Genomic DNA, 72089 nt, shown 5'->3' with positions numbered 1-72089 from the left:
CTTTTAGCACTTAAAACATGATCTTATGACTTTGTTTGCTTGCTTTTATGTTCTTCTTAGGACTTTTTTTTTGTTTTTTGTGGACTAACTTTTATCTAATCAAGTTTGTTTTCTTGTTTGTATGTCTTTGTTTCTTTGTGTTTGTGTTTATTTTGCAAATGTCTCCTATTAAGAAAAGACCACAAAGAAGACTTCAAAGCGTCCCCGAACCTCCTCGAATACATTCCGAAACGATGATGCTCATATGGCTTTTAATGATTACTACAAATAGACCCCAATCATTCTAGAAAGGATTGTGGACTTAGATTCCCTAAAGGGTACCTTCATTCCAGATGTGTTCAAAGAAAGGACATGGACAAAGTTTCTTAATCCGATGGGTGATGTTTTTGAAGATATCATTCGAGAATTCTTTGCAAATGCCATTGTGGAAAGTGATCACATCAACTATTGGCTAAAGGGGAGAGAGTTCTCAATCACAAGGGAATCAATGTAAGATGTTTTGGAGATTCAACCGATGACTCCAAACACATCTCTACAATATGATGAGAGAAGGGAGAAACTAGAACCCCTCATGGAAATCCTTGGTGGACAACTTAAGAAGAAGGCCTTGCACACCATTACGTTCACCCCAGAAATGTGAGCCTACATCATATTCTTCAACCTCTACCTAGTGAAGAACTTGAAGAACTTGTCAGAACTGAAGACCATATTCCTATTTGATCTCTTCATTCATAAGGAGATCAACATTTGTGGTCACATTTATCATCTCTTCATCAAAAGTATCACAAAAAGGAAATCAAGGGTAACTCTACCATTCCCAAGCCTTGTCATGTCTCTTATTTTAAGGGCAAGGGTGAAGATTCCAAGTGGACTTCAAGTAATGCAAAGGGAAGATCCTATTAGTGCGTAAAACTTCATCCGAAGCAAAGCTCATATCCTTGAACTAACTGTTGGTGTCTCTCAAATTCCAAGAGATGATGCTGATGAAGAAGGAGGAGACACTGAAAAGGAAATTGAGCATTTCACTTCAGTTCTGGAGGACACTACACAACATTCATCCCAAACGCGCGCGAGAGCACCCAATCGCCTTGATCATCTAATTGGAAGGGACGAAGAGATGCATGTAATGCTAGCTTCACACGTCAACTACTCCACATCTCAATTCGCATACCTTGAAGGCCAGATCACTATCCTCTCGTCTTAAATTGATGACATGATGAGGAAATTAGAGCAGGAGTTAGATTCGGAGTCCAATGCATTTTAATCTCTTTGGCCATTCCGGTTAAACAAGGAGAGTAGATTGAGGGGAGTACAGCTTGAGGGGGAGTAGCAAATTAGCAAATTTTAGAATACATTGGTTTATTTTGGTGGTTTCTAGTTTACTTTAAGTTTTTATAGCTTTTGGATTTTTACAATGCTTTCATTTAAAGCTTTCAAGTACTTTAGTTTAAAACTTAGTTTTCTTTAGTATTATTTTGTATCTTGGTTTTTATAACCGTTTTGATGCTTATTGCTTTCTAATGCTCTTATCATTAGTTTCTTTAATGCATCATATGTTTGTTGGACATGCAATTGATTTTAGCGTTTCTCTTAATTACATTGCGTGTCCAGATGATCATTTACTTGATAAATGGTCATTGTAGTCATTTCCTAATGACTGTTCATGTTTGATCAAGATATGCTTCATGCTATACTTTTCAATTAATACCTTGATCACATTTTTACTTGCTCATCATACATGCCTTGTGTTCTACTTGTCTTGAGCTTAATGAAGTTTTGTTGTTATGTGCAAGTATTTCAGGATACAAGTGTATATGGTGTAAGTGCTTCACAACTTCTAGAATTAGGTGTGAGTGAGTTTTGCCTATGTTCTCAAACTCACGTTTAAGTTTAGAGTCTATTTAAGGGTTTTGTCACAGAATAGCCAAAGGGGGAGATTGTAAAGTTACGATTTCCAACTATATTGTGTTGGCTTTAATTTTGTGCCAAATTTGATTGTAATTTCTTCAACCATTTTCCCTGTATGTATGTGGGATTAATTGTAAGGGATGAGTGTGAGAGATCGGTGAAGAATCAAGCTTCAAAAGTTGAACAAATGGATTTCGCGACTGCCTCGCGAGAAGCAACTCGCGAAAAAAGCCACGTGTAGAGCACATGACTAGAAGATGAAGAGTCGTGCTAGGTTGGATTTTTTGCTACTGTCTCGTGGGTAAGGCCAACCCGTGAAGGACCCACAAAACTTTCTGTTTGGCAAAAAGTTGTATTTTGCTTTACCAAGTGTTCAGTCACACTATATATACCCTCATTACCCACAAATTGTAATGAGTGCTTCTCAGAGAAAAAACCCTAGAAAACACACTTGAGAGTTAGAGATTGTTATAGCCACTTGTTAGGATTAGTGCCCTTAAATCGTATTGTATGATGCTATGTATGACATTATATATGATATTATGTTGTGATTAATAAAGTTGTTTTATTATTATCTAAAATAATGGTAACAGGAATATTTGGACATTATCATATAGTTCATGAGATGCATAGTATGTGATTTATGTGATTTAATCATAGAAAATATAAATCACAAGTTTTTTGTAAACTCAAAATTTTAGTTCGTAGTCGATGATGAAATTGGGCATTTCATTTGCGAAGATTATAACATATCAACGAAGATAATTTGTCTTGATCATGGAAGTAGAGACTTCTAGTTGATATATTGATATGTTTTAAGTGTTAAAACATATTAAACTAGACCGTTATGAGATTTATTATTCTACTAATGACTATCAAATGAATAATAAATCTCACGACTTCTATTTACGTCAATTCTTAATCATGAGAGAATAATGAATCTGATCATAAAGTGTAGATTGCTTTGATATATCAGGAGTGAGATCTAAAGTCATGATCAAAACCTTAGTATGTTGGGTAGCCATATTTAATGTTGAAGGAACATATATTCTCAAGATGGAATTCATAATCTCTTAACGGACATAAAATATTATCTTGAGATAAGTTTAATGAGTTTGGTTATTCAGAATGTTAGGTCTAACTACTTTAGTAAGAAGTTCTAACTACTTTAGTAAGAAGTTATTAAAGTATATATTTATAAAATTAGATTTCATAAATATATGAAGAATAACTTACAGGATTAAACTGGGTACTCAAGAATAAGATGTAGTAATATTCAAAGTGGCAATCAACATTTATGACTTTGTATTACTACAAATATTTTAATAAAGGAGTTGGATGTATAATAAAGTCTTGAGAGATAATTTATTAATAAAACCTAGAGTGCAATTGTATTTATACAGTGGTATTAAATATAATTAATCGTAATTTTGGACTTGTCAAGAGTTGACAAAAAGCCCAAAACCCATTGGAGCTAGTGTCTTATTTGTCCCTTTTGGTCCCAGTCCAAGCCACATATTAAAACCCAATTGGATTGGCCCAAAAGACTAAACTAATTAGATAATTAGTTATATATAAGAAGAGAAACATAAAGAATTTTGGTAATGTATATGATACATGAAATGGTGTGTATGTAAGTGTGAGCCACTCTCTTATTCTCCCTTGAACACATACGTGTAAACTGATTGAGAGACCATACTTCTTGGGCAAAAGTGGAATTGGAGTGAAGATTAAAAGTGTTCCTAATTATTTCTAATATTTGGTTTTGAATTTCGCCACACCAAGTTATGCTCTCTTATTCTTAAATTCTGAAATTTACATAATACATGTTATCAATTGCGAATGAAGTAGATCGGTTAATTTTCCGCTGCATATGTTTTGTATGCGATACAAACTATGTTTTTCCAACACCACAATCATCTACACACTTCCTTATGATTTTCCTCAACTCCTACCTCTCCATCTCTACATCCTTGAAAGGTTGATAGCCCAAACACTTACCACACCCATTCTGAGTGTAAAGTGAGATTTTGGTGTTACTGGGAAGTATTGGAAGGAGCCATTCATTGGTAGATGCAATTGGGCTGAATTGCAGGATCCTGAAAGCTAGAGAAGACAAGATTTCGAGAAGTCAGTTGGTAGCAGGAGCTTGGAGGGCTCAAGTACATGAGGTAGACTAGGCTTGGAGGGTCTTTTGTAATTCATGTACTCCAACTTTATTCTCTAGTGGATTAATTTCAACTTGGAGGGTCGCGGAGACGTTTTCCACCGAGTTCTTCAGTTTTCTCTTCGATAACACGTCTCAGTCTTATCTTGTGTTTGTATCTCTCTTCCCTACTCTTTAAGCTTTAATTTTATTGTTGATAATGGATGAATATGGCTTAGAGTAGTGTTAACGGTTCTTTGCACTTATTTACTCTTGTTCTGCACTTAGTATAAGTTAGGGTAAAAGCTATCTAGCTGTAATTTTTAATTGGGGGTCTGAACAACCTCTTGTGTTTTAGCACCAATCCAAGCATTCAAAGTGGATTTAAACAAGTAACTTGACTAAAAAAAAAGGTATCTTGACAAAAAGAAGAGGTAGCGAAACCCACTAGAATCAACTTTGATCAAACATCGTACTATCATAGTTTCTTTATGCATCGTTGTTCAAAAACAATAGTTTCTTTATGCTTCCTTAAAGAAAACCAAATCCTCCAATTCTTCTCCTCTCTCCAATCAAATTAAGCATAGATCCTTCTTTTTTCTTGCATCTCGGCCCTTCTCTATTCTTTCCTTCCAACCGATCACACGTACTGTTCCGTGTGTAAAGTGGTATGGTATTGTTGTGGACCACACAATCCTATTGACATCCCTCTATAAATAGTGCATATTATCAATAGCTTTAAATAAAGAGGATTTTGACAAAGCAAAACCCAAATTCATGGAAAACAAGTCCGGCGAATTCGGTATGTTCTTTTTCGTTCTTGAATGTTTATTTGAGACAATTATTTTTTGTATTTTATTTATTTTATTTCAATATAAAGGTTCATATTTTCTTGCCTACTTTACGTTGGAACTCTTTGATGGCATAGGGTCTTAATGGAAGAAAAGAACCCTTCCAAAACCCCACCCCAAATCCATGAAACGATTGTATAGTTCATGATCTTTTTATTTTTTTTATTATTATTTTTAAATCCTAACTTCTCCTCTTAAAGAATAAGCAATTAGAAGAACTATAATTTTTCTTCAATCTTTTGCTGCACGGGGGCATCACTAATGAAACGATATAATCATATAGTGGGACAAAATGGGCTTTTGCCCTTTTCAGGAAAATTAATTAGCCTTTTGCCCTTCTTCCCAAACTAAATAAGGAAATGCCCCTCTTTTGAAAATCGACTTTCTCAAAATCGAGTTAAAAAAAAAAAAAAAAAAATTCTGGAGACCTATAGTGACATTTTAAGAACCTATAGTGACGTTTTATAACTTGATATCTATGAAATCGAGTTATAGGCAATAAAGGTCCTTAAAAACGTCACTATAGGTCCTTGAAAACGTCACTATAGGACTTAACTCGATTTTGAAAAAGTCAAGTTTCAAAAGAGGGGCATTTTCCTATTTAGTTTGGGAAGAAGGGCAAAAGGCTAATTAATTTGCCTGAAAAGGGCAGAAGCCCATTTTGTCCTCATATAGTGTCATAGCGCAGTTATACATTAAAAGTAGTCGGTAACCAGCCATGCAATACATGGAAGAGTTTAACTTAATATAATTTTTTTCTCTTTTTCATTTATTTTGTCTAGATATGAAATTTAGATAATTATGGTAAATATTTGTAACCATTTATTATTTTGTATATGAAACTATATAATCTACCATTTAAAGAAAGTGTGACGTGCCAAAATTCCAATCGAGGATTTAAATTATATATATAGACATATATAGATAGATTGATACATTAAACCCTAAGTTTAATTAATTTCAAAGTGAATTATATACTTTTAAAATTGTATGAATTTATACCCTAGATCAAATCGTATGATCAAACCTAAAAGGTTTAGATTTTAAATTGATATAATTTTAGAGTTCGATATTTAATTTGAGACTAGAGTCCATCAAAAAATAATTGAAACCAGAGAAACTATAAGATTTCATTTGCAACAATCTTAAATCCTATAAGTTATTTTTATTATTACTCTTATGTTATCATTATTGCTGCTGTTGGTACTACTACTACTACTCTTATGTTATCATTATTGCTGCTGTTGCTGCTGCTGCTATTACTACTACTACTAAAGAAAGAGATCAAAAATCATGGATAGAACCCCAGTTAGACCAAGAAGGGCCATGGTACCCAACCTCTAATTTTTTTTTTTTTTTTTTTCATATTGTATGCATAGTTTTTTCAATAGTATAGGTAATTAAAATTAAAGTTTAGTTTCCAAAAGTTACTCCTAAGTCCCTCTCAAGAATTAAGTTTAATCTGAAGATATAAAAAAAAAAAAAATGGAAATAATTAGTAACTAACCCACAACATTGGCTCCCCTCCAAAACAAAAAAATCTTTTTAATTAATAATTACCTAAAATCAAGTCTTGCTATTATAACGAAAATGTTAACTACCTTAAGAAGGGTTGTCAACTCATCCACGAACCACCGGTACCTCGAATTGCTCGCTCCCATCCATACATGTTCTCTCTTTTGAATTCATTTCGGAAAAAATAAATTTTTTTGAACAATCTTTTTAATAATTTTATTTTCTTGATTAGAAAGATACTTAAACTTTCAGAAGAGTTAATTTTTTTTTTTTCCTGATTTTACTAGTTATTTTACTAATTTCACTTATAAGATGTCTGTATGTTTGGGTGCTAATATGGCTTAGAGAAATGAGAAACAAAACATTCTCTTAAAATCAATTTTTTTTTTTTTATTCTGTAAATATGGTGAGTAAAACAAAATCTTAAAAAGTTTCTGTAAAGTTGAATTAAAAGAGCAATTTTCGTGTCAAATTGTTTGGTTTTGTATTTTCTTAAAATTATATATTTCTCTCAATGTCATTTAACAATTCAATTTTTTTTTCTTTTTTTCTTAAGGTATTCTATCTCTTTGATTTTGGGGGTTTGGAATTAGGTGTTAAATAGGATATAACGTCATAATTTTATTCAAATTGGATAATTTAGGGTAGTAATTGAATTTAGAGTTGAGAGACATTGCTGCAAAATTTAATACAGATTCAATCATAAATGAATGTTAGGACCTAATGGAATATCAAGTTATGTTTTTATTGATGATTGAGTTGAAATGTGTTAAGAAACAAAAAATGTATCAATTATTTTATTATAATTTATTGTTAACACTGAATAAACCACCAATTTTATTTTTCATGTATTAATTAATTTATTTTTGAATTTTTGTATAATTCTCATTCTTAAATTATTAGAAAAAAATCATACTTTGGCTGCCCAATATTTACTAGAATTGTGTCTAAATATTCCTAATGTATTGCAGCAATCACAAGAATGGCAAGACATTTTCGGCCAGCTCATTACTTACTAAAAATACAGTCATACTCTTTACTGTGTGAGACTGGGGTTGAAAAGTATGACTCTGGTGTATTTGAAGTTGGCGGCCACAAATGGTGGATTCTAATGCCTCAATATTCTTTGTTCCTTAAAATATGAATTTGAGCCTTATTATCTACCATGTCTTCTTTTTTAGGAGGTTGTCTCTCTATCCAAAAGGAAATGAGAAAATGAATGGGGCTGGTCACATCTCCATTTATTTGTCAATTGTTGATACAGAAAAATCTCCTCTGGGATGGGAGGTTAATGCCAGCTTCAAATTGTTTGTGTATGATCAGATACGGGACAAGTTCTTGACCATTCAAGGTTTGCTCTCTAATAATTTATACATATGCATAACATGCATATGTATTTGCTATGCAAAAAATTCTACCAAATCAACAATTTTTGTAAATTTTTTCATAACTTGTTGAGGGTGATAGATTAGTTTAGTATAATACCACTTTCACATGAACTACCACGGTTGTAAAATAATATTAAGAAATGTGTTTCGGTACTAGACTAATTGTTTGCCATATATTTAATTTGTAGATGTTGAAGGGGCAATTAGAAGATTTCATGACATAAAGACTGAATGGGGTTTCGACAAATTTCTCCCTCTTGATTCTTTCAATGTTATTTCAAATGGATACCTTGTCAATGATTGTTGTGTATTTGGTGTGGAGATTTTTGTTCATGAACGTAGTGCAAAACGAGAGTGTCTTACCATGATAAAAGAACCTCCCAATCGAATTATGACTTGGAAGATTGAAAACTTTTCGCAAAAGGATAGAGTATTATATGCTTCTCAAGTATATGTTGTTGGAGAATTAAAATGGTATTTTTATTATCAGAAGTTAAAACTTTTATTGTTATAAAAGGTAAAGCTACCACTGCCAAATGCAAAACTTATTAACTATTATTTTTTTAACTCTTTTTATTGAATCCAGGAAAATACTGATTTATCCCAATGGATTTTATAATGAAGCACCCAAAGCAATTTCCGTCTTCCTCGACTCAGTAGATTGTGTTGCACCTGATTACAAATTTTTTGTGGATTTTAAGCTGCGGATAAGGGACCAAATTAACAATGAACATGCAGAAGAAAGAGGTTAATGAATTATATTTGTCATTTTCTTCTTTTTTTCTTGCGAGAAGTATGTGCTTTTTGTTCTCTTTTATTTACTTTCCTCAATTATAAGCTTTCTTTTTTTTATTCCCCCTCACAGCTAGACACTGGTTCTCTGCCTCATGTAACGACTGGGGTTTTTCGCAACTTTTGTCACGAAAGGATCTTGAGGATGCATCCAAGGGGTTTCTTGTTGAAGATACCTTGATTGTAGAAGCAGAAATTATGGTTATGTCTACTATAAAGTAGTTCTACATATTTATTTATATTTTGATGAAAAGTTCTACATATTTATAGTTTGTTTGGCTCGGGACAAAGATTATGGTTGTCTACTGTAAAGTAAAGTTCTCTTAATAACCGTACATATTTATCGTTTGTTTGGCTCAGAACCTAAAGTTATGTTTCCTCGTCTTAGGTTTCTTTTTTAGGTTTGAGTTCTATTTTTTAAACTTTCTACTGAGGGTGGGGGTCAATGCGACATGACTATTTGAAATTGGCATAATTGTACTATCATCGTTAGTTTGCACGACCATTGTTAGATACCAACTCGAGTGAAAACACATTGCACGACCGAGGCGCGCATGCTTAATGTAAGTTTATGTTCATTAACATCATAGTCCCACATTTGCAAATGCAGTTTGGGATCACATTGCAAAGAACTAATACAAATTTTATCGGTCGTGGTTTTTCAAAATTTTGTTTGAGAATTTTCAGAGGTTGAACACATCAAAAATCATAGACTAACTATCATAGTTATGCATGCATAAGAATATCTTAAATCAAATTTAGTTGGCCCCATAAAAGATTAAGTAAAATTTTATTGAAAGATTAAATCCGATTGGTTTTTTAATTCTAATTATGGGAGACATGCAGACACATAATAATTCTACGCAGATAATGTTGTCTTTTTTAATTTAATTTAAATAGTATAATTTATCTAGTTGTATAATGCATTTATCTATATACAATAATAATAATATAAAATACCCAAAGATGTTTGTTTTTTTTTTTTTTTTTTTTTTTTTTTTTTTTTGGGACTCTTTCATATTATGCCACATTAACTTTGGTAGCCTCACAATTTTTCACATAATTTTTATTTTTATAAATCTTTATTTATTTCACACATAATTTTTATTTTTTAAATTCCTTTATTTGACAAAAACTAATCAAATGTCAATCATTCCTTTTAATACACAATGCCCTCCCATTAGGAATTGTTTTTCTTAGAGTGGTGTGTAAGTCTTTGACTTGTTTCGAAGCATGTTTGTATGCAACACAAATTCCTTCACAGTAAAGGGTGTGTAGCTAACTTATTCTCCTAAAAATAATATACGGTTAAAAGAACTAGGCTAAACTTGACCAATACATCTATATAAGAAGCAAGAACCCTCTTAGAAAAATTAAACATTATAGTTGTAGTCTCAACTTTCAAGTCGTGGGAAACCCACTGCAGAACATCGATCAACGAGACATATAGAAAAAAAAAATAAAAATAAATAAATAAATAAAACACCATTCATCCAATCTTCACATGCCAAATTTGCATAGAGCCCATGAAATCAAACTAGAAATTCAACTATAATAACAACTGCATGCACCCCTTTTTTATGATGCCAAATATATTGAAACTCAAATTGACAACAAGGTGCCAAACACTGAATGTCCTATATTTACTTATGATGCATGAATCGCATGTTTAAATAAGAATTCATTAATATCATATATATTCTATATCTATATTTGCTACCATACTTTGAAAACTTCACAGCATCATTAATTTATTTATTTGATATTTAGAGTCTGTTTGGATTGAACTTATTTTTACTGAAACTGAAAACTGAAAACTGAAAACACTGTAGCAAAATAATTTTTAAATGTGTGAATAGTACCGTGGGACCCATTTTTAATATTTTTCAATACATGAACAGTGTATGCATAGTGCGTAAACAGTGCATTCACTGTTCATTAACAGTAAATTTTGTCTCTAAAGTCAACATAAGCGGCTTAAAAAAAAAAAGAAAAAAAAAAGAGAAAAACGCGGAATGGAAACATAGAAAACGCGGAATCCAAACCGCACCTTAAACTAAATTTTACCACTACAAATGTGTTTCTCTTATATTTCTCTTGTGTACCTCAATCCTCTTCAGTCCTAGCTATTCAATCCATTCTGTCAACTTTGGTCCTTTTTAGTTCATTTTGTCCACTTGGGTCTTGTTTGGTCCATTCGGTCTTCCTGGTCCACTTTGGTTTTATTCGGTCCATTTGGTCTTATTCAGTCCACTTTGGTCATATTTGGTCCACATTGGTCCTATTTAGTCTACTTTGGTCCTACTTGGTCCATTCTATCCACTTCAGTCTATTCGGTCTTATTCGGTCCATTCTGCTCACTTTGGTCCTATTCGGTCTTATTTGGTCCACTTTGATCCATTCTATCCACTTCGATACTATCCATTTAGTCGTTTGAAACTAAAATTATTGATTTTCATTTATTTTTTAAGTCATGGTAACATTGAACAAAGTGGAGATATTTAACATTTACTAACTATCCAGTATATTGTACGAGACTAGTTTTAATTAATTGGTTGGATTTTGAATTATTGAAGAACACTATCAAACGAAAGAAGAATCCAAATATTCTTAAAATATTAAATTATTTCTTTAAAAACATGAAAGTCGTCAAGAAAACAAAAGATGTTAGCATTTTAAATAAGAAGATATAATCTACATTAAATGGGTAGAGGAACAAATGCCTATCTTGGACTAGTATGGCAACTTTAGTTAAATTAGTAGCTCAAGAACTATATGCTTATATGTCCACCTTTAAGCTGCCAATACAATCCTTAGAAATTAGTTGCAATTTTAAGGGGACTGTAATCCGAAAGATGAGAATATATAAAAACAAGGTTTTGATTTTCTCACTTCCACTTGTATACATATCTTTTTTCTCATCTATCTTTATGTATTAAAATGTGATTAATACCCCGCCAATTATGAATATGTATGTAAAATAAAGGATGTAAACAAGTGGAAAATAATATTTTTTTTCATTAAAAAACGTGAGAGGGCTAGGGTTTAGGAAATTTAATTTAGGCTATTAACAGTGCTTTTATGGTGCCTCCAACCAAGAGAAGCTTAAGACCAAATATGGGAACGTAAAAGATTGGCTAGATGGGCAAAAAAACAAAGAGGTTAAAAATGCTTTCTAGGTTTGGAAAGGGGTGGAAAGCGAAGAGATATAAAGATTAATGGAGGGCTACAAGCCTAAACCAAGAATAGAGGAAATGACACAATATTTTCTTGTGGGGCCGAACTTAGTAAAAACTAGGGTAAATTACAACTTACTCACCTGTAGTTTGGATGAAATTTAAGTTACCTACTTGTGGTTTGAAATTTGACACTTTACCCACTTGAGGTTAGCTTAGTTAGAGTTCCATAACTCACTTATGTTAAAAACAGGATTAAATATGTAATTTAGCTACACTTTTGTCTCTCTCCTCCAAAAACACAAAAAACATAAAATACATGATCAAATAATTAAGTTGTAATTTTCCCTAAAAACTAAGAAACATGTCAATGGGACATCACGAATTCTTTGACAAAAAATCTGTGTCAGAGATTAGAAAAAATTCATCTTTCAAGTAGGTAAACTAGAGACTAGATTATATGGGTCTGCAACAAGTAAGGGAAATTTACTACTATATAAATGAGACATTTGGGTGGACCAAAAGGAAGGATTTGAGCAAGCAAATGAGAAATGGGAGTACCTAACAAAATTCATGAAAGTCTGAAGTTGTTCGGAACAAGATAGGTAACAGGCTGAAAGCTTTTGTGTCTTGTGTGGCTTGGATACCGAAAGTGAAGTACGCCTATAAATTCAAACATTGTGGAATATAGCTCTTATGGGAGAAAATTGGCTTTTGTCCCCTTCACGCAAAAAATCCAGCATTTTACTCCCTTTCCCAAACTAATTAGAACAATGCCCCTGTTTTGAAACTCAATTTTCTCAAAATCGAGTTTTAATGTAAAACTTGATTTGTAGAAAATCGAGTATGGGGCGATCAAACTTTATATAAAATAAAAAAAAAAAAAAAATACTTGCATGGAATTCGAATTCATGGAGCTCGAGTTCCATTTAAAATGCCACTATAGGGTTCCTTAAATGTAGCTATAGGTATGAGGCAAAAAAAAAAAAAAAAAAAAAAAAAAAAAAACCTTGCATGCAACTCGAGTTCCATTTAAACAACACTATAAGGCTCCTTGAATGTAGCTATAGGTATGGGGAGATCAAAGTTTAAAAAAATTTAAAAAAAAAAAAAAAAAAAAAAAACAAAAAAAACTTGTACGAAACTCGAGTTCCTTTTAAAATGCCACTAATGGCTCCCTGAACGCAGCTATAGGATTTTTTTTTTTTTTTTTTAATTTTCAGTTTGTTATAACTCGATTTGTCCAGAAAATCGAGTTTTAAATTGAAACTCGATTTTTAAAAAATTGAGTTTCAAAACAGGGACATTTCCCTAATTAGTTTGAAAAAGGGGGCAAAATCCTGGATTTTTAAAAAAAAAAAAAAAAAAAAGGCAAAAGCCCATTTTCTCCAGCTCTTATAGCTTAGTTTTGCACTATTTGGTTACTTAATCTTGATAGAATTTAGGTGAGCTCAATTTGGAGCTAGTTAAGCTATTTCGTGTCCGTTTGGCAAAAATTATTTTTACCAACTTATTTTACTATTCAGCTTATTTTTACTAATATTCATGGGCCCCACTACACTTTTGGTACTATTCATGAGTCTTACTGTACTATTTCAGCTAACTTTTACATTTATCTACAATATTTTCAGCAAAAAAAATTTCAGTATCAATAAAATAAACGGATCCCAAATCACGCTAAATTGATCCATAAGTTTAGATTATGTTTCTTTTGATTCTCCAATAGCATCTGAAGGACGAACCAATGTTAGGGAGACAGGTTTTGAGTCATATATGGCAACCTTCCCATCGCTTTGTGTTCAATATAATTTTGATGCAGTTTGGAAGAATGGCAAAGCTTGTGTTTATTTTATTGAGAGAAACCATCATGGCGAACCAATATATATATAATCTTGGCTCTCAAATTTTGAGGCAGCGCCAATTGAGGTTGCGGAAGCGATGGCACTAAACTAGGGGATAAGAGTAGCTTTGAACAATAATCATAATTGTGTAGCAACGTACTGGGTATGATTATTCGATCATACCATAAACTAAAATAGAAAGAGTACATGCGTAGATTATTCGATGTTGAGAAAATGAATGAATTAGATTTTATTTATACACCATTGTTTGACTTAGATATTGAGTTTATGATATTATTATTTGAGGTTGAAGAAATGAGAGAAATGAATAAATTTGATTTTATTTATACATCATTTTATTTATATCATATCATACCATATATTATACTATATATATAGTATAATAAAAGTTAGGGACAAAATTGTCTTATGCCCTTTTCACCCAAATTATATAACCTTATGCCCCCCTTCCCAAACTAATTAGGGAAATGACCCTCTTTTGAAACTCGACTTTCTCAAAATTGGGTTAAGCCCTATAGTGACGTTTTTAAGGACCTATAATGACGTTTTAAGGACCTATAGTGGTGTTTTGTAACTTTTTCTCCATGAAATCGAATTACTATAGGTTCTTAAAAACGTCACTATAGGGCTCTAGAAATTTTTTTTTTAAACTCAATTTTGAGAAAATCAAGTTACAAAAGAGGGGTATTTCCCTAATTAGTTTGGGAAATGGGGCATAAGGCTATATAATTTGGGTGAAAATGGCATAAGGCCATTTTGTCCTAAAAGTTAGATTTAGAAACTATGATTGTGCCAAGTGGCTACTCTTTCTAATTAGTCAATTAATTTCATATTATTTGTTAGGGCATATTTCCTCAAATTAGGGAATAATATTGAACAACTTTTTAATTTAGGTAAAACTTTATCATTGAAATTTTTAATAAATTTAAATTCTATTCAACTAAAAATCTATTATAAAAAATTATAAACTTAAATCACAAACAACAACCCACATTTTCTTTCTAAAAAAAAAAAAAATCATAGTTTGAATTTTGCTCCAACTAAAGGTCTATTATCAATATTTTAAGAACAAATAATTATTAAATTAATTTTATACATTTAAATTTCAAGATAAGGGTTAGGATATATTTCTATTATCAACAGTAAATTAATTTTATATTATTTGTTAGGATATATTTCTCAGAATAAGGGTTAACATTTAAGAACTATTTAATTTAAATAAAACTAAAACTCTATCATTAAATTTAATAAACTTAAATCCCACACAACGCACGTTTTTTATTTTGATTTTTTTCCTCAAGTTGCATCTTATTAACTTAATATTTTATTAGGATATCAAGCTACAAGACTCTTGCATCATCACATGACAGTCGTGTAACTCCTCGTGAATCATGTCATTCACTTGTCACATATTACCACCAAAGTCTTAAATACTTGAAGTAAACTCATGGCTCGTCCCAATCTCTAAAGGGACTTATACAAGTGGAGCACTTAAGCCCCTTTAGAGATTAGGGCGAGGGTGGCATTGATGAGAGCTCAAGGCTAAAGGTGACTTCACTTAGTATATAAGTTGATAAGACTGGCATTCCATATTAGAACTCATTACAGCTCAATTTGCATCATTATGTTCAATAAAAGGAATGAGGGAAGCTCCTTCTAACTTGGTTGGACCTAGGAACCTATTGGGTTGGACGAAGACTCCACCTTTGGTATGAGGGTGAACTTACTACTTTCAAATTAGACCCACTTAGTGGTTCATCTCCTTGCTCTCATGTGGGATTGCAAACCAAAAAACGAAATCGGTTCACTTAGGGATAAGATTTAACAATAATTTAATTTAGATAAAATTTTATCATTTAAATATTAGAAATTTAAATTCTACTCCAACTAACAATCTATTATCAATATATATATATATATATATATTAAACAATGGCTTTCCAATATAATCTCTCTTAACCAATAAAGCCATCAATATAATTAAATCTTACAAAATACACCCCACGTTGTTGTATTTTTTTTCACTATTTTTTTCCCAAGATGCAACTTATGCTTATTTTTTAATCTAATAAATTTATCTTACTTATTGTTCTTTACTTTTAAATTTGCGTGTAGTATATTATACCCAAAAAAAAAAAAAAAAAAAAAAAAAAAACCATGGTTTGAATGCTACTCCAACTAAAAGTCTATTATTAACAGTAAATTAATTAATTTTATACTATTTGTTATGATATGTTTCCTCAAATTAAAGGATAACATTTTAAAACTATTTAATTTAAAGAAAACTAAAAATATATCATCAAAATTTTATTAACTTAAATCTCACACAACTCACGTTCTTTGTACTTTTTTTTTTTTCCCTCAATTTGCATTTTATTGACGTAATATTTTATGGGGATAGGAAGATACAAGACTCTTAACTAAGGGATAAAATTTAACAATAATTTACTTTAGATAAAACTTTATCATTTAAGTATTAGAATTTAAATTCTACTCCAACCAATACTCTATTATTAAAATTTTCATACATACATACATACATACGTACATATATGTGTGTGTGTGTGTGTGTGTGTGTGTAAAAGAAATGGCTTTAAGATACAATCTTTGTTAATCGATAAAGTCATCTCTATAATTAAATCTCACACACTACACTCCACGTTGTTGTATTATTTTCAACTTTTTTTTCCCAAGATGTAACTTTCGCATATTTTTTAATCTAATAAATTTATCTTTCTTATTGTTCTTTGTTTCTAAATTTCCGTGCAGGATATTATACCAAAAAAAAAAAAAAAAAAAAAACGTTTGAATTCTACTCAAACTAAAAGTCTATTATTATCAGTAAATTAATTTTATATTATTTGTTATGATATATTTCCTCAAATTAAGGAATAGTATTTGACAATTTTTAGACCCCTTAAACAATTTATTAAATCTAGGTAATTAGCCAAGTTGTTACTTAGTCCAATTAAACAAGTTTAGGTTATCACAATAATAAAGATCAAATCATGCAAATCAGGGGAAAATAAATAACACACGATATGATTACCCAGGAAACCAAACCGGTAAAAACCTAGGGAGGATTTGACCTAGCTATCCTCAAGGTAAACCTGAATCCACTATCTGAAAGAATCAAAGTTCATACAAAAGGACTTACAAGCACCCCCGCTCGACTTCCTAATGCTACCAACCAGTAGAACTTATTGATACAACCACGTGCAAGCTCCGAATCCACGGACTCCTTCTTTCTTGGATTCCCACCAGCTACAAGCACCCCCGCTTGTGTATTCTTTAAGCTTTAATGGCAGCAATTGTTTTGACCATCAAGGTGTAGAGAATATCTCCTCCTTGAAAACCTTAAGTTTGTGTAAAGGAAAGCTCCTCTAGATCTCACAAGAGATTTACACAAACCGTAATATGAGCAACACTAAAACGTGGCTAGGGTTTGCCTTTTATACTTAGGACAAATAAGAAACCCTAAAAACGTTTTAAAACAACTAGGGCTGAGTTGGAAAATTCTACAGAAAAGCGATCTACCCGAGCTTCGATCGGTCGAGCCTAAGCTTCGATCGATCGAGCTAGGCCGAAAGCCACAGTGCTTTCTGCTTTACACTCGATTCCAACTTTACATTGACTTACAACTTTGAGCTAGTTTTAAACACTTCTAAACACATTGTTTTGATCATGGTTTGCCAACAATACAAATTAGAGTTCTAAATACATAAAGTCCTACACTTTAGAACCTAACAAACTCCCCCTTTGGCAATCCGTGACAAAACACAACTTAGAAGCTCAAAGTTTACAAAATGAAAAGCCCTTTACAAAATAATGCTCATAAACCAAATTCAATCCTAACTACTATCCATCAGTTGCAAGTGTAGACAGCAGCTCAATTGAATCAACCTGTATATTTCCTGAAACACTAAACAAAATGCATAACCGCATGTGTGGAAATAATACAAGTAAACAAAATAACTTCTTGATTTCAAACAACACACAAATAAAGACATATATCAATGAATAACTCATAAATATAAATCAATAAGCAGTTTGAAACAAGAAACAAATAAAGTACCAACAAAAACATAAAACTCCCCCTAACATGAATATCCCATCAAAAACAAGGTAAGAGCTAAAAATGTTAAGTACACAATGAAGCACCTAGATACAATCTAAAACTCCACAAGCTCCAACCAAAAACAAAAAAGTCTCCCCCTGAAAGCAAAAACACTACAAGTACTCCCCCTTTTTGTGACAGAATGCAAAGGGCAAATAAGATATCCATCATTAAAAGGGAGGTGGTCTAAACTGCGCCAACTCCGCACGCAAGGCAAGGATCTCATCAAGCACGTCCACCAAAATCTGTCCTTGAGCCGCCTGAACGGTCAAGACATGATCCAACGTGCGACAAATGTCTGAATCATCCGTAGCAGTCGGTGGAGGAACAGCAGCATCAGCATCAGCAGCAACACCTGAAGTCTCAGCAGTAGCTGTACTTGTAGAAGAGGGAGGAGGGGGAACACTACTAGATGACGCACCTTTAGGACGAGAAGGAGGAACTCTCAACTGAGCAGCCCTCTGACGAAGAAATGTGGCACCTATAGGAGCTATCACATGAATAGGCTCACCTGACGGAAAACCATCTAGACCTAAATAGAGCAGAATCCTATGAATGAAAATAGGATGAATCAGCGCATGCCCTACGGCAGAACTCCTATGAACCTCGTTTAAAGAACGAAGGAACAAGTGAGAAAAACTGATAGATGCTCCAGAAGTAAAGGCGTACAAAAACACACATCGCTCTAAAGGGATGGTATGGAAGTGAGAGATAGGCCACAAGGAATGACACGCAATCCTAAAGAAGAGATAGGCAGTCTCGGTAAGCTCAGTGGACGTGATTCGAGGATCAGAACCCCACTGGATAGATGACCCAGTGATGTAAGACATGACAACATCTAAAGAGGGTCTCTCATCATAGGGATAGTCAGTATTCCGAACAACCAGCACCCCAAGAGCCTCAGCCACCACCCGAGGGGTAATGGTGAACTCTACACCTCGTATCCAACTCCTAACAAGGGTGTTGGAATCATAGACGTGGCAATAGAGATTCGAGTAAAACTCTCTAATCAGGGCGGTCGGAGGTGGATGATCTATCGCTACGAGAGGCAACCAACCCCTAGACTCAAAATTGGCCCTAATGGCTGGATTAAGCGCATCTAACATAACAGCTCGCTCAGACCAGATCTTACGCCTACAGTTCAAGGTGTCATAGGCTTCTCTACACTTATCATTCTTAAACAGCTCTACTCTAGGTGGAGACTCAGAGGAAGTGGAAGTGGTCCTATGAGCTCTAGTTTTCCTAGGCATGGTGCTAAGATAAGGATCAACACACAGAGCGAAAGAACAAAAACCACAAAACCAAAACCAAGGGTAGACTACAAGTTAGCACAAAAACAAAAAATAGAATCAAAATCTATATGATGCATGAACAAGTTTAAATGTCATGATGCATGTGCTAATGCAGTGAATTGAGTAAAAAAGATTCAAATTACAAAATTGGCTTGCATATAAAGGTTTTTAACACAAAAACCCCAAAATAAAGAAACCACTTGATCAATTTTTAAAAAATTGATGAATTGATCATTGCACATGATATAATAACAACAATAATGACCAATTACATCAATTGGAGAAGCCAATTTCATCAATTTAAGCCAATTTGACAAAATCCCCAATTCGGATCAAATTCAAAACCCTAGAATTTTCAATTTTTCAAAAACCACAAAATTGATCAAATTAAACTATAGGGAACATCATTATAACATCATGGCACAAAAACCCATTGATCAATTACACAAGAATTGGCTTGAATCATCAAAAACCCCAATAATTTTGAAGATGCCGAAAATACCCATGAGAATGCATGAAAAATGCATGAAAACAAGAAATAAACTTGAAAAGGAAGGGCAAAAGGGTCTTACCGACTTCTAAGGACAAAAACCTTGCAAAAATCTTGTTGGAAAACGACAAAAATTTGATGGTGGAGCCAAGAGCCAACGCGGAGAGAGAGAAAGAAAAGAAAAAGTTTGAACAGTGACCTTGAAAAAGTCCAATTCTGCATTTTAAATAACCAGATACACGAGATTCGATCGGTCGAAAATCAGCTTCGACCGGTCGAAACAGACAGAGACTCCCTCTCTTAAAAATTTTAAAATTTTAAAAATTTCGATCGGTCGAAAAATAGAATGGACCGATCGAATCAGGCAGAGGCTCACCAAATTTTTCAGGAAAAACACAATTTTTGAAAAACAAGTTGATTTAGCTCAAAGCATTAAAATTTAAGAACAAAAATGCATGAGTATGAGATGATATGATTTTCCAAACAAGAATTTTAAGCCCAATATTCCCCAAAAAAAATTTTGCATTCTCCACAAATTTTCAAGCAACAAATTTAGTTTGTACATAATTCAAAGTGATTGCAAAAACTTGGTTGGTTAGACCATAAACACACACACTAACATGTACAATGTTTAGCAAAGAGTAACTCATGTAGTGTGTGCGACTAGCAAAGACATGAGATACATATGAGGTGATATGTGAATAACAATCAATCACAAAGTCTACAAAATTCATCACAAAGAATTTAAAAGAGACTATCACCTAAAGAGTTACATCATATAACTCTCACATCTCCTAGATCATAAGCTTGCAATCATGTAAGTTTCTTGTATTTATGCCTCATAATATACATATCAATTTTAAGTTTATGTGAGTTTGGCATCAAGCCTAATAGTACACACCAATTAGATTTTAAGAATTAAGCACTTTTACCGAGGCTTCACCTTATGTTCTTTTTGTGCATGTGCTACACTTTCTTGAGCACAAAATCTTATGATATGCACTAAGGTGTTCATGATTGACTAGTGAACAGTGGTGAAATGGTTATTTATGCCTTTCTCTATAAGTTCAAGTCCAACATTTAAAAACAAGTGACTTTAAGATTAAGACATAGTAATCAAAAACCATACACATCTTTCCCACACAACATGCACAACAAATCTTCAACTAGTAGAGTGCAATAAATAAGCTCATCAAAGCTAAACAAGGTACAACAAACATGTTATGTGAAAATAAATTGACCAACCTTGTTCTTAAAAACCAAGAAGAATAGTGCAAAAACAAAATGTGCTTCCTTTTCCCTTTTTTTATTTTTTTATTTTTATTTTAATAAAAATAAAAACACCTAGAATGAAATGCATGAATGTTATGCAATGCAAATCCTAAAGACAAAAAACAACCAGAGAACAATGGTCACAAAGGGTAGAGCAATGAAGCACAAGGACCATATCAGAAAGACTCAGTTAGGTCGAGTCTTTTGCATCGAAAACTTTTTAGATGCACCACGAGCATTGGAGTTCTTATTCACTTGAGGATGATTACCAATTCCAGGATTGGAATAAAGGTTTAAAGCCTTTACCAAATCACCAATAAGTACCATAGGATCAAGTGCTTGAGGCACAGGTATTTTTGGTTTGTTTGCTCTCTTTGCAGCTTGCAGCTTGTAGCAATTTGGACGTATGTGTCCAGTCTTTCCACAAAAATGACAAATCCATGCAGGTTTATCATGTGTCTTGTCCTTAGATAGGGTAGGCTTCTTAGGCTTAGATTCTTTCAGATCAACCCTAATCTTCCTAGATGTTGAACCTTCTAAGGGTTTAGCAACCTCACTCACAGGGGGTTTGACAGTTTCACTCACTATCTCACTCACTGAAGGTTCAGAAGAAGAAGATGAAGGAACAAACTTAATGGAATGGGGAGCGGACACATAGATGCTATCAACATAACCTAAATCAGTTTTGTCAGAAGACGACTTTTGAACACTCAACATTTGATCAAGTTTAGAACTAGCAGATCTAGCAACAGATAAATCAAGTTCCAAAGATTTAACTTTATCAAGCAACAACATGTTTTCAGTTTTCACATTGTTCAAAAGATCATTAGCATCAAACAATTTAACAAGCAAATTTTTCTTTTCAAGCTCAAGAGATTCAATTTTCTTTAGGCCAAGTTCAACATTCATAGCATCCTTTGTAGCAATTTTGCAAAGTTTGTTATAGGCCTCTTGAAGATCTGCATCTTCAGAGAGTTCCCCATCAGAAGGGTTCTCTTCAATAGATATGCTCTCATCAACTACAGCAGTAGCAGTGAAAGCAATGAAGTTTCCATCCTCATCACAATCAGAATCATGATCATAAACTTCACCATCACTAAGGGTTACAACCATAGCCTTACCCATAGACTTCAAATAGGTTGGACATTCAGATTTCAAGTGTCCATACCCTTGACATCCAAAACATTGAGAGCCCAAAGAATTATTGGAAGATTGACCTATTTTTTCTCTAGGTTTATCATTGTTATTAATCTTAGTGGGATCATACTTCCTAAAATTTCTAGGTTCAGCAGTGTTTGTGCCTCTTGCCTTTCTATTGCTATTCCTGAGAAAGTTTCTAAAGTTCTTGACAAGATAGGCAATCTCTGTAGTAGAGAGCTCATCATCAAATCCACCACTATCAACATCATCAACTGACTTAAGAGCCATTGATTTGGATTTGGTAGTTTTGGGTAGATCTAACTCATATGATTGAAGAGATCCTACAAACTCATCAACAGGGATGGAGTCCACATCCTTGCTTTCAGTAATGGCAGTCACCTTGGGTCTAAAGTCTTCAGTCAAAGATCGAAGAATCTTCTTAACAATTTTAGGTTGATCATAGATTTCACCTAAGTTAAAAGCAGAATTAACAATATCATTCAGTTTAGCATAGAATTCATCAAAAGATTCATCATCAGACATCCTAATGCTTTCAAATTTAGAAGTCAATTGCTGCAATTTATTTATTTTGACAGCCTTTGTGCCTTCATGCACAGTCTGGAGGATATTCCGAGTAGTATGAGCGATCTCAACATTCGAGATTCTCTTAAATTCCTCCATAGAAACAGCATTAAAAATCGCATTCATAACCTTGCTATTAGACGAAGTTGCTTCTTTCTGAGAAGTTTGCCACTCACTAACAGGAGTAGTGGGTTTCTCCCATCCGTATTCAACGGAGTTCCACACCCTCTCATCAATGGATTTCAGGAAGGCTTTCATCCTTACTTTCCAGTAAGCATAATTATTCCCATCAAAGTGAGGAGGAATAACTAGAGAGTGTCCGTGTTCCATGACAACAGGGATCAAGGATCAGCTCAGTGATCAAAGGATTAACAACAAAAAAGAGTTACCCGTTCTGATACCACTTGACAGTTTTTAGACCCCTTAAACAATTGATTAAACCTCGGTAATTAGCCAAGTTGTTACTTAGTCCAATTAAACAAGTCTAGGTTATCACAATAATAAAGATCAAATCATGCAAAGCAGCGGAAAATAAATAACACACGATATGATCACTCTGGAAACCAAACCGGTAAAAACCTGGGGAGGATTTGACCTAGCTATCCTCAAGGTAAACTTGAATCCACTATTAGAAAGAATCGAAGTTCATACAAAAGGACTTATAAGCACCCCCGCTCAACTTCCTAATACTACCAACCAGTAGAACTTACTAACACGACCACGTGCAAGCTCCGAATCCACGGACTCCTTCTTTCTTTGGATTCCCACCAGCTACAAGCACCCCCGCTTGTGTATTTTTTAAGCTTTAATGGCAGCAACTGTTTTGATCATCAAGGTGTAGAGAATATCTCCTCCTTGAAAACCCTAAGTTTGTGTAAAGGAAAGCTCCTCTAGATCTCACAAGAGATTTACACAAACCGCAATATGAGCAACGCTAAAACATGGCTAGGGTTTGCCTTTTATACTTAGGACAAATAAGAAACCCTAAAAATGTTTTAAAACAACTAGGGCTGAGTTGGAAAATTCTGCAGAAAAACAATCTGCCCGAGCTTCGATCGGTCGAGCCTAAGCTTCGATCGATCGAGCCAGGTCGAAAGCCACAGTGCTTTCTGCTTTACACTCGATTCCAACTTTACATTGACATACAACTTTGAGCTAGCTTTAAATACTTCTAAACACATTGTTTTGATCATGGTTTGCCAACAATACAAATTAGAGTTCTAAATACATAAAGTCCTACACTTTAGAACCTAACACTCTCCATCTCACGGCGCTAAATTTTAAAACTTACATGTCTCTCACGTGAGTTAACCATTAATTTTTTAACACCAAACTAACCGAGTATTGATTTGGTAGTTGTGTATAGTTTATGGAGTAAATTGGTCAATATAAAAGTTTAGGGGATGTTTTGGCCAGTAGTTGAAACTTTAGGGGGTGTATGGACATTTTTCCTAGAAGCTTTTTTATAAGCCAAAGATTAAAAAGAAAAGAGACGTAAGGGAAGAGGGCACATATTTAGGGTTTTTGTGTTTTACTTTTACCGACTTAAGTTTGCAGTGCTAACATATTATTTGTTTTTTATTTAAAAAAAAATAATTATGATGTGGAAAATTGTGAAGGCTTCAAAGCTTCTGTGTCACAACATGAAAAAGTCAACAAAAGTTAAAGGTTTCGATTTTATAATATACTAGTTTTATGCTTGTTCGATTTTATAATAATAAAAATCATATGTAAATTAAATGCCTTGATAAAAAATCATATATAAATTAAAAAATATATTTTTATGTTAAATATAGATTAAAAAAATGAAAAATTATTTTAATTAGAATTGAATGTAAAAAGAGGGGGTTTATTTATAAAATACTTTACTAATTAAGTAGTGAGAAACTAGAAACTCTAAATTAATTATCCTAATACATAATATATGTAGTGTGTTTGAATAAAATATATTGTACATCATTAGGTAACCACCACAACATGTGTGTATTTGTCTATAAAATGTCCTATAAACAATATAAGATGCAATATATATGTATACACATACCAAAGACATACACTTGTAGAAAATAACATTTATAGATTCACCTAAAGGCTCTATTTATTATTATCATTGAATTTGTTGCTCCTTACTCATGAATTAGAATGCAACTTTGTAAAAAAAAAAAAAATGGAAAAGAAAAGAAAAGAAATACATACCTGTGTAGCTAGAGGAAGAAGATATGTCGGGAATTCACAATTTGGTGTGAGTTTTATTCCATGAAAAAGAAGATATGTTATAGAAAAAGAGCATATATTATACATTTTTTTAAAATTTAAAAATCTAATTTTTTTTTTTGCAATTTGGTGAAGCCACTTGGCGCAACCATGACTTCTAAGCTCAACTTTTATTATATAGTATGATAGGCCAAGAATGTATTGACCCTTTTGGTAACTTAATCAATTAATTTAGCCAAGTGAAATTAATTAGATTCAATTACATGCAATGAGCATGGTAGCACAAACAAATCACCAAATAACTAAATGTAGCAAAAATTAAAATTGACACAGGTGATTTGTTTATGAATGAGGAAAACCATTGAGGCAAAACCCCATTGGGTTAATTTAAGGTCATCACTTCCGATAATCCACTATTATCAAAACAACTGGTTGCAAGTAAAAGGAATCCTGGTACCTAATACCAACCTACAGTTGAACCTTTACCCCAATATACAATTGGACTTGTAATGTAGTGACAATCTCTCCTTTCAATGCACAACTCCAAGTATGTAACTAACCAATTGAGGCACGGATCCAAGTACGTGACTAACTCTTTTGCATGAATCCCAATATGTGACTACCACACCAACTTAAGGAAGAGGTTGGTTGCAAATTTTTTCAATTTATCCAGACGATGAAGATCAAGAATTTTTTTGGTTACAAAACCCTTGACGCAAAGACGCAATAACTTCTACAAAGAACATGAACTAGGGAAAATTGTCTCCGATCATAATTTGAGTGAATAATCACTTTGCATCAAGTTGCATCACCTTTGACGGCCTTATATATGTCTAGGGTTGTGAGAAAAGAAACCCTACACAAATAACTTAGATATGCATGAAAAACAGATTTGGAAATCTGAATTTCGTAATTCTCGATAGATACAACTTTTTTCGAGAGTTGTCGAAAAGTATACATTAAATCTCGATAGATATATTTGTCGAGCTATTTGTCGAGCTCTAATGAACAGCACTTGTTCACTTGTTTCTTAGACAGATTTGCATGGCTTTAGTACTAGACTTGAATTTTTGTTCCTTGAAGTATTAAACACATCCTACCTAGATCTAACCAATTACAAGTAAAGTGCGTTTTATTAAAGGATTAGCCAATTCTACATGACATATGTTCTAACAAGTTCCACATATGTCCTAAAAATCTCCCCTTTTGGCAATCCGTGCCAAAACCACAACAAACAAATGAAGTATGAGAGAAGTCATAAATCGCTAAACTCATAATCAGTTGTTGAGTACAATAAAATCTAATTTTAGCACAAACTCTTGAAAAACTTTGCAAAAAGAGAGTTCATGGCATGATAGATTTTGACAACTTGTCTTTCTGAAACACTTTAAACAAAACTCATTAAGGCATCTTAGTATGAAACAGAAATATAAGATTGCAAACATATTAAGAAACATGTGTATAAAGAGAGAAAAAAAAAAAAAAACAACACATGGAGAGATAGGTGAAATGATAACAACATCATCATATATATAAAAGAGATATAAGTATAATGTTTGCTATCACTAAATGGTCACAAGACCAGTATACAAAAGGATACTGTATCTAAAAAGAAAGAAAAGAAAAGTACACAAATCCTCACTACATCCCTTAAAAGATATAAATACTCTCCCTATCAAAAAGTTCTATGCTAACTCTCCCCCTAAGAACATGACTACTTTCAACCCAAAACTACTCTCCATTTTTGTCACGAATGACAAAGGGCAAGTCACTAAGAAGCGGTCATCTCCTCATCATCGGAAGAGCTAGCATCCTCATCCTCGTCAACATCATCATCACCGGAGCCGTCATCATTGTCCTTGTCCTCAGAAGCCTGTGGAGATGGAGAGGGAGATGGAGATGCAGTGAAGTCACCCATGTGAGCCTGTCGTCATGCGATACGACTAATGCGGGTGTTCACATGATACAACTTAGTAGTACATGTATCAAGGCGAGCATCCATGCGCTCAAGCTGCGCCATGCCGGTCTCTAGCGTCACACCACTCGTAGAAGAAAAAGAAGGAGTGGAGGTGGATGGAACAGAAGGGGTTGGAGGAGTTGCCGTCTCAGTTCGTGGTCACTTTGGTCGAAGCTGGGCCTCACTTCGGTATAAGCTGGGCCTCGCTTCGTTGAATAGACGTTGCGCTAATAGCACCCATGACGGAGAAGTGAGAAGACTCGAGATAAGGGATAGAAGAATGGCGAATGATCCTCGTGATGGCAAGAGGAAAGATAAGCTTACCATAGCTCGCCGTATCCTTATAAACATCTATAAGGGAGAGAATGAAATGATAGGGAAAGTTTATAGTAAGGTCCTTAATGAGGGAAAGAAAAAAGCGAGCATGAGGCTTGATAATGGAGTTATAGTGAGACAAAGGATGGAGAACAAATGTCATTACCATATTAAGGAATCTCGGACCTTTTGCAAAGCCCAAGCATGAGGTGTTTTGACGATCACCCCATGAAGAAGGTGTCTCACAAAAGAGAGATAAAAGTTCATCTTTGGACATAGTCCACAGACATGGACACAAGGGATAATTAGGATGCGATACCCTCGAAACATGTAGTACATCGGAAATAAGCTCCGGAGTAACTACGATACGTGTGCCTCAAACTTGTGTAACAAATTGAGGTATAGAGGTTTCGAAACCGTGCATATTAGTGTAGAACTTCTGTATGATCATGGTGGGACAACTCACGGGTATCTCACATAGAGATTCCCATCCCCAACTGTGAATGACAATGGGTAAAGTAGTATTGGAAAAGTACGATAGAATCATGCGACGTTTCGAATGAATGCCATGTTTGGAAAAGTTCTCTGAGAAGTCCTGATGGGCCTTCTCATCACGGAATCGAACATAAGAAGGAGTAGGATCAGAGGAAGATGCCATAGAATGAAGACGGTTTCGAGATGGAGCAGATTTGCTTTTAGGTGCCGTGCGTAGACTATTCGAAAGAGAGAGAGAGGGAGACAAACAGAAAAGCACCATCACAAAGAGTACCAAATATGGAAATGAAAAGGTACGTATGCATGAGCATGTGATGTGCAAAGAAAATTGCATCATGGCTTCAACCAAATCCAATCTTAACAGCACACAAGTTTCAACATATAAACACACATCTATAATGCATGAAACACTGTGAAAATTCAAATGTAATGCAATGCATGAGTATGTAATTTCATATAAGCAAAACCCAAACCAAAAGTTTCACAAAATACTTATCAATTTTTAAAAACCCCAAAAAAATTTAAGAAAAACCAAAACTTAGGTCTAAATGCGTGAAATGCATGAAGAATGAAGGATTAGAGAAGCATACGAGAGGGAAAACACAAGGTTTAGGCCGAAATCCAAGTGGGTTTGAGGTTTAGAGAGAGAAGAAAGTGTTTGGGAGTGAAAAGACACAAATCTGTCAAGAGAGAATGAGAGAAATGAATCTGATTTTCGCACTGAAACTATTTAAAGAAAATGTGTCTTGATGGATCGAGGATCTATCGAGCACTAATTCTCAACAGATATATCTATCGAGAATCTATCGATGGCAAAAATACCTCGATGGATCAAAAAACTATTGAGAATCTATTGGCTAGATAGAAACTTTCTCGATTGATCGAGAATCTGTCAAGAAGCTATTGAGACAAATTCCAGAAAGATTCGATGGATCCAAAATGAGATAAGATCTATTGAGAAAAGAAGTCCAAGGGTCTCGATAGATAGCTATCTGTTGAGATCTGTTGAGCTTGATAAAAACAGGTTTTTCAAAGAGAGGAAAAACACAAAAATGATTACAATTAAGCAACCTACTCAACCATAGATCCAAGCAACATGTTAAGCTCTCAAAAACATCTCTTAACAAAAAAATGCAAAGCATTCATAGATCCAAAACACACACACACACACTAAACAAGTCTAACCAATTTTATATTTCAAAAACAAGTTAAAACAATTTAGTGAGTATACATCAACACGTGTATCCCTTGTGATGACCAAATCATATTGTACCTGCACATGTATCAAAAGTAGCAAAAAAATTTTGTGTTGTGTGTGAAAACATTGCAAGAGTGCATAAGTGTCTCATGTTATGACGATTTGAGATATGAGAAAATTAATTTAACTCACACAAAATCATAACTGCTTGATGGGGACTATCACATTCGAGGTACATCCTATAACTCTCACATCTCCTAGAAACACGCTTGCAATCATATTTAAAAGCATTTTGATTCTTTTTGCTTTTGATATTCTTTGCATATTTTTTTCTTTTGAGTATATCATGCATGGGCATATAAGAGAGGGAAGAAATACTCAATTATGTTAAACTGTAAACATCACAATTTTGCTATGCCAAAGCATACAGATGTTATTCATGATTGGCGACCTTTAGTGGTGAGATGATTATTTATGCATTTCTCTTAGGATTTTTTAGTCATTCCAATCAAAAAGAGTGATATGAGTGTTAAGTATAAGAGATTACTTAATCGTATTCATCACAAACACGAGCTACAAAGCTCACTTGCTTAATTGTGCATTGAGATTCTCATCTAAGCTACAAAAAATACAAAGTTTAGAAAACTTTTCTTCAATAGCCATCTAAGGTACACAAGTACCAATGTACACAAGACACACATTGTTTTTGTATTTTTCTAATTTTTCAAATTTTTTTTTTAATTTTTATTAAAACCAAAATAAAGCAAAAATTGAAAACAAACAAACAAAAACATGTTAAACAAAACATAGCATAAAACTAGATTGATTGAAAAACAAGAAAGCAAAACATACAAGTAATGTATAAACAAAAAGAGAAAGAGAGAGAAAAAATGACTAAATCACTTTGAACTTTTTTCCTTCCATACCTTGAAAGAACCTTTCCTTTGAGCGAACCTGTGATCCGGTGGTGATGAGGAAGAATTGAAACCGTTCAAGTTCGGAAGAAATATGAGGGCTTTGAGAAAATCTCCAAGATAAACAAAAAAGGATGGAAACTGATTCTAGTTCCTAGATGAGATGATGTTGTTGCTATGTTGAATGGCTAACCACTTATAGCAATTAGATCGAGTATGCCCTGAAGCTCCACAGTGATGATAGAGATGCTACTTCTTTTGTTTAGACTTTTGGTTATTACCCTTCTTAGTCCTAGGGTTTTTAGTCTCTTTCTTTTCAAGTTTAGGGGGTGCTCCTAAAATTGATTTGCCCTTGTCTATGTTCTTACTAGCTATATCAGTTTTACATTCATTGTTCTCAGAATTAATATTATTAATAGGTGAGACAAACACAATAGTATTAGAAGAGGCAATATAAGAAGAAGAGAAATTATACCCCAAATCGGTTCTATCAAAAGCAGATTTTTGAAAACTAAGCATCTCATCAATCTTTGCATTGGAAGTCCTCTCCAATTGAGCTTTAACTTGAAATAGCTCTGCTTCAAGTTTCTTGGTCCTTTTAGCTAAGAAATTGTTCTCAAACCATAGTGCTCCAATAGTTTGATTAGCTTGGTCAAACTTTGTGGAGAGCTCCTCTCAATCTAGCTCAACATCACTAAGTGTTAGGTCCTAAGACTTTAGGAATTAATGTATTAGAACTTCAATTTGTAATATCTTGGCAAACCATGATCAAAACATAGAGTCTAAGTTTAGACTTGCTTAAAGTGTGTTTAATTGTAAAATTGGAATCAAGTGATTGCAGAATTTATTGGACAAAATCTGCAAGGCTCGATTGATCGAAAATTAGACTTGATCGATTAAACCTTGTGCAGATTTATTTTTTTGCAGAAATTCCAATTCAGCCTAAGCCCATATGACATGTAGGGTTTTGTGTTTTACTCCAAGTATAAAAGGAAAAACCCTAACTACGTTTTTCTTTGGAGAGTTTTGTGTTGAGCCTTTTGTGAGATCTAGAGGTGTTTACTTTCATACACATACTTAGGGTTATCAAGATCAAGATTTACATTAAGAACTTGATGATCTCTTCAGTTGCTGCATAAAGAATTTTAAAGAAGACCTGAAACCTTTGAGTGGAGTCTCAAAGTCATAAGTAGGAGAACTTGTGGTTGTAGTGGATTAAAGAAAGAAGTAGTCTGCGGACTCAAAGCTATCATGTGGTCGTGGCAGTAAGTTTTCTACTCAAGGTAGGAATAGGATGTTAGTGGTCTAAGTTTTATGGTACAAACTTCAATTCTTTTATAGTAGATCTGTTTTACCTTGAGTATAGCTACGTTAAATCCTCTCTAAATTTTTTACCGATTAGGTTTTTTTGGGTTATCATATCATTGTGTTCTTTATATTTCTGCATTATTTACAATGATATGATTTTATTTTGTTAACCTAGAATTGAATAATTTATTTAACTAATCATTTGGCTCAATAACTAGGTTAAACAACTTGTGTTAAGGGGTCTAAAAATGTACACTAAGCTTCTTGGTGGGTAGCCTATATAGTTTCTCATGTTTCTTAGAAACCTTGTACAATTTTTCATAGGCTGTATGGATGTCATCTTGATCGTCCATTTTCTCAAACTTAGAGTCCACCGAGTCCTTTTCATCATCTACTATTTCTAAAACCCCATCAGTAGGATCAACTGTAGCAGTGAAGGCATTCAAGATTCCCTCGTCGTCATTGTCATTTGAATCATCCTCAAGCTCGGTGTCACTTAAGGTAGCAGCAAGGGTCTTGCTTTTCCCAATAGTCTTGTGATAAGTTGCATTCTTGTTTCATATATCCAGAACCTCGACATCCAAAACATTTTGGTCCGAAGGGAACAATGTACTAACCACCTTCCTTAGCATCCTTCTTTCCTCTGTCTTGGTTCTTGAATTAAGATGAACTAGACTGCTTACGGTCTTTATCAAATCCCTTTGCATTGGCATGCTTTATGAACTTTTTGATTTGCCTTGTGTTATAGGATTTCATCTTAGAATCTTCATCATCAGAAGACTCATCAGTATCATTGCTTTTGGCCTTCAAAGCCATGCTCTTGCTCTTGCTTGATTTCCCTGTCCTAGTCAAACCCAATTCATAGGTTTGCAAGTTGCCAACTAGCTCTGTCAAAGGAATTTGGTCAATGTCCTTTGATTCCTCAATGGCGGTGATCTTGGCATGGAATCTCTTTGAAAGAGATCTGAGTACCTTTTTTACAATCTTGGGCTTTGGAATGGTTTCTCCAAGATTAAATGTAGAGTTCACTATGTCCTTCAACTTGGCATAGAGTTCATCAAACGACTCATCCTCCTCCATCTTAATTTCTTTAAAGCTCGTGGTAAGCCTTTGAAGTTTTGAATCCTTGACAGCCTTAGTCCCTTCATAGGTTGTCTGGAGGATAGTCCATGCTTCTTTAGCAGTTTCAGTTGATGATCTCTTCTTGAACTCCTCATTGGTGACTGCATTGAATAAAACATTCAATGCTCTGCTATTGAAGTTTGCCGCTTTGATCTTAGCATCATCCCAATCAGCTGGCGCTTCCTTTGGCTTAGTCCAGCCAATCTCCACAGCTTTCTATACTTTTTCATTTAAAGACTGCAAGAAAGTTCTCATGTGTACTTTCCATGACAAACAAGGGTCAATGGATCATACAGCAAAGATTAACCGTAATCAAAGTGTGCCCGCTCTGATACCACTTGATAGATCAAGAATGTATTGATCCCTTTGGTAACTTAATCAATTAATTTAGCCAAGTGAAATTAATTAGATTCAATTACATGTAATGAGCTTGATAGTACAGACAGATCACCAAATAACTAATTGTAGTGAAAATTAAATTTTACACAGGTGATTTGTTTATGAATGAGGAGAACCACCAAGGCAAAATCCCACCGAGTGAATTTAAGGTCATTACTCTCGAGAATCCACTATTATCAAAACAAACGGTTACAAGTAAAAGGAATCCCAGTACCTAATACCAACTTACAGTTGAACCATTACCCCAATACACAATTGGACTTGTAATGTAGTGACAATATCTCTTTTCAATGCATGGCTCCAAGTACATGACTAACTAATTGATGCACGAATCCAAGTACGTGACTAACTCCTTTGTACGAATCCCAGTACGTGACTAACACACCAACTTGAGGAAGATGTTGGCTGCAAAGTTCTTTTGTTCATCCAGATGATGAAGATCAAGAAACTCTTTGGTTATAAAACCCTTGGCGCAAAGATGCAGCAGCTTCTACGAAGAAGATGAACCAGGGCAAATTGTCTCTAGTCATAATTTGAGTGAATAATCACTTTGCATCAAGTTGCATCACCTTTGATGACCTTTAAAATAATTCTTATATATGTCTAGGATTGTGAGAAAAGAAACCCTATACAAATAACTTGGTTATGCGTGAAAAACAGATCTGAAAATCTGAATTTCGTAATTCTTGATAGATATAGCTTTTGTCGAGAGTTGTCAAGAATTATACATTAAATCTTGATAGATATATTTATCGAGCTATTTGTCAAGTTTTAATGAATAGCACTTCTTCACTTGTTTCTTGGACAGATTTGTATGACTTTAATACTAGACTTGAACTCTTGTTCCTTGTAGTATTAAACACATCCTAAATCTACCCAATTACAAGTAAAGTGAGTTTTGTCAAAGGATTAGCAAATTCTACATCACATATGTTCTAACAAGTTTCACATATGTCATAATACAGTATATGATATGATATGATATGATCTGATATAGATTATAATAAATGTCTATTAATATTGATGATAATTATCAAAATTCACATTTATATAAAATAAATGTCTATTACAGCATTACACTAATTATGGCCTAATTTTAAAATAAAAGAACGAGAAACTGCGTGTTCTTTTCGGCCAAAACAATTTCATGGTAACTAGCCAGAATCGCTGACTTGGAACTGCAAGGTTTCACACCTCCTTGCGATGACACTGTTATATTTCTGTCTAATTATTCCACTAACCAACTTGCATTTCATACAATGGCCACATTAAAGAACTTTCATTGGTATAAAGTTAAAAAGGGATAAAGACTACATGATGCAGAGCTTCTGCTACATGGAGAACGCTAATGCAAAAGGTGCTAGAGCTATATTTAAAAGGGAACTCCATGCATTTTGATAACTAAATTGAAGTAAAAAAATATTTTTACTCAAAATCTTTTCTTTTAATTTTTTTAGATGTAATATTACTATTTAAAATTTCGTATTCTAGTTCAACAATTTTCTATTTTTTAATTGATAATATTGTTAATCTACTTACTCTTTCTTATATATATGATTAAATTTATTTGGGGGTCCCTTTAGCTTGCCCCTTTTCTTGTGGGTATTAAGGCATGAACTTTGTATGATAAATCATAAATGCAATACATGTCAGGTCACTTATTTTTCTGTTGACAAAAGTAGTCAAATAGTATCAACTTAAGAACTTGAGTAAAATACAATCAATACCCTTATTGTGTGTTTGGAATGGATGACATGATTTGGACATTTGAGAAGAGTTTAGGAGTCAGGTTGGTCATTTCCAAAATGTCTTGGATTTTGTTGGTATTAGCCCAAACCCCATGAATATTAATTGTGATTTACCCTAAGAATTTTAAAGCCAAATATGATGCCACTCTTTACGAAATCAACCATAACTTGTTGACTAACCTTCCTTTTAGTGGACAACTTTAACCCATTTAATAAAACATTTGTAGCTACCAATATCCATTTGGATTAGAAAATTTTTTAACCTCTAAACTTATTTTTATTGCAAGGGATCCAAATCCCAAGGTAAGGTTCTAGTACAAAGTCGAGGTAATAACTAATAACAAAGATGGGATTGGCTTAGACTTGTCACAAAAAGAGCATGAACTTTTTATTTATTTGTATTCCTAATAAACTCAACTTTCATTCAAACTCCAATAGTAGCAGAAACAAGCAGATCTGTCTTCCAAGCATCCCAAGCAGAAGCTGGGATGGAAGAATATATTATTACAACTGATAAAACTATATATTTATATCACAAGAACATTTAGCAAAAGTATGGGCAACAGAATTTAGATCTCTCGTGGGTAAAAAAAGAGTATTAACTGCCAGAGTTACAAACCCCTCATCCCCATGAGTGCAAAGTACCGTCACATAATTATTGGGATCCTATGAACTTATTGTATTATCGAATACCCAATCTAGTGATATTAGTATCTTGTTGTCCTATGCATATAGCTCTAAGTTGGATAACCTAGGCGTTGGAATAGCACATAAAGGTGTTGATTTCTCCAAAACAACACCAAAATTTTCTGAAGAATCCAGCTCTATACCATTCGGTGATTTCCACTCGAACAAATGCAACAATGAAGCCAACACATGCATCAACATTCTCTCACCTAAGGGAAGCCCTGCGCAAATTCTCCTTCCGACCCCAAACGGAAGATAGTGATGGCTATTACCGTGGTAATCCAATTTGATCCCATCACCCAAAAACCTCTTAGGTCTAAATTCATAAGGATTATCCCAAAACTCTGGGTCCCTATGTGAAGATGATAAAATATAGAGCCTGTTGGGCCTACCTTAATGGGCCTGACGGATTGGGACTGTTGGACCTGTGTGAAGATGGCCCCATGCGCTGTGAAAGCCCATCGCTGACAGACGCAGTATGGGCCCATGATCCGACATTGGAAAGATCTGGAGGTCAAAAGGAAAAGCCTACTCTCCACCACTATAGTCCCACATTGGAAAGATCTGGAGGTCAAAAGGAAAAGCCTACTCTCCACCACTATAGTCCCACATTGGAAAGATCTGGAGGTCAAGAAGAAAAGCCACCTCTCCACCACTATAAAAGGACTGACATTCTCGGAAATCGGGGTAAGATTAATTGACCCTCTCTTGCGCTCTAAAAAAGTGAAACGACGAATTCTGACTTGACCTTCGGAGAGTGTTAGGCCGGCACCACACCGGTGCTCTCTAGAGGTTTTCTTCGATTGTTCTTGTCGTGCAGGTTCGCTTTGAGTCGCGAGTACGGTGTGATCTATTGGTGACAATTTTCAACGTCATCAGTTGGCGCCGTCTATGGGAAACGATCACTTCCTAGACAAAAGAGTTACATGGTACTAACTCTCTTAATGGCAACCACGAACGACGTTCAAGAAGAAGAAGCCCCTACGACTGCCCTTGAGAAACAGGTAAGGACGCTCGCCACAGCAGTGGAGCGCCTCACCAAATAAAACCATGACCTAGAAGAGCAGCTGAACCAAAAGAATGCGGCGGTCGATAACCAAGGAGTGGATCAAGAAGAGACCAGCGCTGAGAGGAGAAATCAGGACGGACAACAGGAGAGTAACGCCCCGAGCAGACCAGTGCGACGGGACATTAACATCCCTTCCCCGACGGAGACAGTTCCCCAATCCTTCATCGTGGAGATGCAGGCGATGAAGGAACAGATGGATGTAATGATGAACGCTCTCAAGGGTCGAGTGTCAAGTGATCTTGACGACCTCGTCAACCGAACTGACTCGCCATTCACGACATCCGTCAACTCATTCCCCCTGCCGAATAAGTTCTGAATGCCAAATATGGATAGCTATGACGGAGTAAAGGACCCTCTAGATCACCTAGAGACCTTCAAGACCTTGATGCACCTTCAGGGAGTGGCAGACGCGATTATGTGCAGGGCCTTTCCTACAACCCTAAAGGGCGCAGCAAGGATTTGGTTCAGTCGGCTAGCACCCAACTCCATCGGCACCTTCAAGGAACTGAGTGAGTGCTCAATTCACTACGCACTTCATCGGAGGACATCGGTATAGAAAATCCACGGCTTGTCTAATGAATATCAAGCAGCGAGAGGAGGAGACGTTGCGAGCCTACATATCACGCTTCAATAAGGAAGCGCTCTCGATCGATGAGGCCGACGACAAAATACTGGTAGCAGCATTCACGAATGGGCTGAAGGGGGGTAAGTTTTTGTTCTCCTTGTACAAAAACGATCCTAAGACCATGTCGGAGGTTCTTTACAGGGCCACCAAATATATGAACGCCGAAGACGCGCTACTAGCCCGAGAAGATAGACCCAAGAAAAGAGACAGACAAGAGGATCCCCGGCAGGACCAGGGGCGGAAAAAGGGAAGGATGGGAGACCGAAGGGAGGACAGATGTCCAAAACCCACGGGCGGAAGGTTCATAAGTTTCACCCCGTTAACCGCACCGATAGACCAAGTCCTAATGCAGATTAAGGACGAAGGGTCCCTGACGTTCCCAGGAAAGCTGAAGAGTGATCCCAGCAAAAGGTCCAGAGACAAATATTACCGCTTCCATCGTGACCACGGCCACGACACGGCCGATTGCTATGACTTGAAGCAACAAATCGAAGCCCTTATCCGACAAGGGAAGCTGCAGAAGTTCGTCAACAAGGGAAGAACGGATCAACCCCCACAAGAACAACATCCTCACCGAGAAGACAGGCGGCCAAGACCCCCGTTAGGGGACATAAGAATGATAATCGGAGGAACGGCTGCGGCCGGATCGTCAAAAAAGGCTCGCAAAACATACCTTCGGATGGTGCAGAATGTCCAGCTGACGGGCATAGTGCCAAAGATAGCAAACAGAGAGAGCCCTATTTTTTGGTTCTCGGAAGAGGATGCACGACGCCTACACCATCCACACGACGATGCCCTCGTCGTCAGCCTCCGAACAGGAGACTACAACATGCACCGAGTTTTGATCGACAACGGCAGCTCGGCCGATATCATGTACTATCCAGCATTCCAGCAAATGAGGATTGACAGGGAGCAGCTAATACCTACAAATGCTCCGCTCGTTGGTTTCGGAGGGAGTAGGGTATTCCCTTTGGGCTCGGTAACGTTACCGGTGACGGTAGGAGATTACCCCCAACAAATCACCAGGAACGTGACATTCTTGGTGGTCGATTGTTCGTCCGCCTACAATGCTATTCTTGGACGACCTACACTCAACTCGTGGAAGGCGGTAACATCAACTTACCACCTAATGATCAAGTTCCCAACGGAGTATGGGATAGGAGAGCTACGCGGAAGTCAAATTGCCGCACGAGAATGCTACGTAGCTATGATGGAAATGCAAGACCAAATCCAGGCCTTGAGCATAGAAGAGCACCGAACGATGGCAGAACCCACAGAGAGGCTGGAGGAGATAACTCTCGACAGTTCCAATCCGGACAGAACAACCAAGATCGGAACGCTTGCCAAACCCGCAATCCGTCAAGAGCTCGTAGCTTTCTTGAGGAGCAATAAGGATGTGTTCGCCTGGAGCCATGACGATATGCCGGGAATCGATCCCTCGGTCATGGTACACAAATTGAATGTATTGCCCTCATTTCCACCCGTCCGACAAAAGAAGAGAGCGTTCGCACCGGAACGAGACCAAGCAATAGCGGAAGAGGTCCGCAAACTCCAAGAGGCAAGTTTCATCAGGGAAGTCTACTATCCCGATTGGCTGGCGAATGTAGTAATGGTAAAGAAAGCGAGCGGCAAGTGGCGGATGTGCGTGGATTTCACCGATCTTAACAAAGCGTGCCCTAAAGATAGCTACCCCCTTCCAAGGGTCGACGTCCTAGTAGACTCGACGGCTCAACACCAATTATTAAGCTTCATGGACGTTTTCTCGGGTTATAACCAGATCCGCATGCACGAGGCCGATCAGGAGAAGACTTCGTTCGTAACCAGCCAAGGACTATTCTGTTACAAAGTAATGCCATTCGGCCTGAAGAATGCGGGGGCAACATACCAGAGGCTAATGAATAAGATGTTCGCGCAGCAAATCGGGAGGAATGTCCAAGTATATGTCGACGACATGCTGGTAAAGAGCCGGAAGGAGGAAGACCACCTAGAGGACCTTAAGGAAACATTCGGTACGCTCCGATCCTACAACATGAAACTCAATCCGGGAAAGTGCGCATTCGGCGTAACGGCAGGCAAATTCCTAGGGTTCATGGTTTCCCAGAGAGGAATTGAGGCTAATCCGGACAAAATCCGAGCCATAGTAGAGATGGCCCCCTCGCGAAATGTGAAGGAGATACAAAGCCTTAACGGCAGGATAGCGGCATTAAATAGGTTTGTGTCGAGAGCAACGGACAAGTGCTTGCCTTTCTTTCGCACATTAAAGAAATCATTCGAGTGGACGGACGAGTGTCAGCAAGTGTTTGAGGAATTAAAGGCATACCTATCTTCACCACCCCTATTGAGTCCCTCGCAACCAGGTGAAGAACTTTTCCTCTACTTGGCCGTCTCCTCTGTCGCCGTCAGCGCGGCCTTAATCAGAGAAGAGGATAATGCACAGAAGCCTGTATACTATGCCAGCCGGGCTCTCCGCAGTGCCGAAGAAAGATACCAACCCATGGAGAAACTCGCTTTTGCATTGGTCACGGCGGCTCGCAAGCTCAAACCCTACTTTCAAGCCCATACCGTGAACGTAATGACCGACAAGCCCTTGCGAAGGGCACTGAGTAATCCTGAAGCCGCTGGTCGACTGACGCTGTGGGCAATAGAATTGAGCGAGTTTGATATCAAGTACCGTCCACGTGTAGCCATTAAAGGACAAGCTGTAGCCGACTTCATAGCAGAGTTTACGCATGACGAGGACAAGGGGGCAGAAGAACCACCCCAGTGGAGCATCTACACCGACGGATCATCCAATCGGCGAATAGGAGGGGCCGGCATAGTTTTGCTGTCACCTGAAGGAGACAAGATCGAATGTATGGTCCGTCTCGACTTCCCCATTACCAACAATGAAGCAGAATACGAAACGGTGGCAGCAGGAATCGACCTCGCCAAAGCCGCCGGAGCTGAAAGTGTGGTCGTTCATTGCGACTCTCAAGTCGTGACCAATCAAGTAAACGGAGATTATGAATGCAAGGGGGACAGGTTGAAGAGATATCTTGATCAAGTAAGGGCGAGTGCCAACGGGCTAAAAGTGACGGTCGTCCAAATACCAAGGGAAGAAAATGAGCTCGCCGATCGTCTAGCGAAGACCACTTCAGCAGAACATATGGTGACACCGGGTAATGTACTTTCCTTTGTTCAACTTTTTCCACTAATAGACCCCGTCAACATGCAGGAGATACACTCCGAAAGAAACTGGACTACGCAGATAATTTCATACTTGAAGGACGGGTTATTGCCACAAGAGAAGGAGGCAGCGAGGAAGCTAAAAGTCCAAGCGGCAAGGTTTGTCTTGATAAAAGACATTCTTTACAAGAGAGGTTTCTCCCGCCCTTATCTAAGATGCCTCGGGGTTGAGGAGACAGACTACGTAATGAGGGAAGTTCACGAAGGGATATGCGGGAACCATTCTGGATCGCGGTCATTGGTGCACAAACTAGTACGAGCTGGGTATTACTGGCCAACCATGCAGAAGGATGCCGAGTCTTACGTTAAAAGCTGCGACAAATGCCAGAGGTTCAGCAATTTTATTGGACAGCCAGCTGAAGAGCTGACCCCTATAACGGCTCCATGGCCGTTCGCTCAGTGGGGACTAGATATCATGGGACCTTTCCCAACGGCGGTAAGGCAGCTAAAGTTCTTGGTAGTGGGTATTGACTACTTCACAAAATGGGTAGAAGCGGAAGCCTTGGCCACCATTACAGAAAAAAACATTAGAAGTTTTGTCTGGCGGTGCATCGTATGCAAGTTCGGTATTCCTAGAGTCCTAGTCTCAGATAACGGGAGGCAGTTCGACAACGGCCACTTCCGGGATTTCTGCGCACAGCTAGGAATAAAAAACCACTACTCATCACCCGCCCATCCTCAGGCTAATGGCCAGGTTGAAGTCACGAACCGATCCCTGCTAAAGATTATCAAGACTCGGCTCGAGGGGGCAAAGAGCATATGGCCCGATGAACTGCCGAGCATACTGTGGGCATACAGGACAACGACGAGGACTCCAACAGGAGAGACGCCATTCCGACTGACATACGGGACTGAGGCGGTCATCCCAGCAGAAGTTGGGCTCACAAGTTACAGGGTTCACAACCATGACGAAGGCAGGAACGACGAATCCATGAGGCTACAGCTGGACCTGATAGATGAGGTAAGGTCGGCGGCGGAACAAAGGATCGCTAGATACCAGGATCGCATGGCCAGACATTACAACTCCCGGGTCCGACACAGAAACTTTCAAGTAGGAGACCTTGTACTCAGGAGGGTCATAGGTGCAACTAGAGACCCTACACAGGGAAAACTCGGCCCCAACTGGGAAGGACCTTATAGAGTCACGGCATGGAAAAGGAAAGGAACATACCACCTGGAGACAACAGACGGAGAGAAGCTACCGCATCCATGGAATGCCGAGCACTTGAGAAAGTACTACCGCTGATAGTAATACGGCGAACGGCAACCATGTTTCTTTTTGGCTTTTTATGTTTTTTTTTATAAGTTTTTCATTTTACTATTTTCCTTTTGCTACAATCTTGTCGTGCCTTTTTTAAGCCCAGGGGGGGGGGCAGGCACTTTTCCTTTACGCATCTCTATAATTAGATACAATTATGATCTTCTACTTGGATGTCATTCCAATTGTTCGCAAAGATAACGAGAGCTAGTTAAAAGTCCATGAGACGGACACAAAATAAAATCCGCAAGATGGACGGAGCATCCCACGGATGACAACTTAAAGTCCACAAGATGGACGGATACAAGATAAAGTCCACAAGATGGACGGAGCATCCCATAGGGATGATATCATCCTACAGGGAAGATTACTTGAAATCAACAAGATGGGCGTCCGACGGATCGTCCCAGAAGGATAACTACATAGTCCACAAAGTGGACGGATCACCCCTAACGGGGAATAATTTTACAAGTCCATAAAGTGGACGGTATAGCCGCCACAAAGTGGACGGATCATCCAAAACGGTGAATAATCTTATAAATCTGTAAAGTGGACGGATCAACAGACCGGTTTGTCCAAATTAACACTTAACATACAAATAGACGGAGAGAAAAATCTTTAACGGATACAAATACTTTACCAACAACAAAAATATGCGTAAACATATATATATAAAGAAAAACATTGTTCGGTACAAAAGCTGAGTTAAAACAAACCGTCTGCAAAGTACAGAAAATATATAAAAAGGGGACGGATCCTCCTCAACATTTACAAAAATATTAATCTGCTTTATTGGGTTCGGCAACAGGAACCTCGTTCGGCACAGCGGACTCTCCGTCACCCTGAGCCGTTTCGTCTCCGAAAAGGTCCTCCGTATTGTCTGAAGCGACGGGCAGAGCAGATGTCTGATCTTGGTCGCTGACGGATATCATGGACACGTCCAGATCTGGGTAGGCCTTTTTTATTTGACGGAGTGCATCGTCGAAGCCTTGAAGGAACGATCCCCCCAGCTCCTTCAACAATGCCTCTGAGTCGCGATACTCGTTGACGGCATCATCCTTGGCCTGACGGAGTCTCTTCTTCAAGTCCTTTACTTCATCTTCCTTTCCCTTCAAGGCCTTCCCAGCTTCTTCCCTCCTCTGTTCGAACTCTTTCCTGGTCTTCTCAGATAGTTCAAACTTCTGCTCCATTGTGGACTTCCACTTGTACAGTTGGCTAAGCTCCTCCTCCGTCTGCCCAGCCTTTGTCCGTACACGCTCCAGAGCCGCTTCACGGTTGAGGCAGCGATCCATCAAGCCCTTCATCATAACCAAGGACTGAGATAGGCAAAATCAAAGTGTTAAATAGAAAACTAAGAGTGGACGGGCATACAATGACGGATGTAAAAAAAACGGTTACCTGTCCAACGGCGAATAAGCCCGTCTCCCCCATTGCCTCCTTCGAATGATTCCCCAGATCCTCGTAATCCTCTGCGGAAATTATCGACGAAAGTTTCTCCAAGGCATACTTTGAGTCGTCACGGAGAAGGGAAGGGGGCTTCTCCTCATTGACGGGTGCATTAAGCCCTTACCGGTTCCATGTTTGGCTTGGGTGACGGTCTTAACACCCTCAGCCATCAAGCCCACAACAGGCTCCAATGAAACCTTCAGCTGCTTGTATGGACGGTCAGACTTTGGCGGCTGCTTCCTCTTAGCCGACGACCCCGGCATCTTAGGAACCACAACTTCACCCATCTTCTTTTGCTCGACGGCTAGTGATTTTATCATCGCCCTTCTCTTTGCGTCGTCCATTTCTGCAAATATAGGACGGATTAAGATTTTTACTCAAATTAAAAGCTAAACTCAAGAGTGAAAGTTGACGAACTCACGTTTGTGTATTCTTTCGTCGTATGCAATGGCCTCGCGAGTAGGTTCTGGACCGTCACAATACCAGTGTATTGTTTTTGGATTCACTAACTTGGCCCAGGTCCTTTCTTCCAGCTTAGTTTTTCTGCAAATCTCTTCAAGGAAACTGAATTCCTCAAGGCTAACTTGCGGGCGCCGTCTACCTACAGAGAAAGACGGTCAGAATATACACATAAAAATGGACGGATATGAAAAGCAGAACAAAACTAAGACGGGTGCAGACGCAATTGGTTTATCACTGCCCAGGTTGTGTCAACGGGCAGGTACTCCGTCTCCCCTGGATGGTTCATCCATCTGTTACCCTCCAGGAAGAAGTAACGACTCTTTCCAGTCTCTATTTGAGTCTGGGGTCTCAAAGATCACCTTCAACAAGGGGCTCCGACTAGCAAAACTATACATCCCTCTTGACGCAGAAATCTCGTCTGGACGGTAGCAGTGAAGAAATTCACGGACCGTCAGTCTCCTCTCTCCGTTCGACCATGCACCATAGAGAATCTCCATGGCTATGAAGACTCTCCAGGCGTTAGGGGATATCTGTGTGACGGACAGCCCTAGGTAGTGCAAAAGTTCCCTATGAAGTGTAGAGAGCGGGAACCGAAGTCCTGCCTTCAACGCCTGCTCGTATATTCCGACACCTTTTACCCCTTCATAGTAACACTTCTCCGACACATGGGGCAGACGGATGGAAACGTAGTCCGGGATTTGGAAGTTAATTCTAAAGGTGTTGAAATGTTTCTCCCTGATGACGGATGTGAACTTATGCACTGTCCACTCTGGCAACATGATGAACTTCCTCAGTCCATCAGCACCTACAACGGACTCCAGTGCTTGATTCCCGTCGTCATCAGAACCCTTTATTTCAACTATCTCCACATCCTCATCTGTAGAGGACGAAGAGGAGGCGGACGGACTCCTATCTTCGCCGGGGCTCTCTTGGTCTTTATGACCGGACGGGTATACATTCTCGTATTCCGCCCCATCACGAACCACCGACTGGTTACTTGACGCACTAGACATTTCCTACAATTGACGATAAAACCTAAGACTGACGGGTTTGAAATCATTGACGGGTATAGTAAGCCTAACAACAATGCATGGACGGAAATGTAACTTGGTTATGTATTGAAGTAAATACTTACCACACTTGGCGAATTAGGGGTGACGGTTGTTATAATCGGTAGATTCACGTCCACGACGGAGTGCTCTGACAAGGTTGACGGCTTCGCTCTGACAGTCGATTTCTTGTTAAAAAATGTGAAAATGGAAGTAAGGCGCCTTATATATATATAGGAGATGCACGGAAGACGAAGCGACGCTTCGATCCTATACAACGGCCACTCAGAGATTGACACGTGGCAGGATCAATAACTGTTGACAACCTGTCAGGGCACATCAACAAATTGTACCCTTCATGTAACCGTCAACTTGATGAATCTTCTTTTGACGGGTTGATCCGCCTGGAACCGTCATACTATATTGCATGAATCCGTCAATCAGTTTAATCTTTCTTGGTCTCACGGATACCTTTCCGTCATAAAAATACCCGTCATGCCCCTACGTTAAGATCGTCACCCCATTGATCCTTTGACCCAAAAAACAGACGGATCATTGGGGTGAAGGGGGCAACTGAAGATGATAAAATATAGAGCCTGTTGGGCCTACCTTAATGGGCCTGACGGATTGGGACTGTTGGACCTGTGTGAAGATGGCCCCATGCGCTGTGAAAGCCCATCGCTGACAGACGCAGTATGGGCCCATGATCCGACATTGGAAAGATCTGGAGGTCAAAAGGAAAAGCCTACTCTCCACCACTATAGTCCCACATTGGAAAGATCTGGAGGTCAAAAGGAAAAGCCTACTCTCCACCACTATAGTCCCACATTGGAAAGATCTGGAGGTCAAGAAGAAAAGCCACCTCTCCACCACTATAAAAGGACTGACATTCTCGGAAATCGGGGTAAGATTAATTGACCCTCTCTTGCGCTCTAAAAAAATGAAACGACGAATTCTGACTTGACCTTCGAAGAGTGTTAGGCCGGCACCACACCGGTGCTCTCTAGAGGTTTTCTTCGATTGTTCTTGTCGTGCAGGTTCGCTTTGAGTCGCGAGTATGGTGTGATCTATTGGTGACAATTTTCAACGTCATCACTATGCATTGTCCAGACATTCAAAAAGACCTTTGTACCTTTTGGTATTGTGTAACCACCCACATTGCAAGATTGTGTTGGGCAACGAGGCAGTAATAATGGGGCTGCTGGGTGCAATCTTAGCGTTTCCTTTACCACTGCATTCAAATATTCCAATTTGGGTATGTGGAATTCTTCAACAGTATTGTTAATACCCACCACAGTTGTTAATTCTTCCTGGGATTTTCTCATAACTTCTGGATGTAGGATCATTTCTGTCATTGCCCACTCGACCATGGTTGATGTTGTGTCAGTACCACCGATCACGATGTCCTGTTAACAGAAAAAACCATCAAGTATAATATTATAAATATCAGAAATGACAGGTTTTTTGGGGATAGATTCATCATTCATTCTTATTAGTGAGAAATAAAATAAAAAAGGTTTAATTATTATTTTGTTCTCTGACATTCACCTTATGGTCAAAAGAGTCAAACGTTTTTGTTAAATATTAGCATTGATACACCATGTTGAATATGTTAGTATGGATGCGGAAGTGAAAGTATAAAGTATAAAACATAATAATACACGAGAGTTACGTGGTTCAGCCTAACGGCCTACATCCACGGAGGAAACCCTAAAGGGTTACATCAATAATATATTATAGTGTAGTACAAATCCTGTGTTATAATGAATCATAACATGTGTATATATAGTAGACTAAACCCTAGACTAATAGACTTCTAGTACAAGTAGGAGACTTGGCTTGCATACAAAGTAGAATTACGCTTGGGCCTATGCTAATGGGCTAATATATCTCTAACACTCCCTCTCAAACTCAAGATGGAAGCTTGATGAAATCTTGAGATTTGATAAGGTTGAGAAGATCTCTTAAATGAAGTTTGGCTCTGTGACGGTAGTTTGAGGAAGGCAATGGTCTTGCAGTGTTGATGCGACTTCTAACGGTGGCTTGACTATACCGGAGAGTTTTGACGGCAGTAGTAGGAAGCCAAAGAAGATGAACGCAGTGAAGAAAAACACCGAGGAAGACAAAGATTGCTCTTAAATATACCGTAAGGACAGAAAACCATGGCCACAAGAAGGTGACTCTGATACCATGTTAAATATTAGCATTGATACACCATGTTGAATATGCCAGTATAAATGCGGAAATGAAAGCATAAAGTATAAAACATAATAACACACGAGAGTTACGTGATTCAGCCTAATGGTCTACATCCACGGAGGAAACCTTATAGTGTAGTACAAATCCTGTGTTATAATGAATCATAACATGTGTATATATAGTAGATTAAACCCTAGACTAATAGACTTCTAGTACAAGTAGGAGACTTGGCTTGCACACAAAGTAGAATTACGCTTGGGTCTATGCTAATGGGTTAATATATCTCCAACAGTTTTAAATATGTTAGTTTGGTCTCAGTTTTTTGGTATTATATCAAAATAGTTCATATCATTAATTATTTTGATACAATACCAAAAGATTAAGAACTAAATTACCATCATACACTCTTGGTGCGATGATTACTCCATAAGTATAAGTATTTGTGAAGTATGGGGGGCAAAGGTCGGGGTTCAAGTCTCTCAAGAAAGGAGTTTCACACACATATACACTTAGATTATTCTAACGTAGAATTCTATCTTGTAAAAAAAAAAAAAAAAAAAAAAAACTAATTTTTTTTTCTCTCTAACTAAGAGCTAAATTGATAATACATTGAAACATTAAAGACCATTGAACATGGTGAGGTTTAGTTATGTTTTGGAATTTAAAAAAAAAAAAAAAAAAACTAATTTTTTTTTCTCTCTCTAACTAAGAGCTAAATTGATAGTACATTGAAACATTAAAGACCATTGTACATGGTGAGGTTTAGTTATGTTTTGGAATTTTGGGCCGTATTTAGCACATACCTTGTGATGCAGTTTGCCCAAAAATCTCACTGCACTTCATCTTTATGGATAGGTCACCATGCAATGAGGTCTGATATGTGCTAGGCTAGGCCTTTAGACAAAAAAAATTTGGGTTGGTTTGGGCCAGCCCAAATGTTTTCCCCCTCCCCCTTGTTTTGGGCTGATTTAAAGTACCCAGAGGTGTTTTTAGGTTTAAAGGGGCTAAATTTTTTATTTTTAACGAACCAACTACCTGCTAGTATTGCAAACACCAGTTACTACTAATAATTATGATAGTAGCTTTAAGAAAAACCATGACAGTAACTTTCGATTAAAAAAAACATGACAACTTTCAAAACAATAAATATATAACTTTTTTTTTTTTTTTTTGGAGAAAGAATAAATATTTAACTTTGTAACACAAATGAACAAATATAACATATAAACTATCCAAATATAAATATAACATGTAAAAAAATATAACCAATATAACCTATAAACATGTTAAACAAATATAAACTGTAACGCTTTTATATATATATATATAGGTTTGGCCAGTGCTGCTTTTGCACTTTTACTGTGGCCGGCCGGTGGTGCGGCGACTACATTTTGCATTTGGTTAAAGTGCGGTTGAAATTGTTTTTTGTACACATAAAACAAACAACCAAAATAATAACTGAACCAAACTAAAAAGACAAAATACAACATTTTGAATGTCTTACGGTTTCATTAAGAACTTGGAACTCGATAACAAGGATACTAGCGAGTATTAAAAATGGAAAATTAGTAGTTATTTTGAAGTATAATGACATAATGTTCCTTGCTCTTAAATGTACTATGGATTTTATTATTAAATCAATTATTAGGATCTACTATTATGTAAGAAGATTGAATATTACGTTTTTTTTCTTGTGTATGTATTTGTTTCTAAGGAAAGAAGAAAGAAAAGATAATTGTCTAACATTACTTAGAATATGTTGTGCATAGAATGTGTATAATTCGTCAAACTCTCTCTTAAAAGTTATTGTAGAGTTTGAGTGGGTTTGTGAATTGTGATATACCCTTATATTAAAACTTAGAATCTCATACTCTCTCCATCGTCATATGAGTGTGTGTTTGTTTCTAAAAATAAAAAAATGAAAAAGAACTGAATAATTTTTCAAATGAAATACCATAAGCATGGCCTTAATTTGTGCCAGGGAGATTGATTTTCCAGTGCCTTGCTCTCTGAAATCTAGGAGGAACTGCATAAAGTCCTTGCCACGAAACTCTCTTGGCCCCTCTTGTTTTACGCTGCCCAACTTTTTCCGTAGTTCTATAACACGTTCAAAGATCCTCCCAATCCAAAGTGATACCTTCTTCATTTCCCTCTCCACTCCTTGTATGTCAAACCTTGCAAGGGTTGGAAAGAAATCCGAAACATTTGGTTTTCCCAATATAACTGTCAGTTGCATGGCTGCTGCACGAAACTCTGCACCAAGATTAGTCCCTTCCTCTCCTTCAATTGTGCCACCTTGAAAACGCAATTTCACCAACATTAATTGCTGTTCCAACCTTGCCATACATATCTCTAATACACTTCTTTACCTCATTTCTCCTGAGGGTGTAGGAAGCATCAAGGTTCGAGTTACTTAGCATCTCGCGTGCAAATATTTTGCGCAACATGCGCCATTCAGGGCCATAGGGAGCAAATGCGATATCATTTCCACCATATGAGAAAGCCAATGCTGCAACAGTTGGGTTACGATTGGCAAACATAATGTCATGGTCGCCTACCACCTCTTTTACCAAAGATGGTGAACTTATGATGACACATTGTTTGTGTCCGATCTTTAGCTTATAGATTGGACCATAAATTCGAGCAAGCTCATTAAACGATTGGTGGAGGTTCTTGCCAAGGAATGGGAGGTACCCAACTAAAGGCAAGCCTCTGGGACCTGGTGGCAAGTGGTAATTTCTACTCATCATCTTCTTGAATTCCCATAGGAACCAAAATATACATAGTATTGTAGCCAAAGTAGCTAGCATTGCTTGTGAAGACATGCCTGTTTTGTCACCAGCACTGCACATTTGGACATTGAGGTTAGGGTTAGGAGCAGGTGGGTGCTAAGAAGAAAAATTGAAAAGATGATATGATCTTAGCATATGCTTGTGCCGAAAATTAATCTCAAATACTTGCACATATGCTTCATAGCCCACTAACATAATAATAACTTAACAATCCAGTTATTAGAACATTTCCAGCAGTCTCTTTAAATATTTATACTGTTTGGAGAGTAAACATTTTTTTTAACCTTTTAGTTACTTACTTTTTCAAATATACTTTCTAACAAATTATTTTTTTTTATCTATCCTATTTAAATTCTATTTTTTTTTTCAATCTTTTCTGATGGTTATATTTTTCAAATACCCAATAATCATTTTTTTTTTAAAGTCTGCCAATATAATATTTTTAAAATTTTCCTAATAATAATTTTTTAAGAAATCTTGTGAAGCACTTGTGGTAATGATATAGTGAGTTATTGGTCATCTAATTTTAATTAGAAATACTACATTCACGATATGTTTAACAACACTTTCACAATAAATCCTATGTGATAAGTTATTATTGATTCTTATTTAAAGTCAAAATTATTTGTTTACTTATCATTAATTTCAGTAACAACCTTCTACTTAAGATTTATTATGAAAGTATTGTGAAAATATTATAGTATTATTTCTCAATTTTAATTTCTTACTCTTTGTGGGTTCCAGTTAGCTCAACTGGTAAAGTTTCTGATGGTTGTATAAGAGATCTGGGGTTCAATCCCCGCTTACACCAAAACTGATTGATGTCTTGGTCTGATAATAAAGAGCTATTATCAGGAGCGGACGCCATAAGTTAAAACTCTCTCTCAAAAAAAAAAAAAAAATTTCTTACTCTTTATTTTATTTTTCCATTTCTCTCTTTATTTTATTTTTTTATCCATATGATTTCTTCTTTTCTTTATTCTTATTTTCTCCTCCACACACTTATCCCCAATCCCCACCCCTCTTGTTTTCTCCTCCACACATGTATCCCCATTCCTCACTCCTCTTGTTTTTAGTTTTCTACCTTCATCTCTAGCACAGAAAAAATATTGTAGCAAATAATTTTTAAATGTGTGAATAATACCGTGAGACCCATAAACAGTGCATGAACAGTGTGTAAATAGTACATGAACGGTGTATTTTGTCTCTTGCACAATCCATGTACATGAACAGTATGGGTTATTGTTCATACATGCTGAAAAAACAAACGCAAACGCTGAACTTAAAATGCGAATCTAAACGCACACTTAATGTGTGCGGCACACATTAACCAGATTCTCTTATCATTCTAGTTTTTTTTCTTTTTTGTGGTGTAACGAAAGGGGATCTTTTGTCTCTTTTTTATTTTCCTCTTTTTTACATCTTGTCTTATTGGATACAGACATCAATAGCCGGTTTTGTTCCTTTCAAGTCTCAATCAACAACTACTCATTACTCAATAAAGGAGAGATACAAAAGTGAGAGGAGTTTTTGAACAACATTAGCTTATTTTTTAAATTTTAATAAGAAAATTTTATTTTCATATATAATTCTCATCATACGTTAAAATTTCTGAAAAATTATTTTCAATTAAATTACTTGTCATTGATTATATATATTTAAGAAACCAATTTGGAGGTCACATATTTTATGTCAATATAATAAGTTAAAAATACAAATTATTGGTTAAATATTACTTTTTTTTTAATTCTCTATACTTGCAAAATATTAAGATAATTAGAGACCAATAACTATTTTATTTATAAAATATATCAAATTGTAAACAATATATATATCCAATTAACAAAATTTAGTATACACCATAGACATTGAAAGTGTGTACTCCAATGGTGCACATTTAAATATATTAAACAAAAATGTACATATGAATTTTTGTTAATATATATTTATATATATATATATAGAGAGAGAGAGAGAGAGAGAGAGAGAGAGAGAGAGAGAGAGAGAGAGAGAGAGAGAAATAATTAGTGCATAGAAACAAAATGCATCTACCCATTAACAAGTGATTGTGAAATAATACTTTGACATAAATGCAATGTTTTGATGATATGGAAGGCAAAATGCAAAGTTTTGATAACAGAACCTTAAACCTCTATGGGTTAAAGTTCTTGTTTTATATATAACTAGTTTTAGGCCTGTGCTTTGCATGGATTCCTTATATTGTAAGGAAACTATCTTTATCTTGGAATTTAACATTAGATTTATATTAAAATTTCTAATTGGAAAACAAATTCGTGTTTATCGTTGTTATTATCTCTCTCTCTCTCTCTCTCTCTCTCTTTTTAGATAAAATAGCACAAAGACAACAATAACAACACGCAGACACAAATTAGGCAAAATCACATGATGTAAAGAAAAAGCAAATCAATTATATAGAATTTTCCTAAAAGAATTAATAAGACCTCCAAATGTACTATAAAGTTATATTAACCTATACTAAAAACTAAATAGACAACTTCAAATAGAATGCATTCTTGAAATTGAAAGTTAAAACATAGCTAACCTCAAAAAGCATAATACATGAATGAAAGCTCCACATTGACAAACTCCAAACTTTTAGCAAGAAAAAAAAAGACAACCTCCAAACTTAACTGGAACAATTTTATTATGCAAACAATTGTTATATAGAAAAATTTTATGTCCTTTCTGTACAAGTCATCATAGACTTGTTTTTGGTAAACAGTCATCATAGACTCTATACCATTTGGCCGGTGATAAAGTGATAGCTTTTTTGCACGTTTCCCTATTTCTACATGCTTTTCATTTTTTTGCTGAATTATCTCCAATTTTTTTGCTGAATCATGTTTTTCATGCCTAGGTGAGAAGCAAGAGTTTCATACTTTAGCTGTAATGTTTGACTAGTAGTTGCTGGCTTCAACGTGTAGCTAGGTGATAGGTGCCAGTTAATATGACTTTTTACTTTGCTTTTAGGGGATTGAGATTCCGTGCAAGCAGGTGCAATTCTTTTAACATGAGCTGTTGATTTAATCTAATGGTTATAAGATTGAGCCATGTTAGCGATCCGTGTGCTCATCTCTTTGCCAATTCAATTTGCTCTCTCAGTCCTCACCACTTCTTGCCTAAGCTTCTCGTCCGATCCAAAAATTCAAAATATTTCTCTCTTCCAACAAACCTTTGTCTATGGCTGAATCTTCATAGCTATAGCTAATAGCCACCAAATCCCACATCACCACCGCCCACAGGTGATGCTTGACGACATGGCCTTCTCCTCATTTCACTTTATTGGGAAATTTAGACCCCAGTTGATAGAATTAACAAGTTTTAAACCTAAGTTGTTAATTAGATTTATTATGAATAAACCTTGTTAAAACAAACAAACATCAATATCTTGCACAGGGGAATAGTAAATAAGACAAGATATGAAGACCCAAGGAAAACCAATGAAATAAACTCGTTTTACAGTAAAAAACCTGGAGGGAAATCTTCCCGAAAAGCAATTCACTATAGTAAAGAGAAGTTTCAGATTTAGTACAAAACATTTGTCCCTGGACTCTAAAATCATAGTAGATGAACTTATAGCAGAAACCTTCTACCGCTTCAGTACCTCTGAATTCTTCAATATATGAATGCCACCCTTTTGCACAGATCCCAATACGTGACTAACTCCAGCAACTTGAAGAAGGTTGTTGGCTGCAAAGTTCTTCACTTCATCAACAATGAAGATCAAGAAGCACTTGGTTACAAAATCCTAAGGCGCAAAGGACGTAGTAACTTCTTACAAAGAGAATAAGGCACTAGGTCACTTTCTGCAAGCGTTCTCCATGTATAACGACCTTTAAAATAAGTCTATATATGTCTAGGGTTGTGAGAAAAGAAACCTTATACATACATGTCAGCATGAGCCGAAAATCAGATTTGGAAATTCTGATTTCGTAGATCTTGACAGATTCAGCTTCTGTCGAGCTTCATTCTTAAATCTCGATAGATACTGTTTCTATTGAGGTATTTGTTGAGGTATTTGTCGAGTTTTAATGAACAGTTTTTCTTCACTTGTTTTTTGATCCAATCTTCATGGCTTTATACTTGACTTGAACTCTTGTTTTTTGAAGTACTAAACCCATCCTAGATCTATCCAATTACAAGTAAACTGCATTTTGTTAAAGGATTAGCCAATTACATAAAATACATCCTTAACACACGCACACTCTCTCTCTCTCATCTGGGTTTCTATGTTTTCTCCTTCTCTCAAGCCCAGCTGTGGCTAAGCTTTTGCTTGCACCCACACCTATCACCGTTAGTGGTGCTTCTCATTAATGTCACAACCACTGGTGGCCGCGGGTCTGGCTCTCTTATTCTTTATTTTCTTTCTCTTTTATTTTTTTCAATTTTTATTTGCCTTTTAGACATGACCAAAACCCCTTTGACACTCATTTTGTTTCATTTTTTATTAGTTTGATGAATAACATTTTGTTTCAGTTTTGATTAGCTTGATGAAAGGGTTTTCTTGTTTGGATTTCTGGTGTTAGCAATAATTGTTATTAGTAGCATTTTCAAAGCTGGTTTTTGGGTGGGCACTGAAGATATTTGTTGAAATGGTTCATTGAGTTTTAGTTTATCTCTTTGTATTTTGCCTTCTTCTTTTTTGGATTTTTATGCTAAAATTGTGATGTTATGTGAATGGAAATTGGAATTTCAAGTTATTGTGTTACCGTTGAGAACTTATCTCAGGCAGACAATAGGAAAATTATTCTCATAAAAGCTATGATTTTGTATTCAAAATAGCACAACAATGAAAAACCATTTATTTGTTAACTTCATTATATGGTCTCCTGGCTGCCCTAAGCTATTTGAGCAAATATCTAATAGGTGAGTCTTTACTTTAGTCCTTTATGCTTTTAGATGGGAGTAGACATTGAAAACTTATAGTGCTCTTGGTTTTTTTTTGGCTGAATTTTTTGTGCTATTGGTTGGTTGTAATAGCATTGGAATAGCCAAAAATTTACTAGAAATGATAGCAAAATATGATTTGTTTCATAGTAATTTTCTCTTAGTAGTAATTATTTATATTTAGGTACTAATTGTTCTCTCATGTGGTATTCTCACATTCCTAAAATAGGGTACTGTGGATTTTTTTTTTTCACACAATCAGTAGCAGATTTTCCACCTGAGGTTGCACACTTGAGCTCATGAATAGTGCAATGGGTTTAACACACCACTTTACAATACACCATATATCAAATGTTCTATATTTTTACCACTTCATTTAAATATTCTTTCTTAATTCTTATTTTATTCTTTCTTTATTATTTGTTCCTAACAGTCATATTTTCAAATATTCATCTTACTCTAATGGTAACATTTTCAAATAATCATCTTATTCTAATGGTCATATTTTTAAAAATCCATATTTTCTTAACAAGCATTTAAAAAAAAAAAATTGATTCTAATGGTCATACTTCTGGAAATCCATTTTTCATGACAACCATGTTTTTGGATTTCTTTTCCTTAACGATCACTAGAATTTTTTGAAGAAAATGATAGATGCAATGGAAACTCATATCCACTTTAATTGAACTAAACTATCAATCTGTCAAAAACTAGATACATAAAATATAAACTAAACTATGAACCTGTCACCTTCAAAAAAAAAAAAAAAATTGAACTTATCAAGACTCATATCAAAAGCCGAAAACATATTTATAAATGCAATCTAAAAGCCAACCTGTCAAGTTGAAGTTGTTTCAATTGAACTAAACTATCAATGTAGTCCATAGAAAACTTACATGCATAACTCATATCCAATTACATTAACTCACACAGAAAACCCATTGAATTCAACAAAGTTAAGCTTGCTACTTCCTTGATGACAAATTGTACTTAAACTTAACACAACAAAACAATTGGCTGGTACTTAAACTTGACACAACAAAATAACATAGCCAATGAGTTTTAATGACAGCTTCATAAACAAAATGAAACAAATAAACCAAATCAAAAGTTTTAATGGCAACTCCATAAAGAAGAGGGGACAAATAAACAAAACCAAAAATTTTCACGCCTCACTCTTTATGAAATTGTGACTGATAGGTTCACCTAAAACACACACACACACACACACAATTCCTAAATGTAAAACCATTTGTGAGAGATATGATTTTAGCCTAAATACTGGAATTAATGAAACAAATAGATTATCACTCTAAATGCTAGAATTGGAATTTAGAAACCTTAGTGTCTCATAGTTTGCATCCAAGTAATTATTCGGTAATGCAAAAGAATTGAAAAAATAAAAATAAATAACACGGCACATATGAACTAAAAAGATAGAGAGAATAGAAGTAGACACCAAAATACTGAGAGAATCATAGAGAAGACAAAGAACTTACTTGTACACAATAGACATAGAACGAATCGATGAAACCTTCAGAGAAACGGTGAATCGATGAAATGCTCAGAGAATTAGTGAATCGATGAAACCTTCAGAGAATCGGTGAAACTGAGATTGAATCAGCGATACCTTCAGTGAATCGGCGACTCCGAAATACAAACCCAATAAGTTGATGCTAGACGAAACAGTAATGTTTTGCTCTGAGATGAACTAAACCGATTCGGTCTATGAGATAGAATAGATAGGTGAGAGTGAGCAAAAGGGGGGAAAAAAACCAATGAAGGAGATTTTATAGATTAGTGATGATGGAATTTATGAGATGGTAAAGAGGAAATTGGTGGTGGCTCATGATTCATGAACGGGAAGAGAATAGAGCAAAAGGGAAGAGGGAGAGCAAAAAGTCTGGGAGAGTGCAGATGGAGAAGCAGTGAATGTGTGGCTGAATGTGAAGATGAAGAGATATTTTAATTGAGATGAGAGAGAAAGATGAATAAAAAATAATAAACACCATATGCCATTTTCATTCGTACCATGCCAAAGATGAGAGTGTACTATAGCATGTCTCATAACTTTTTGGCATTTAACACACCTCATGATGGTCTATTTTTGGTGTTTGGTGTGCCAAATGCCAAATATTTGGCATTTGGCATACCTGATGGTAATGCTCCTTGTTGCTAGTGCTTAACTTCAAGATGCATTCTATTTGTTGTTGACAGATTTCCAATAATAATTTGATTTTTAAGATGCTCCAAATAGGAAGATATTCTACCTTTTCTTATGCTTATTGTTATTATTTGTTTGGTAGATACTTGTCAATGATTTAAAAAAAAAAAAATTTAATGATATGTTTCATAAACTTACACTAATGTAAAATGTTATCATTGAGAGAGTGTTTTATATTTTATGTTTAACTTAGCTATAATTATATCTGTAGGGCCTATTGAAAATTGCAAGCTTCAAATGGAATGTAAACATATAGTCAAGAAGCAAGAGACAGTAGACACACCAAGTGTGGAACTAAATGGGTGCATGAAATTTTTTATTACAATTGAGCAAGGTCACAATACTTAAGATTTTTGAAGCATTTGATCTTGAAGCATGCAAGACTCTTTTTTTGGTTATTATGTGGGAATTAGGTAATATAATGGTGGAACAAAATTGTCTATGTATCATGTTATTATGGGCTTGTAATTAAAGAATATAATTTAATACAATTTATTTTATTTTTTGGATCAAGGATTTTTTTTTTTTTTTTTTTCATCTTGGATCCATTTATTTTAAAATATGCTAAGCATCCTTGAAGACTCATGTTGTGTAATTTCTGTTTTCAAAAGAACATATTGAGTATGAAGTTGTTGTAATCTGACAGAATTAGAGTACCAATAGTATTTCCAAGAAATTCCATAATATAGATTGGCTTTTTGGTGAAAAGCAAGAATAAGGTTGAATATAATTTATATAATTTTTGTTTTTAAGCATGCGTTTGCCTAGGAATGAAGTTGTGTTTTACATTTTTGGCTGGGTCTCACATCACTGTTCATGACCCAGCCAAACACATTAAATGCATATTTCTAGGTAAATACTGGGTCCCATGACATTATTCATAACTTAAAGCCAAACACATTAAATGCATATTTCTAGGTAAATACTGGGTCCCATGGCATTATTCATAACTTAAAAATTATTTTGCTATACTATTTTTAGCAATAAGTTTTCAGTTTTCAACAAAATAAGTAGTATCCAAACAGACTGTAAGTCACCCTTAATTTAGTACTTTGTTCCAAGCATATTTAAATACAAAGAACTGTGGGTCCTCCCAGCAAGAATGACTCTATTTGGACTAGATAAAAAATTGGAATGCATTAAGACCTAAAAAGCTAATAATAGAACTCTGTCACAATATGGTATTTGCAAAACAAATTTATTTACATGAGATTTATTCATCAACACAAAAAAAACACCCATTACATGAAGATACAACTAGCTCAGCAATTCAATTATACAATGGCAACAATGGAAGGCAAAAATAATTATGCCACAGTCGAGACAAGTCCATTCGAAACTTCAAAATATATATATATATATATATATATATATATATTTCCATTACACAAGATGAATCTCCTAAATGAATTAGCCAATTTAAAGAGTCGCTTGCATTTCTCAATATGATGAATCTCCCTCAAGACTACACAACATAAAAATAAAATAGCTTAACACCACTTCAAATTTCTAACATATATTTTCTCAAACATCTTTAGTGCATTTCACAACTTAAACCATTGTAGTAAAATAGGGAATGAGAAAAAAATTGATCAATTGTGACAAACTTCAAATTGAGAAATTATTATCAAGCTAAGAATCATAATTCTATTTCAGTGAAAGAAACTAAGGAATAAAAAATGGATAATCTTAGGCAAAGAAACCAGGGTAAAAAAAAAAAAAAAAAAAAAAAACACATACATTTTGTATCAACATTTCCAAAATGCCAAAGCCCATAGACCCATACACACAAAAATTACAAGAAACCCCATTTTCATTCAATCACAACAGATTCGGCCATATTGCAAAAGCCCAATTTTCAAACTCAAGCAAAACCATCAAGCTTTACACTTAACAAGAAAACCCATTAATCAAGCTAATAAAAAATAAAAATAAAAATCCAATTCCCATACACATTGCATCACAGTTTTAGCATTAAAATCCAAAAAAAAAAAAAAAGGCAGAACACAAAGAGATAAACTAAAACTCTATGAAGCATTCAACAAACATCTTCAATGCCTACCCAAAAACTAGCTTTAAAAATGCTAATAATAATAGTTTTTGCTAATACCAGAAATCCAAACAAGAAAACCCATTCATCAAGCTAATCAAAACTGAAATAAAATGCCATTCATCAAACTAATCAAAAATGAAACAATATGAGTGGTAAAGGGGTTTTGGTCATGTCTAAAAGGCAAATAAAAATTGAAAAAAACAAAAGAGAAAGAAAATAATGAATAAGAGAGCTAGACTCGTGGCCACCAGTGGTTGTCACACCAATGAGAGGCACCACCAATGGCGATAGGTGTGGGTGGAAGTAGAAGCTCGGCCATGGCTAGGCTTGAGAGGAGGAGAAAATAGAGAAACCCAGATGAGAGTGAAGTAGACGAGGAGAATGCCACAGCGGCAAGCATCATCATTGGTGGCAAGGGATTTGATGGCTGCTAGCTATAGCCATGGAGATTCAACCATAGATAAAGGTTTGGTGGAAGAGATAAATATTTTGAATTTTTGGATTTGATGAGAAGTTTAGGTAGGAAGTGGTAAGGACTGAGAGAGCAAATTGAATTGGCAAAAAGATGGGCACACGAATCGTTGATGTGACTCAATTTTATAACCGTTAGATTAAATCAACAACTTATGTTAAAAGAATTGCACCCCGTGCAATACCCACGGTATTGCACGGGTTCTCAATTAACGTGGCTCAATTTTAGAGTTGTTTGGTTTGAGTGATGACAGGTCATATGACTTTTTACTTTGCTTTTAGGTAGAAGCATTTAGAGGTGTTTGGTTGGAATGATTTTTGTCACTCAATTTTTATCCCCCAAAACTCACTTTTTGTGGGATTCACATAAGTTCAATCTATTTGGCTTAATTTCCTTTCTCACTTTTCATCTCTCATAACTCAAAAAAAAAGAGTAAAAATAAGTTAAAATGGGGTAATTATAGAATACTTTCAGAGTATCATAAATGCATACTTCTTTCTCTTACATAATTGTAGGTTTCACTAATTAAATTCATAATGGGACTCACAATTCATGTGAGAGGGGGAAATACACATTTATAATACTCCCGAAATATTCAATAATTTTCGGTTTGAATGACAAAAAATGTGCTAGAATCATGAAAATAGAGTATAATGGAAAAGTTGTAATTTTATCGATTAATACATCCCATCCACGTGTAAAGTCACCTTCAATGGTAGAGCAATAATGCTCACCAACGGCTACACTATTGTTCAATTACTAGCTTTTATTTTTTCCCCTCATTTCTCTATAATTTTCACTTTCTCTTACCATTATTTTTCAGCCTCAATTGTTCTCTATTTTCCAGATTCCTCCATTATTCTCTATTTCCCTTACCATTAATTTTTTCCCTCATTTCTCTCTTACAACGTGAACTCAAATATTTAACCAATGAGACTGAACATGCAACGGATCAATAGGGGAGTAAAAATCACTAGACCCATCGTCACAAAACCCAATTATGACACAGCAGACCCTTCATCCATCATTAGCCAGGCAACATATTTCAAAAAACAGAGAGAGGGGGATAGATTGGAAAATTTTAAAGGAAAGAAGAAAATGATTGGAAAATTTTATTTTTGTAACGACCCAAGGAAAAGCACTAGCAACATCTGTGCTATACCTCAAAAGGATTAGTCACAATTGAGGCTCCTTATAGTTATTAATAAAATTCAGATCTACCCAGTAAATACGTGATGTGGAACTCATCACATACCCACGCACATCACACAGTCAATCAAATTAGGGTATCACAATCTCTCCCACTTAAATCCCTAACGTCCTCGTTAGGGCCCACTTTGTGGGGTAGTGTCTTTGAGCCCACATGGGATTATCGGGCTAGCTCTGATACCATATGTAACGACCCAAGGAAAAGCACTAGCAACATCTACGTTATACCTCAAAAGGACTAGTCACAATTGAGACTCCTTGTCGTTGTTAATAAAGCCCAGATCTATCCAGTAAATACTTGATATGAGACTCATCACACATCTACATACATCACACAATCAATCAAATTGGGGCATCACAATTTAAAATTGTCATGCCCTAAACCTAAGTTTAAAGATAGGCACATGACAACTGCCGCATACTTATAAAGTAAGCACCCTACAAGTGTGAAAGGCCTTCTTAGCCACTAAAATTTATCCTAAAAAATTAAATCAAATAAATCCAAAATACCTCAACAATTTCTTTATGAAATAGATCTCCAATAATTTAATAGGAACAAAATCCAACCCTTACGTACATAATGCCAATTGCCCAATAAATATAAAACTATTAGAAGATCATCCAATTCCAAAATCACTAAGCTTCTTTTCCTGCTCACAACATCAAAACTCCCAAAACTTGCTATTCTTCACAATTTGAATCTGGAGGGGAAAAATGGGGGTGAGTTGACAACTTAATAAATAACCAAAATCCTAATAAGTTCTATCAAGTAATAGATCTATAAAGTATAAGATGTAATATGTGTTTTCAAATTTATAATATACTATGTGTTTTCAAAATATTGAAGAAATTTCATAGTCTTAAAATAATAAGTTGCACATAGATCACATACTTTAATCTTACAAATATATCATAGATGGTTTAGAAAAGAGTTAGTTTTCCAAAAACACATAAGTAGTTTTAGTGACTCAAAATAGTTCAAATACTCAAACATTTCCAAAATCACATATGTAGTTTTAAGAACTCAAAAGAGTTCAAATATTCAACGTAATTCATATTCTTAAAAATCTTATATCTACGGTTACGCTATATCCATGTGACTGGGCAACAGAGTACCAATGAATAAACCTTATTGGCTGGGTATCAGAGTACCAATGAATAACCCCTATTAGCTTGGGTATCAGAGTACTAATGAATAACCTCCATTGGCTGGGTATCAAAATCAATTCATAGTCAAATTGTTCATAATCATATATATTAAATCATTGTTTCTAACAAAAAATATATCTTATTCAAGTACGTATATAAAAATCATATGCTTAGAATTAAAATATATTTATAATAATCCTTTACATGAAATCAGTAATACAATAGAAATAAATAAAAATTCTCACAATTATAAACAATTTTCAATAGTTAAAAAAAAAAAAAAAAACATTAATATAAGAAAAATAAAACCCAATTAGGATAAGGTTACATACCTCCAAAAGCCATACCAAAGTGACACCAAAATTAGGAGTTCAACCTAGACTTGGGCAAGCCAAGATTGTTGATGCAATTCTTTCTCAATTTTGAATAAGAAGCTAGAGCAGAGGGTCGGTAAATGGGCAAGGCCTAGAGTTGAAACTCGAGGACAAGCTAGTTTCTTGAGTTGTTGGAGACCCAATTTTGAGTTTGAGTTACTGAGGCAATAGGATGGCAAAAATCCTTGTGCTGAGAATGTAGCTGTGGCGCGCGGCACCGTTAATTTTCACTGTGGTAGATGTAGGAAAATGTTGGTCATCGCTATTGCAGGATTGTGATTTTCTACACCCTTATTCCAGTGATGGCACACTATAATATCTACGAAATTTTGGAGCCCAAATACTGATCCCATAAGCCAGATCTCATTCAATCACATCTCTTCCATTTCACAAAGGTTATCCCGGGACTTGAAAGGGTTGTCAAACATATCACACTAAACACTATCTGATTAGACCACTCCAAGAAAATGATTTCATATTCTAACAGCCATTATTTTATTCACCATCCTCTCAGAAAACATATCTAGTTTTAGAGAAAGTGAGAACAAGAGAAAGGGTCGTACAACCAAGACGTAGTTTAATAGAAATTTTAATCAAGAATCTTAACTAAGCACAGGGAGTAAAATAATTCGGCTGGTATATACGGATTGGCTAGGGTTTTTGACATAAGGTATATATATATTGCTAACCCCAATATCAAAATTACTAAGCTACCCCTATATAAAAAAACCCTTTTTATTTTATTTATTTATTTTGGAATCGGGTATTACAATTTTAATTTTATTTTTTTATTAAAATGATGACATGTCATTTTTTAAAAGCCAAAATAAAATTTATTATTATTATTATTATTATTTTATTAGCCACGTCAGCATTTACTGTATAAACAGTGCACTTCGTCTGACACATAGGAATTTTATGTTAGTGAGTTGATGACAGGAACCAAAATTGATATGATTTTTCATTTTTAGGGATTTAGGTAGGCGCGACTAAAAGTTAAGGATCAAAACAATAATCGACCCAAAATGTAGGGACCAAAAGTAAATTTTCACATTTCTTGTTTTAAAGGAATTAATAGGTAATAATTAGAAGGAATTGATGGAGGTTAGAGGATGAGCCATTTTAATCATACCCTTCTAAGCTTTAGTTTTGCAAAATATGGCGTATCATTATTATATGCATTGACAAAAGGAAAAATGTTACTATAAGGACACCTTTTGAATCCTAACCCAAAAGTTAAAAGAATTTAGGTCCAAAGAGCCCAATACAATGAATTTGTAGAGAGTGGGTTGGAAAACTAGGTTATAATGAGTTGGGTAGCAATTATAGTGGATCCAAATGACCATAAGGTAAAAATAGACTGGTTGTATCTAATGAAAATCGTCATTGGCACAGTCCGAGGAGATCAATTCTTGTATATATCTCTTGAAGTTGGTTACAAATATTGTTCTTATTGCTACAGTAATTTTCTCTTAATTCTCCAATCCTTTCCCTTCAATGTCTTCTTTTTGTTTTATACTATCTTCTTTCTTTCATCCTTACCCTCCACGTGTAGGGTAGATTGCTGGCGTTGATCCTTGTCCCATCAGCACCTTCCTGAAGTCTCTGGTATTAGCTATAGGTTGAAAATTACTATTCAGGTATCACCTCCACATTAGTGCGGCCAGTTTGTTAGGCGCTGAGCATTTAATGCGGTGGTAGCAATTTTCTCTTTAGATATTTTAAGACTTCCCTCTATCCTGTGCTTTTGTGATGCTTATCTGTGTCAATAGAATCTCTTGGAAAGTTTTCCTGGATGGTAGACCACCCCTTCAGACCTCGGCTTTGGTCAGCCAAGGAGGCATTTGTCCTCAGACCACTCTCATGGACCCTTATGATCAAAACTAACCTCTTCACTTACTAACATGAACTCTCCTGATGATGTTCACCCCTCCTCGGACTACTTCACGTCCTCAGATTGGGCCCGCAGCCCAATATATACATTGATATATATTGCTGGGCCTAACACCCCTACAATAGCTCCTCAAAATTCTTCTCTCTATCTCCTTGGGAAGAAAGGAGGATTTCAATGTCATTACAGTGACCCTGTATCTTATCACACATCATCTCTATCTACACAAGTATCTTTTTAACTGCCCAACGCACACTCCTAACGCTTTGGTATCCGAGACGTGCCTTCATTAAATTCTTGCAGCTCCATGTTCCCCACGTTCTACAGCGTGATGCGGATCCAATGGCTAAGAATTTTATTGGAACTCAGGCGGGAATTCTCCTACTTGTCATTCTCTCTTTGATATAAATACTACCCAAACACTTCATTCACCTCATTTTAGCACTCACACATTGAACTTGCGCACTTATTCAATCTATTTGTGCCCTCACAAATTCTGAAAGCTTGTCCGAGGAGACTTTTCTTCTTTGCATAAGTCTTTACAAACGTTTCCATTTATTTTTCCATCTACTTTTCTTTTTTCCATGTTTATTCCTCCTCGGCCTTCTTAGTTTCTTCCTCACTATGTTAGCACCTCCAACCCTTGTTTAAAAATGGGTAGATTTGTTCACCTAGTAGACTTTGTGGAGAATATAGAGAGCTTTAGAGCTCAGTATAGGATTCTGCCAGGAGTGTTAATTAGGTATTGTAAGGAAGGGAAATGGCACGAGAAAAGGTAAAAGGGAGAAATGGTAATCTCGATGATTGCCTTTATAGAGGGAGGGATGAGAATCCCTATGGGCACCGTCACTAAGGATTACCTTAGGGCTCACAGATTAGCTCCCACCCAATGTGCCCTAAACATGTTTAGAATTTTAGGTAGTGTTAATGCCCTTAACGAGAAAACGGGTTTAGGTCTTACCTATCATGACGTTAATTGGATTTACAACCTCCGTCACCTAAAGGGGTAGGGGTATTACCTAAAATCTAGGTACCCTAAGGTTAGGCTCATCTAATGCCTCCCTGATTCTAACAAAGGCCTAAACAAGGACTTCTTGATCATATCAAAGGAGTGGCATGATGGCCTCCCCTGCCCGACGAGAGAGGGACACCAGGTGGGGCTCTAGGTCTAGGTTGATTATTTCAAAGTTATCCCCTTTTCTTTTTCTTTTGTTTGTGTTTGTATATGAGTTTTCCTTTGATTCGTGTTGTTTTGTGTTGATGATGTTTTTTGTTTTTTCCTAATGGTTTTGCAGATAAGAACGCTGCTGCTCCCAACTTCAGTCTTGTCAATCAGTCGAGCTTAGACAAGATATTGAAGGCCGAGGTGTTTGTCCATAGTGACGGTCAGCTCTGAGCGACACACCTAATCCTCGGCTACATCCCCATCTCCAAAAGCTTTCAGGTGCCGAAGTGTGTAATCAAAGCAAAGGATTCGTGCCTACATCAAATAAGTGTTGCTATCCTAGGTTTCCTCGTTGCTGACCCCATTCCAGAAGGCATACCCAAAGCAACATTGCCACTGCAGTATAAAACTGGAGAGGCCACCTCTTCCCATCCTGTTATTAAGGAAGAGGAAGAAGAAGAGAGAAAAGAAGAAGAAGAAAAAGAGGAAGAAGTAGTTGAAGTGTCTGACTCTAAGGACGATTTTGCCATCTTCAACTAGCTCCCATCTCCAGAGCCTTAGGTTGGCGATTCTAGCCACCTTCCTTTAGTCCAAGCAAGCAGCACCCAAGAAGACACCATTGTTCCTAAAGCAATGGGGATTTAGCACAAGACTAATCTTCTAGATGTGATGGAGTCCTAAGTTAAGGGCAACGCACAAGAGAAGACTTCTCAAGCCAAGCTTCCTCCCTTTCCACCCATTTAACCCCTCCGACCTGACCCTGTCGATTACTAAAGGAAAAGGGATTAGAGAAGCCAGGAAGGGGTGGAAGTAGGGAAGGGCCGCCTTCCTAAGGTGGCCGAGCTCCAAAAAGGGGTTGAGCAGGCCAGGGTGACACAGACCCTGGTGGATAGGAAGGGTGATTCCCAAGTTGAGGCCCCTACCTGGGCCCTCGCCCTAGTACTGGATGAAGCGCCTTTGCCCGCTGATGCTTTAATTAGAAACTTTCAGCAGGGGAGGGTAGGGTATGTAGCCAATGCTGTGGAGCAAGCTCTGTTACTACCCGAAGATATGGCCAACCTTAGGTCGATAAGGAAACATGAGGTGTTCCTCAATTTGAAGAGGGACCTCGCTCTGGTTAGTTTCCTAACTACTCTTTTTTTCTCTTTTTTTCTTTATTTATTTCTTTTTTTTTAATTTTTTAATTTTTTATCATACCTATCCTTGTTTTCTCTAATCCTCATACTTGTATACATATTTCTTTGTTTTCTTTTGAAAGGCTATCCAATCCACACACAGGGCCGAGGAAATAGTAAACTCCTCTCATAGGATGATGAAAGATGAAGAAACAAGATGCATAGCTGCCATGGAGGCCTTTAGGGTGGCAAAAAAAATGTCTCAAGAGTTAACCACCAAGCTGATTGAGGTTGAAAGGGACAAAAGAAGTGCTGAGGCAGCCTTGGATGGGGCAGAGAAACAAGCTAAGGCCCAGTACAAACAACTTCACCAAACCGAGGCTAATCTTGCCGCCTCCAAAGATCAAGTAAAAATTCTGTCAAAGAAACTAGAAAAGGCGGAGAAGGACAAGGATCAAGCGGAGTAAGATGGGTATGAAGTAGGAGTGGCAAAGACCGAAGAAGCCCTTAGGGTTGAGGTCTCGGAGGTCTGTAGGTACTACTGCCTCCCAAGTGTGGAACGAGGCCTTCAACCAAGCTGAGATTGAGGCCTCCTTTGCCCTTAGGAAAGCGGAAAGTGTGTACTACCCTCCAGCCATTGAAGCTTCAGGCTCCTCAGGCCCCAAGGCTGACACTGCCTCCAAGGAGGCAGATACCGAGAAGGAAAGCCCAGTCAAAGTTCTCCCTTCAGTCTAAATCTCATCCAAGGAGGCAAAGCTGCCTAAGGGTACTGAGAAGCCAGCTGAGGTGACCAAGGAAGTGGCCCATGATGCTATCCTGCCCCCAGCTAACCCAAAGGACCCATCCAAGGGAAAGGAGGCCCCTCACAATATGGAGATTGTTTTAGCAACCCTCCCAATACCTACCAAGGAGGACCCCAAGGGTAAGGGTCTAGCATCCTCCACGGCAACTACCACTCAGCTTGGAAAGACCCTAAAAAACAAGCTTGTGATAAAAATGAAGCCTTGAGTTGTCTTGTCTTCTTTGCTCCCCTTTTATTATTATTTTTTTTCAAATTTTTTTTTCTATTTCTGAGACTTGTAATCGGTTTCCCTTTTGTAATCAGTTTAAGGACATTTATAAATTTTTGTTTCATACTTGTGTTATTTATATGGATCTTATAGCATAGCTTCCTTTTCATTTAACTCTTAACTAACATGGAAATGAGATATAGTTTCATTTAGTTATTTGCATAAGTGGTAGCACATTTACTGCACCCCACACGATTGGCAACGAAACAAGTTAAATCTACTAAGTCCATAATCCCAACAAAGTGTAACCTTAATCTCAAAAATGTACATAATTGCAAAGCATCTATTCATATTAGGCTCCACCTAGTTTTCCCCTTATCAGTATGTCTAAGGAACTGGGGATGGTAATCAGTTTTTAAACAAATCATAGATATAATTTCAAATGCTTTAAGTGATGCTCATGAGTGTTCATTTGATCATGTCATTATAACAAAGATTTTTGCCACTTATCATGGCCGGTCCTACTTGATACTTAGATAAATAATAGAAAGTATGAACTTGCCCAAGGTATGTGGTTCGAGAAACCAAGCATAACTAGGGTTTTGTTTAACACTTAGAAAAATAACTTAAAATATCAATTTACCCAAGGTATGTGGTCCGAGGAGCCAGACATGACTAAGGTTTTGTTTGATATTTAGATAAATAACTTAAAATATCAATTTACCCAAGGTATGTGGTCCAAGGAACCAAGCAAGACTAAGATTTTGTTTGATACTTAGCAAATGCAAATGGAAGTATTAATTTACCCAAAGCGTGTGGTCTAAGGAGCCAAACATAACTAAGATTCTATTTAACACTTAGAAAAATAACCTAAAATATCAATTTACCCAAGGTATGTGGTTCAAGGAGCCAGGTATGACCAATGTTCTGTTTGATACTTAACAGATGTAAATGGAAGTATTAATTTACCTAAAGTATGTGGTCCAAAGAGCCAAACATAATTAAGGTTATGTTTAACACTTAAAGAATAACCTAAAATATCAATTTACCCAACGTATGTGGTCTGAGGAGTTAGGCATGACCAAGGTTCTGTTTGATACTTAGAAAAAAAATAGAAAATATCAATTTACCCAAGGTATGTGGTTCATGGAGCCAAGCATGATCAAGGTTCTATTTGATATTCAAATAAATAATAGAACGCATGACGCATAATGTAATAAACCAAAATATGGTAAAGAAAGCTTTCATTAATAATAATACCTTCTTAGGTTGTTTACATTCCAGGGGTGTCGTACAACATTTTCATCTAGATCTTCAAGATAATATGCACCTATTATAGCCACTGACGTCATGTGATATGGCCCTTCCCAGTTGGGCTCTAACTTTCCCCATGTTGAGTTCTTGGTAGTACCCAAAACCTTTCTTAATACTAGGTCTCTAGGTGCCAATGGCCTTAGTTTTACGTTGGCATCATATCCTTGCTTGTGCTTGTGTTGATAATATGCTAGTTGGACCATGACACTTTCTCTTTGCTCTTCAATTAAGTCTAAACTCTTCCCTAACAGCTCATTATTGTTGCTCGAAGAGAAAGAACTCATTCTCAGTGTTAGGAATCCAGTCTCCAGAGGAATAACAGCTTCAGCTCCATAAGTTATTGAAAATGGTGTCTCCCTTATTGCCCTACGAGGTGTAGTCCGATAGGTTTATAGGACGTGTAACAACTCTTCCACCCATTTTCCTTTTGTGTCATCTAGCCTCTTCTTGAGTCCATTCACTATCACCTTATTGATAGCCTCGGCCTGTCCAATCCCCTGTGGAAAGGCCGGGTTGGAATACCTATTGATAATACCTAGGTCACAACAGCACCTTCTGAATTCTTTACTATCAAACTAAAGTTCATTGTCTGAGATGAGTGTATAAGGGATCCCAAACTGAGTGACAATGTTTTTCCAAAAAAATCTCTTGGCATCCACATCCTTGATATTTGCCAACGGTTCAGCTTCACCCACTTGGTGAAGTAATCCGTATTGACCAGCAACCATCTCTTATTCCCTGCTACCTTAGGGAAAGGTCTAACAATATCCAAACCCCATTGAGCAAATGGCCAAGGGTTGGATAGAGGATTGAGGACTCTCCCTAGTTGATGAATGTTTGGGGCAAATCTTTGGCATTGATCGCATTTCTTCACATACTCTTGTGCTTTCCTTTGCATATTTGGCCACCAATATCCTAGGGTGACGGCCCTGTGAGATAAGAATTTACCTCTAGTGTGGCTTCCATAAATCCCTTCATGTAACTCTTCAAGGAGTAGCTCTATAGCCTTAGGATGTATACACAGCAAGTATGGTCCAGAAAATGAGCGCTTGTACAACTTTTTGTCTTCGGACAGCCAAAACCGAGGAGCCTTTCTCCGTACTTTGTCGGCCTCGGACTTCCCTTTAGGCAAGATATACTCCTTAAGAAATAGCACAATAGAGTCCATCCAGCTAGGTCTTACCCTAATCTGATGAATATGGATCATCTCTCTCCTTTTTTCAGTGGGTTTACATAATTTTTCCAAAAGGATCACCCAAGGTAAGTCTTGTGCCGAGGAGGTTGCGAGCATGGCAAGAGAGTCAACATGTGTATTTTCGTTTTTAGGGATCTGCAATAAAGTAAAAGACTCAAAACCTGTCTGCATGTGCCTAACCTGATTCAAGTATTCCTGCATTCTTAGATCTCTGGCTTCCAACTCTCCCTCTACTTGGCCTACAACCAATCTTGAATCTGAAAACATCTCCACTATTTTTCCTCCTATTTTTTGAAATATAGTCATCCCTACCAATAGAGCCTCATACTCAGCTTCATTATTTGTGGCTGAGAAACCCAATTTCAAGGATTTTTCAAGAATGATCTTCTCAGGAGAATTATAACTAGTCCCACTCCGGATCTTCTTTGATTTGTTGTGCCATCCACATACACTCTCGAAGATAAAGGCTTTTACAAGGAGACCATGCCAACTGATTTTTCATCCATGTTTTACTTTTCAACTTTCTTTTCTAATGGGGATTCAGCGAACTTGGCCACCAAGTCTGCGATAACTTGACCCTTGACAGAGGTGCGAGGCATATACTTGATATCAAAAACCTCTAGGATCACACCCCACTTGGCAATCCTTCCAAAGTAATCAGCACTCCGAAGTAGGGATCTAAGCGGAAGTTGAGTTAAGGTAACGACTGTGTGAGATTGGAAGTAGTGGGGAAGCTTACGCGTAGCATGCACCACTACCAAAATGACCTTTTCCAGTGGTAAGTAACGAACCTCACCCTCATGCAGTGATTTGCTCACATAATAAACTGGCTTTTGCACACCACTATCAACTCGTACAAGCATCAAGCTCACCGCATGGGAAGCCATGGCAATGTAAGCAAACAAACCTCATCCACCTCGGGTTTGGACATAATGGGTGGTTGAGAAAGATATTTATTCAACTGTTGGAAGGCCAAGACACATTTCTTGGTCCATTCAAATCCCTTCCATTTGTTTAACAATTGGAAGAAAGGCCTGCACCTGTCTGCTGACCGAGAAATGAACCGGTTCAGGGCAGCTGTCATCCCTATCAACTTTTGGACCTCTTTGGGATTCTGAGGTGGCTGTAAACTATTAATTGCTTTAATTTGGTTAGGGTTGTCTTCAATTCTGCGGTGAATGACCATGTACCCCAAGAACTTTCTTGAACCAACACCAAAAGAATACTTAAAAGTATTAAGGCGCAGTTTGTGTTTCCTTAATACCTCAAAGATATTGCCGAGGTCGTTAACATTCTTAGACTCTAACTTACTCTTTACCACCATTTCATCTATATAAACCTCAATGTTTTTTCCTAGCTGTGGCTCAAACATCTTGGTCATCATTCTCTGATAGGTAAATCCCACATTCTTTAAACTAAAGGGAATCACCTTACAGTGGTAATTCCCAATAGGAGTAACAAAAACTGTCTTCTCTTGATCATCCAAAGCCAAAGTTATCTGGTGGTAACTTTGAAAGGCGTCCAAAAAGCTCATCCGAGGATGGCCTATAATGGCATCCACCAACTGATCTATTCGAGGCATAGGGAAAGGATCCTTGGTGAAAGCTTTATTCAGATATGTGAAGTCTACACATACCCGCCACTTCCCATTCTTCTTTTTCACTACCACCGTATTGGCTAACCACTCAAGGTAGAACACATCCTTAATAGCCCCAGCCTGCTTAAGCTTTTTCACTTCCTCATTGATAGCATCAGAATGCTCTTTAGATGAATGCCGAGATGGCTGTTTCTTAGGGAGGACAGCTGGGTTGACATTTAGATAATGGCAAATGAGGTCTGGATCCACCCAAAAGCTTTATAAGCATTCCATGCGAATACATCAATGTTCCTCCTTAGGAACATGATCAGCTCCTCCTTATCCTGAGGAGGTAGCTGAGCTCTGACCTAAAAAAACTTCTCTGGATCACCATCTATAACAATTTCTTCCAGCTTCTTGCACTTTTCCCCTTTCGACACCACATTTATAGACAGGATCGGGATCCTTGACTGCTATGAGCCCCCTTCAGCGGAGGTCGAGGACTCAACTCCGGGCTAATGCATAATTGCAGATACCAAGCATTGCCTAGCCATAGACTGGCTCCCAATTAGTTCCTCTATCTAATTCCTGAATGGATACTTAACTTTCAAATGCAAGGTGGAAGAAATGGCTCCCAAGGCATGGAGTCAGGGCCTTGCCACAATGGTGGTGTAGGGGGAATAAGTATCCACCACAATGAAGTCCACCTCCACCACTTTGGACCCTGCCTATATTGGTAATCTAATATGACCCCTTGGAATTACAACTTTCCCATCAAAGCTTACTAAGTGTGAATCATAAGGTGTCAAGTCCTCAGGTTTCAACCTTAGCCCTTCGTATAGATCAGGATACATGATCTCTGTACCGCTGCCCTGGTCTACCAACACCCTTTTCACATCATAACCTCCTATCCTGAGGGTGACCACTAAAGCATCATCATGTGGTTGTATGGTTCCAACTTTATGCTCATCTGAAAAACTCAAAATTGGTCCGATTTCCACCCTAGCCCTTTTCGGCTCAGAATTAGAGTTCTCGACAGGTGGTCGAGCTATAGACATCACCCTAGAGGGATGAGAACCAGTTCTCCCAAGATCAACAAAGATGACATTAATTGTGCTCAAAGGGGGCCTTAAGGAAGCATTCCCCTAAGCCCCAGATCCTGCTTGGTTTCCCTGTCCATTTGGCTGATACAAAAACTACTTTAACCTTCCAATTTTGACCAGTTGCTCCAGATGATTCCACAAAATCCTACAGTTCTCGGTGGTATGTCTTCGTTCCTGGTGGTACTGGCAATGAAGACTTTGGTTGCGCCTCATGGGGTCTCCTTCCAACTTGTTTGGCAATTGGAAGAATGGTTTATTCTTGATCTTCTCTAAGACTTGATTTACTGGTTCTCAGAACATTGTGTTAACCACCTAAAG

At 36.6% G+C, this 72089-nt stretch overlaps 1 protein-coding gene and 1 pseudogene across 2 annotated transcripts; one reads left to right on the top strand and one right to left on the bottom strand.

Moving 5' to 3' along the window:
- The first annotated feature begins 4811 nt into the window (after window positions 1–4811).
- On the top strand, window positions 4812–8879 carry LOC115970270 (MATH domain and coiled-coil domain-containing protein At3g58200-like). The gene is made up of 6 exons (XM_031089927.1): window positions 4812–4856; window positions 7392–7521; window positions 7602–7771; window positions 7997–8282; window positions 8395–8555; window positions 8674–8879. Exons 1-6 carry the CDS (start codon window positions 4832–4834, stop codon window positions 8820–8822), a joined length of 921 nt encoding a protein of 306 aa, XP_030945787.1. The 5' UTR covers window positions 4812–4831; the 3' UTR covers window positions 8823–8879.
- A 26045-nt stretch (window positions 8880–34924) lies between these two features.
- Window positions 34925–51645, bottom strand: LOC115972357 (annotated as a pseudogene). The gene is made up of 4 exons (XR_004087470.1): window positions 51577–51645; window positions 48176–49065; window positions 45122–45428; window positions 34925–35244 (listed from the first exon to the last, which is right to left on the bottom strand). The product of XR_004087470.1 is annotated as a flavonoid 3',5'-hydroxylase-like (transcript).
- Window positions 51646–72089: the final 20444 nt, after the last annotated feature.

The sequence above is a fragment of the Quercus lobata genome, chromosome 12 (assembly GCF_001633185.2).
Source record: "Quercus lobata isolate SW786 chromosome 12, ValleyOak3.0 Primary Assembly, whole genome shotgun sequence".
In the NCBI taxonomy this organism is placed as follows: domain Eukaryota; kingdom Viridiplantae; phylum Streptophyta; class Magnoliopsida; order Fagales; family Fagaceae; genus Quercus; species Quercus lobata.
This window is presented reverse-complemented; position numbering and strand designations above follow the sequence as displayed.

Coding starts and splice junctions, on each gene's coding strand:
- LOC115970270 (XM_031089927.1), top strand. CDS start 4,832: ATGGAAAACAAGTCCGGCGAATTCG. Junction 4,857..7,391: donor AAACAAGTCCGGCGAATTCG/GTATGTTCTTTT, acceptor AATGTATTGCAG/CAATCACAAGAATGGCAAGA. Junction 7,772..7,996: donor CAAGTTCTTGACCATTCAAG/GTTTGCTCTCTA, acceptor TTTAATTTGTAG/ATGTTGAAGGGGCAATTAGA.